The following is a 72,089-nucleotide window of genomic DNA, read 5'->3' on the forward strand; positions in this document are numbered from 1 at the left end:
AGACCTGCCTTGCCTCTAACTCACAGAGAATCTCCTGCCTTTGCCTCCTGAGTTCTGGGATTAAAGCCATGCCTCGCTACTGGCTTCTTTCTTATCATTTTTATGTTTCTGTTTTTGTCTTAGTGAATCCCTTTTTATTGCTATTTACTGTACATTTAGTAGTATTGTTACTTTGCTGTATTTTTTTAATTTTAGTTTTGCATATTATTCTCTACTCAAATTCCTGTCACAAAATACAAGAGAGCCGGGTTGGAAGGAAAGAAACTAACAGGAGAGGAAAGTGTGTGAGAACTATGGAGGTAACAAGGGGTGAATACAATCACAGTTTGTGATATAGTGATATAGTGTAAGAAATTGTCTATATGAGGAAGATGGTGGTAATGAGAGAATTACAGAATTTCGGAGTTACATAATTCAACCCTTGGAGTCTGCCAACAGATAAATGGATTTTAAAATAAAATTTGTTGTATATATTCAGAGTGAAGATTTATTGAGCTATAACGAAAAGTTAAATTGGCGGGTCCCGAGCAAGCAAAGGCTTCTGGGCTGAGCTCCAGACGGATGAAGAGCCGGGCGCTTTCCAGCAGATGCTCCCCAGCGCGGGCCTCAGGGCGGCCAGTCAGGCTGCCAGCGATTCCGGAGAAACAGCCAGGGCCCGGCCCGCATGCCCGGCCCTCGGCTGGGAGCACTGCCACCAGCCTTCGGGACGTCGGGCAGTCCGCGGAGGTGCGGCCACCAGCGGGATGTGATAGCATGTGACACTGGCCCCGGCGCTCTCCAGTCGGACTCCCGGCACCTGCACTGCCCACGCAGGATGAATGACGTGAATTTGAGCCCAGTGGGGATGGAACAACTGTCTTCATCCTCTGTGAGCAATGCCCTACCAGTCTCAGGAAGTCACCGGGATTTGACTGCCTCTCCCTCTCACTGTCGCCATCCCTGCTCCAGGTCTCCCAGTGGCAATTCCAAACCTGGGTCCCTCCCTGAGCTCTCTGCCTTCTGCCTTGTCTCTGATAATCCCCGTGGGCTTGGGCATTGGAGATCGAGGGGTGATGTGTGGGTTACCTGAAAGAAACTATACCCTACCTCCACAGCCTTACTCTCACCTACGGAGCAGTTACTTCAGAACTATTCTACCTGGCATTTTATCTTACATGGCTGACAGACCATCTCCTCAGTACATCCACCCCAACTCTATAAATGCTGATGGTAATACAGCGTTGTCTATCACCAACAGCCCTTCAGCACTAGATCCCGGACATCAGGTCAATGGAAATGTTAGATGAGAATTAGGTGCTGTTTCAATAGACTCTCGCTCTGTGAACGTACATGGTGCCCAAAGGCTTCATCCTAATGATGGCCATGACATGACACTGGAAACAACAATCGCTATGAAGAAGTTTCTAGGGTTAGCAGCCCAGTCTCGACAGATGGAATGGCAGAGGAGCTTACAGTGGATGGTGTTGCAGGAGATCATTCACAAATCCCCAATGGCTCCAGAAGTCATGAACCTCTCTCTGTGGATTCTGTAAGCAACAACCTGACAGCAGACACTGTAGGACACTGTAGGATTGTGATACCCATCCATGGGAGTGGTCTGGAGCTTCCTGTGGTCATGGAAACCGACCACATTGTAAATCAGAGCAATGGGATGTCTGACAGTGCTCTCAGTGACTCTATCCACACCATGAGTCACCAGCACCAACTCTGTAAACATGGACACAACCTAGGATCTGTTTCTCTCCGTGAAGTTGGTGTTAGCCTAGAGCCTGTGACTGTCTCTTCCATCATGCAGGACCTTGCTGTGGGGACAGGTCATGTAGATGAATACTCAGACAGCTTGGCTTTTGGGCCACCTTCGCTGCAAATGGAAGAATCCAATTCAAATAAAGAAAACATGGCAACCTTGTTTACAGTTTGGTGCACTCTCTGTGACTGAGCCTACCCTTCAGACTGCCCTGATCACCGGACCAGAGAATTTTGTTCCTGACACACCAATAGAAAGCAGAGCAAGGCTGTCACTCCCAAAGTAACTTGTTCTACGCACATCCACTGTGGGACAGAAGTAGGTATATGGACTGCAGAAATCATTCCTGTGAGAACTTGCTTCGGGATTCTAATTGGTCATCAGAGTCACTCCATGGAAACAGCAGAGTGGCCAGACAAGGCAGTACCATGTCTGGAAGACATACCACAATGGTGTCCTAGAATTCTGCATCATTACAACTGATGAAAATGAGTGTAACTGGATGGTGTTTGTGGGCAAAGCCAGGAACCATGAAGAACAGAATTTGGTGGCTTATCCCTATGATGGAAAAATCTATTTCTTTGCCTCACAAGACATCCCTCCTGAAAATGAACTGCTTTTCTATTACAGCCGGGATTGTGCTCAACAGATTGGTGTTCCTGAACACCCAGATGTGCACCTCTATAACTGTGGCAAGGAGTGCAATTCCTATTCAGAGTTCAAAGCTCATCTGACCAGTCACATCCATAGCCATCTCCCTGGCAGGGCCACAGCAGCAACCACGGGCCAAGCCACAGCAAGGAAAGGAAGTAGAAGTGTTCCATGTGCCCCCAGGCTTTTAGCTCTCCTTCCAAACTCCACGTTCAGTTTATGAGTCATATGTGTGATTTTTGTAGCAAGGCTTTTAGGGATCCAAGCAACCCATGGACACACCTCAAAACACATACAGGTCATAAGGATTACGGGTGTACTTTGTGTGACAAGTCCTTGACCCAGAAGGCTCACCTAGAGTTACACATGGTCATGCACACGGGTGAAAAGAATCTCAAGTGTGATTACTGTGACAAGCTGTTTGTGCGGAGGCAGGACCTCAAGCAGTGTTTGCCCAACCACACACAAGAATCCCAGATCAAGTGTCCGAAGTGTGATAAACTGTTCTTAAGAACAAACCCCTTGAAGAAGCATCTTAATTCTCACGAAGGAAAACGAGGCTGTGCCTGTGAGAAATGTCCACAGGGCTATCTAACCAAGTACCATGTCACTCACCACCTGAAGACCTGCCAAGGGCCCACCTGAGTTCCTCAGCACAGGAGGAGGAGGAGGATTCTGAAGATGATCTCACAGACTCCATGTGAACAGAGCAGTGCTATTTACTCAGCAGACGAGCCTCTCTCCTCACATAAATAGAAGGAAACCTGCTCTGGGTGGACCATGCATCAGGAAAACACAAAACCAACACACTGCAGTGGTTTCTAATGTGGAATGCTTTCTGATCCTTCCAACCCACTGCCAAAAGTGGACTGAGTGGGGGTAACTAAAGCACTCAGTGGAGAATATCCAAAGGGATTCTTTAGGATGGACTGGGAGACAAGGCATGTGTCTGTCCTATTTTTAAGCAATGGGTGGCAAGGAAAGAGTCAGCTTTTGGTATCTGCTCTTTATTTGCATAGCAATTTGGGAGGTGCATTTAGCTTGAATCACAATGCCCTTCTGTCCATACCAATCAGATTTATCTCACATTGTTCCGTTCTTTTCCCTCCAGTCAAGGTGACTTGACCCCAGTCATCCTCACTGTTGACCACATATTATATACTATTGTAAGGTATGCATATCACAGACAGAATTGCAGCACAGCAGTGCAAGTGTTTGGTGACTGTAATTATATATATATATATTATAATTATATATATATATATACTCCTGCCTGCCTTCTGGCCACTTGAGAGTTGAGATCCTGCTTCTCCATCTCAGCAGGTGTCGAGGGAGCAGGTGGAGAAGCAGTCAAGGGTCAGAGGACAGTGACTGGTAGAGGAAAAGGCCCAGAAAACTAAGACTTCAATGGAAGCCAAGATTAGCCTTCTGGTTATGTGTACATGCACGTCTTTATGGTCTAGCCATGTCTCTGACTTCAGGAAAGTCTTCTGTCATTCAGAGAGCACCTGGAATTAACAGGGTCCAAATAATGCCTGCTGCACTCGCCTGACAAGACTACAGGAGGAAGTAGGGAAATGACCTCTTATGTAGGTTTACTTTATGAACACCATTAAAATATTGCTGGCTGAAAGCAACATGCACTTCCAAATCCATTGGCGGGTTTCACAGTTCAGCCTTCCCAGTTGTCTTTCTTGCTAAAGGTCCTCATCAGCTAAGCGTAGAGGCTACCAAAGGATTTGGAAGATAGAGAAGGATATTAGTCACCATATGGGTCTGTTTTCAGATTCCTACAAGCAGGCATAGCCGCTTTTGGCTAGAAGCAGAAACATCCTGAAGTTGACAGGGTTGATGGAACATCCCTTCCTGCTCAAGGGTACAGCTTTGGCTCGAGTAAAGGAAGGACTCTGCTGGGAAGGTTTTGCTGCTAAAGTATTTATGGGATGAATGTATTTTGTTTAAATCTGTATTCCTTTGGGAAGAATTGAAATCAAAAATTTTTAGTGAACAAAAGAAAAGTTAAATTATGTAATTTACTGGGAAATGGATGCAACTAGGCATAATCATATTAAAGAGAAATGTCAGACACAGAAGGGCAAAAGACAAATATTAATATCATGTGTTTTCTCTCATTTTCAGGTGATAGAGTTCTTTATATACACATAAACCAATATACCACAAGTGTGTGAGCATTTTGTGTATGCCTGTATGTACATGTGTGCACATAAATATGCATTAGCTTATATGTGTGTGTATGTGAGTGTGTGCATGTGTGTGGTATGTGAGGCTATGTGCTTGTTTGTGTGTGTTCATGCATGTGTGGTATGCATGTGTTTGCAAATGTATGTGTGCATGCATATAAGGGATGTGCATCGATTTTTGCCTGTGTGTCTGAGCATTTGCTTGTGTGGTGTGTATGTGAGTTCATGCACGTGTGTGTGTGTATCTGTGTGTATGTTCATCCATGGAACTCCCCAGAATGTCAAAAATCTGCTTTCAAGAGGATGTTAATGAGAAATGGGCAGTGCCATCTCACTCCTAACAACTCTTAAGTCCAGTTAAGGGTTTGGGTGGACAATGTTCCTGAATGGATGAGTCAGAGTGGAGAGAAATTCTACTTTGTTATGCTCTGGGACTTGTAAGGCAGTGGCCAGGAGTCATATTGAGAGAGAACCTATTGTTAAAAGCTGAGCTACCCTGAATGTTTGCACTGGAGTGTCAGGAAGTTTCCTGGTGTTTGTATTATTATTTGCATGTTTATAGTGGCTCTAAAGGAATAAATAGGGTAAGAAATTGGAGATGAGCAAGAGGGATAGATTTAATCAAAAGACTTGACATGCATGTAGGAAATTCTCAACAACAACAAAAAGCAAATTGGAGATAATCTGGGTAATCTGAAGGACAGGAAGTAATGTGCACCTATGGTGGAAGGCTACCAGTGTTTATATAAACAAAGTATACCAAATTGATACCTAGTAACATAGGGAAAGTGGGGGAAATGATTAAGGTAAGAGGGATAACATTTCATATATGTATCTGTACAAAACAATACTCATGTGTCATTATAACACAAAATAGTAGCACATATTTTAAAACACCAGCAAGTTCAACTGAGAAGGGCTTAAGAATGATAGACAAGCTAGAGCTAATGGGCCAATCAGCTTATAATTTATGGAAAAAAATAATGGTAGACAAATTAAAGATAATATGTGATTAAAAGAAGAGGACTTCTTTACAAATCATGCTCATAGCATGCAAGAATAAGAAATGTGATTTGCTGGATAGTTCACGACCAAAATAAATGATTGAAATGATAGATTGCTACATGGGTCATTACACAGTACAAAATATGTGAAGGCATTACATTCTACATATAATAATGTAAAATAATTATCTGTCAAAATAGACAGAAATAGTCATGTTCCTCTTTTAGTATTTTACAATCAATAATGCATGCTCCATTATAACACACAATCAATAGAGCATCCTGTTTTTATAGTTTTTCATTTTTGAGAGAGCATCCTGATTTTTTTACTTTTTTTTTGAGATACTCCAATTTTAATATCTCTCCCTCCTCTTTCCTCTCTCCCATATATCCCTCCCTACTCCCCTTCAAATTCATGTCCTTTATTTATCAATTGTTATCACATGCACATAAATGTGTGTATACATATATTATCCTAAAATATCACCTGCTCAGTCTATATAATGTTCCTTGTATGTTTTCAGGGCTGACAATGTGTGTTGCATAACCAATTGCTGTGCTCTTCTCCTGCTCTCAGCATTCCTTCATTGCCTGTAGATCTTTATATAGGGTTGAGGCCAATGGGCTTTCACAGTCTACATTGGCATGTCTATTGGTGTTGTCTTTGTTCAGCTCATGTTTGGGAAGCCGTGTTGCTGAGACTTTATGGGTGTATCTTCTGACATTACTAAGAGACACAATCTTAGAGAAAACACTCTGATCTGGCTCTTACTGTATCTCCACCCCCTTCTTCCACAATGTTCCCTGAGCCTTTAGTGCATGAGTGTTTTGCGGATGTAGCTCCTGGGTCTGAGCTCCACAACGCTTTATTTTGATTGATTGTGGTTTTCCGCAGTAGCCTCCCACTGTTGCAAAAAAGAAAATGATTCGTTGATAAAGAATAAAGATTACACTTATCTATGAATATAAGGATAGATGTTTATAAAGTGTTGTTAGGGATTATGCTGATTTGGTAAAATATTGGCTATAGATTCTCGTCTAATAACCATGAGTTCAGTAGCTCTCAGTAGTTGCTAGGTTTCCAAAATCAGACATGATTTCCCTCTTGTTGAGCAGGTCTTATGTCCAACCAGAGATCTTTTGGTTACCACCTACGGCATGTGTGCTGCTACTTCTACATCCTTAGGGCTATTGTGTCATGCTGCTGGTTGATGCAGTTTGTAAACATCATAGTTTTTTAAACACCATTATAAATATGTTCCCTAGAGTCATATTTCTGCCTCCAAACAGAAGTTACAGTGAGGAACATTGAAGGCATTCAAACAATTAAATCCATTTGTTAAATGTAACAAATATGATCTGGATACCCCTAATAGCAGAACAAAGTTACTCTTCGAGACACAAATTGAGTTAGACAAAGCCTGTACTAATACACTTACCACAATGCATTAAACTCATAATTTATAAAAGTCATTTTAAGATAATTTAAAATAGTCTTGTAGTGATTTAACTTGCGTAGTTCATGAATATATAAAGAAAATTCTGTTTTCAAAGATGTTGACATCATTTCTAGGAATTTCTTGGGAACTGAATATTACAAGGTACCTAGAAATATTTGAATTCATCATAATAGGCTCTGAAGTGACAAACGAGAGAAGTTGATTCTCTTCAAATCCTGGAGTCATCTTGCGCTCCTGTGACCCATTATCAACTTTGCCCTTGTTGTCTTGTCCACAATGAATACACTGTAGAAGACAATTTCCTTGGCAAATTGACTAGTTTTGCAGAACCTCATCATTATAGCTTGATTTGGTCACTATCTTCCCTACAGTGAAGTATCTGAGTTTTCTTTTTATAAAAACATTTTGTATACCTCTGTGCTTGAAGTAATAGCCTGCGAATAGCCACAAAGGAGGGTGAAGCTTACAACAGGAAGACATTATGCTAAATAAGCTTCAGCAGCAAGGAAGACTTGGGTACCAGTTTATTTTCTGCCATCATTAATTAGGATTTGGCTAATCCTAATTTGAACAGGAAGAAATGGGTGGTAGGTGGAACGGTGATCAGAGCAGAAGAGAAACTGTGAATCTTTGTGAGGATAGAGATAATAAGGAATCTGCACAGATATCCCCAAGAGAAAAAAACTTCATTTAAAGTGCGCTGCAGTGTGGTCCTTACCCTGGTTCAGTTCAGGACTGGACTAGGATGCAGGCTCATAACTGCACCTGTGGCTCTTTAGGGAAATAATTATCTCTGAAAATGAAGACAAGGATTCTTATCTTCTTTTAAACAAGCTTGTTGTTTTCTTTAAAGAGGAGCTAAGACATGGAGAGAAAATTCATACGTGACAAGTGCAGCTTAAAAGAGTAAAGATAAAGCCAGTGTCCTGTAAGAAATGCAGTGATACAGTGATTGAAAATGCGTGTAGACAGAAACTGTCAAAGATGCTAATTCACCCCAAGCCAAAGTTATGTAGCTGCAGCTGAACTTGCATGATGGAAGAAAGAAAAAGAACTAGAAAAGTAAACATGCAATGTTTAATTACCAACTTATCAATCTCTTAGTCATTTTTATTTTTAAAACATTTATCATAACTTTTCTGGGCTAACACAAGGAAAACTGGGGTCATTAGACAACAGCAACAAAGAAAGGGGGACAGAAAATGGACCTATGAGGAAAAGCCAAAGGAACCAAGAGGATTAACACTAAAGGGTGAAGAACCGCATTCATGAGGTTAAAGATACAGAGAAGAGATTTTATTTGTTTTTACCAACTTCAAGGATATTAACCACTGGAAGACTCAGAGGCAAGTTCTTCAAGTTCACAGCAGAAGTGAGCATACTCTTCATACGCTCAGCCGGAGAACTGAGTATGCATTGACTTTATTAAGAGGAAAAAATTTCCTTAATGCAAAGAAGAAATTCAGAATTACTATATTAATAAAAATAACAAAAACAAAACAGGAAATAAACTAATCTTCAAGCCTTATAAACTGCAGAAAGCATTATGTCCCAGATAGAAAAATAAAAGGAACCGTCTCAGAAGATATTTCAGACTTCTGGTTCAGCAATTTCATCTCTTGATAATGAGCATCACATTTTTTCAATTTTTCTTAATATCAAGTTATTATTAATCTGTTCTAAAGTGTTGTTCAGTTCCATATAAATGAAGACAGAACTAGTCACCACAAGGCAGAAAAACCCTGACAGGAAATAGTCACAGAAGAGGACACACTCGGTCCAGGAGGGTATAAACGTGATGCAGCCCTCAGAGCCAAGGGTCTCCCTGCGGAAGACTTTGAGTGACCAACTCTCAGAGATGGAAGTGTGCTACTCAGGAAATCTGAAGATTTGAAGGCAAAACTGAGTAAGTTAATAGATTCCCTAATATTTACTATTCATGGTATTTTATCTTCTTTGGCTTTTAGGGAATTATAAAGAGGGGAAATGTGTGTTGGACCTACTTCTCCGTTTCTTCTATCTGGTGGCCATTCCTGCAGATTGTCTCCCTCCCACCCAGATTTTCTCCTCTTATCCTGTCTCCCGCAGTCACAGAGCCAAGCTAATCCTCCTTGGATAATGACTCAGGATAAAGAAATTATATTATTCATCCACAAAACCTTTATCTTTGCATGAATAAAATCTCAGGATATGTCAAGAAAGCCTCATGGAAACTCATCTATAATAATTGGATAGAGTTCCCTTCTCTCAGCAGTGTATGCAAGACCGGGGACTACAATGTGTTTGCCTAAAATAGCACAGCTCTGCTGGTGAGTGCTGGCAAGGAATTATTTGGGGGTGCTGCTGTTTCCTCTTTATCATAATGTTCAGCCCCACTGACCAACTTCATCACCTGCCACATTCAAAAATCTAATTTCCCCTTCTCTTTCTTCTTCAAATTTTCCCATCCAGTTCTTTTCTCGTTTTAAAAGTATATTTAATTACCCTAAAATATCCAAGTTGCCCGTTACCTAGTCTTTATCTTTACACAAATTGAATATGGAATATCATATTTTTGTCTTAAATGAACCCTTAAATATCCTAATTTTCACCTTGTCCTTATAAATCCATGAACAGTTGAGTATCATTTTTTCAGCTTGATGATTTGTCCTTTTTCTCAAATGTTCTCTCTATTCAGCCCAGCTAGCTGTAACTCACTATGGAGAATAATCTGGACTCAGACTCGTAGCAAGCCTCCTGAGAGTTCATCGCTACTTCCAGCTCTTTTTGTTTCTTGCGATCCAAATTTCGATTTGAAAAAAAAATCACGCATGTTCCCACTTCACAGTATATTCTCACTGTGCTTATTCATACAAGCCTAATTTTTTTAAGGAAAAGAGTATTTTTCTTAGTAATCACAAGGAATTACGGGGGGGGGCTTTAAACTTCCCATTTTAGGGAAGTTTTGATTAGTTTATAGCACATCGCATGGAAGTTTGAATAGAAATCATAAATTAGTTCATTTATTTTTTTATTTTTGAGATTATAATATATTTGCATCTTTTCTATGTTCCATTTCTTCCCTCCAAACCCTCATATGTACCAACAACAACAACAACAACCTGCTCTCTTTCAAATTTATGGCCTCTTTTTATTTAATAAATATATTCCTAAATACATAAATACAACCTGTACAGTCCGTACAATGTTACTTCATGTTGTGTTTTCAGGGCTATTTGGTATCCAGTTGGTGTGGTCTTTGTTGAGAAAGACTTTCTCCTGCCCTCAGCATTCCTCAGTTGTATACAGTGCTTGGTGTATGGTTGAGGCAGCAGGAACTTTCCCTTTTCACATTAGCAAATCTAGTGGTGTCATCCTTGTTCGGTTCATGTTAGGCAGCCACACTGATGAGAGTTCCTGGAGGTAGCTCCTGACATTTCTAGGAGACACGGTCTCACAACAGACTCTCTCTTCCTCTGGCTGAGACAATTTTTCTTCCCTCTCTTTCACGACAATCCTGAGCCTCGGGTGTGGGACTTGGGTTGTGTCAGTAATGACTAAACTCTGCAGTTCTGCATTTTGATTAGTAATGGTCTCGATCTGTTCCAAAGAGAAGTTTCTTTGATGGAAAAAAAAAGCAGAAAGGGATACAAGCTGCACTAGATGGAAACAGCTCAGAGAATCAAAGAATCTAAGAGCTGGTTCTTAAACAAGATCTCGAAACCCTTATCCCACCTAAAGAGAAAGAGACAACTCAAATTAACAGAATGAAATGGTTTTATAAAGCTCTTAAAATTGTTTTCATAGCCATTTTGTGTGCCTTCAATTTCCTATAACATCAAATTATTCCACATGATAACTACGTTTTTGCACCATTCTGTTATCTCCAAATTTACTATATTACTATATTACTAGAGACTTTCTAGATTCCATATGCACGTTTGTCGAATGAGTGAGTAGACAACCAAACAAATCTCCCTAGTGTTGCTTCTAGGTTGATTTTCAGTCATTAACAAAAGGTTTGTTACAGAATAAGAAATCTGACCCTAAGTTTTAGAAATATAAGAGGGAGATCAATTCACTGTTACTAATTAAAGACCTTGAAAAGTTAAAAAAAAGGTAATAGGAACTATACACATAAGAATTCAGATAAAAAGTCAGACCAGCTAGAAGAGCTTTCTGGTGTAAGCAGAGGTTTTGAGATGTTCCAGGTAATGAATTAGAGTTTCCTCCTTCACTGTACTTATCCCTTCTGATAAAGAAAGATACAACTTTAAAACTGCATTTTTCTATGCTGAATATGGATTTCACAAAGCCAAGAATTCATGCCAATGTTATTCCTGAGACCTCTGGAATGGTATCTGGCACTCTGGGTATTCAAAATATTTGCTGAATTAATGAACAAGAAAGAGTCATAGAAAAACTCAGAGGCTGTTTACATACCTGCCATAACAATTTCTCTGATAACACATTGATTGACTTAACTACCACTGGCTCATCACTGATGGCCGCTCATTGTCCATCTTATGTATTAGTAGAGTCAGAAACTATTGATGCATACTCATAGGGCATCACCCCCCAATATCCTTTTTAATATCCTCACAAGCTACCCAAAATCCATAGTGTCAAACTCATTGTTTTATTGGAAGATTGTCATTATCCCATAAAACAGTGTGGCATACAGAATAATGTTCTTCAAGGATGCATGTGGCCTCAACGCAGATCTGTAAATATTACCTTACGTCAAAGGCGACTTTATGGATATAATTGGTTCAGGAATTTTAAGATTTAAGGTTATCATTGATCTGTCCAACACAATTCCAGAGATAATTCTAAGAGAACTCTGGCGAGTCAGAAAGAAAGGAGGTGAGAGGATTAAGTGTAGATGCTGGCATTGTGAGACCCTGAACCAAGAAATGCAGGCAGTCTTTAGAAGCTGGAACTGACAAGAAAACAGATTCTTTTCTGGAAATTTCAAAAGAATAAGTCTCTGGGGATACTTTAATTTTACACTCAAAGATTCACATCAGCTTTCCTGCTTGTAAAACTGTAAGTGTGTTGGGGTAGGTGAGGATAAGGAGAGAGGTGAGTGTGTGGGAATTGGGACACTGGACCGAGAACAGGATGGCTGGGTTTGGTTTGGTTTGGTTTGGTTTTTTGAGACAGGGCTTCTCTCTATAACAACCCTATCTGTCCTGGAACTATCTCTTATAGACCAGGCTGGCCTCAAACTTACCGAGATCCGCCTACCTCTGCCTCCTGAATGCTGGGATTAAACGCCTGTGCCACCACCATCTGGCTCAGGACAGCTGTTTTAAGGCCCAAATTTTGTAACCATTTCTTACAACAGTGATCAGAAACCAATTTAAAAGCTACTTGTGGGGCTGAGGAAATAGCTCAATGGTAAAGCGCTTGTTTTTAAAGCATGCACAAGGACCTGGGTTCAGTCCCCAGAAGAGCCTAGTAAATAAAAAGAGAGCTGAAAAGTTGTTTATTGTGAAGAACATTTATTGAGAGACTGTGGAACTGATTCCAGTGTAAAGTTTCATGATGTTTGGTGATATCTGCTTCTGTGTAAATCATCTCACCATCCACCTGCAGCACCTGTTCCTGATCCCTAAAGAACTACTGTCCTCTTCTTCCCATGCTGTGATGTGACCGCTGGCCTTAGTCGCTTCTATGCTCTTTATAACTCAGAAATCACCCTGTCCCCAAGCACACACAGACAATCCGGCTCTTTCCTACCAATGTTTTATTTGCCATTCTTTTACCCAATTCAAGTCTATTTTGAAGAATTATGAATTTTTGTGAGGAGTCAAGTGGGTGTGCAGATCTATATTAGATCTACAACAGAGGGTGGTTTATCTCGGCTCACAACCCTTTAGACCACAGACTTTATTGAAAGTGAATATTGGTTAGAAAGCAAAATGACTTCCTTCATTTTGAAACATTAGATGCCTTTGATTGACTTTTTTAAGTGTGACTGAGGCTTCATTATTATTTTACAACAGAATTTTCCCATACAACATATCTCTATGTAGTTAAAAAAAAAGTACAGGAATGATCTTGGGATCTTGGGATCCTCTGGTTGGCGTGCTATTTACACACTATTGGTCTGAAGCCGACTGGCTTGTGATAGACTCTCAACTCTAATGTCAGCCCGCAGTCCCGTGAATTTATTCCTTCACTCAGCAAGCATGAAGCACTTGTCATCAGGCTGGTGAGTGTCCCTGTTAGTGACATGATGGTGGCAGAAACCACACATATGAACAAAACTTGATTTCCATACCAGATAAACTATGTTTCATTTGATGTTCCAGTGATCAAACGTAGGCCTCGCACATGCTAAGAAAGTACTCTACCTCTGGGCAGCACCTCCAGCGAGAAGTTACATTTCAGTTCAAGAAATGGACAGTTATACAATTATGAATGACAAAATAAACTTATCACTAGCAGAGCTGTCTCAGCTAGGGTCACTACCACTGTAATGAAACATCATGGCTGGAAGCAAGTTGGGGAAGAAAGGATTTATTTGCTTACACTTCCCATGTCATTATTTATCATCAAAGGATGTCAGGACAGGAAATCAAACAAGGCAGGAACCTGGAGGCAGGAGCTGATACAGAAGCACTGGAGGAGTACTGCTTACAGGCTTAGTCTTTATGGCATGTTCAACCTGCTTGCTGTTAGAACCCAGGACCTCCCACCCAGAACTGGGTCCTCCCTCATCAATCGCTAGTCAAGAAAATGCCCTAAAGGTTTGCCTACTGCCTGGTCTTAAGAAAGTATTTTCTCAGTTGAGGTTTCCTCCTCTCAGATGACTCTATCTTGGGTCAAGTTGGCCAGGACAAATCATTGAGTGTGTGAAGATTCTGTCAGACTATGATTTCACAAATCAGAGCATGGTTACCTGCAGTTTGAGACTTGGACTTTGTGTAATGTATAATACAATGACAGAAATTTTGGAAGTCGAAGAAAAAGGACAAATGTTTAAAGTGTGAGTGACAAAAAATAAGTGTAGGGACTTTTAAAGCTGTATACCATGCATGCGTATTGTTAGATAGCTCATGTGAATAGCCAAAATCATCTCAATTCATAAGAAACTGTGGTCAAAGGGATCTAAAAATGGCCTTTTTGTCATCCGGGTAGAATATCCTGGACAAGAGGAAATGGAAAATATTCACTTAATATCAAGCAACAACAGAGAAGAAACAGGTCTAGAGGTGGGGACGCTCTAGCAATAGCTTTGAAAATTATGCCACCATGTGGAAATCAGCTGGCCCATCTAAGAGGAAGCAAGCATGCATGTGACAAAGAGTATTTTGCTGTGCATAATTTTAATTTAATAATTGCTTCCATCGCTACAGGCTTTCTTTCTCAAACACTAACTCTTGCCTAAGTCAACTGTTCTCATTTTCGTTTTTCCCTCAGGAAATACGAATGCTGACTCTGACATCCGAAGCAATGTTTGGGATGAACCACTCTGTAGTGTCCGAGTTTGTGTTCCTCGGGATGACCAATGTATGGGAGATTCAACTTTTTCTTTTCGTCTTCACCTTCTTGTTCTACCTGGCGAGCATGTTCGGCAACCTTGTCATTGTGCTCACTGTAACCTTGGATGCCCATCTAAAGTCCCCCCTGTACTTTCTCTTGGCTAATCTCTCGGTCATTGACATGATATTCTGCTCAATTACAGCTCCCAAGATGATCTGTGACATTTTCAAGAACCACAAAACCATCTCCTTCTGGGGCTGTATCACTCAGATTTTCTTCAGTCATGCAGTTGGGGGCACTGAGATGGTGCTGCTCATAGCCATGGCTTTTGACAGGTATGTGGCCATATGTAAGCCTCTGCACTACCTGATCATCATGAGCCCACGAGTGTGTCTGTTCTTTTTAGTCACTTCCTGGGTCATTGGCCTCACTCACTCAGTGGTACAATTGGTGTTTGTGGTAGGCTTGCCTTTCTGTGGTCCTGATACACTGGACAGTTTTTATTGTGACCTCCCCCGACTCCTGCGACTTGCCTGCATGAACACTCAAGAGCTTGAGCTCATGGTAACTGTCAATAGTGGCCTCATTTCTGTGGGCTCCTTTCTCTTACTGGTGATTTCCTACATTTTCATTCTGTTCACTGTTTGGAAACATTCTGCTGGCGGATTGTCTAAGGCCCTCTCAACTCTTTCAGCCAATGTCACTGTGGTCATCTTATTCTTTGGGCCACTGATGTTTTTCTATACGTGGCCTTCACCAACCTCACACCTGGATAAATATCTTGCTATTTTTGATGCGTTTATCACTCCCTTTTTGAACCCAGTCATCTATACATTCAGGAACAAAGACATGAAAGTGGCAATGGGGAGAGTGTGGGGCTATCTTAGGCACTACAGGAAAATGTCATAAAAGGTTTGCAGGAAAGGTCCCATGAAATGTCAGGGGCATCCCTAAGATTTGTACAATGTGTGCACCATTCCTAGCAATATCATACATCGTGATGAGCCAGGGGTTCAACACCTAGATTATATGCTCTCACTGATGAAAATGCAATAACTTGAGGTTGACACCAGGAAGAACTGCTACCTGAAAGAAAACGTCAAGATGGGCTACCACTTTGAACTTCTAGCATCTTCTTAGTTAGCATCGAAAATAAGCTCCTGACACAGAAAGATCAAAAGCTAAAACCTGTTTTTACCAAAATTTATTCTAGTCATGCACTAAGGTTTCAGGAGTGCTTGAAGAAAATAGTACCATTGGTATAGGTTGAGCAAGTGATACATTTAAAAACTGAACTACAGATCCCACTAGAAGAGGGTCACATAGCTGGGCGGTGGTGGCGCATGCCTTTAATCCCAGCACTCGGGAGGCAGAGGCAGCTGGATCTCTGTGAGGTCAAGGCCAGCCTGGTCTACAAGAGCTAGTTCCAGGACAGGAACCAAAAAAGCTACGGAGAAACCCTGTCTCGAAAATCAAAAGAAGAAGAAGAAAAAGAAGGAGGAGGAGGAGGAGGAGGAGGAGGAGGAGGAGGAGGAGGAGGAGGAGGAGGAAGAGGGTCACATAGAAGAAATTATCATAAAACATGAGTTCATCAGCACAGGAACAAACTAGACCCTCTGAATGTGGGTGACAGTTGTATGAGTGGGGCAGACTGCGAGGCCACTGGCCGTGGCACCAGGATTTATCCCTACTGCTTGTACTGGCTTTTGGGGAATCCATTCTCTTTGGATAGATACCTTGCTCAGCCTAGATATAGTAGGGAGGGCCTTGGACCTTCTCCTAGGCAATGGGCCTTACCCTCTCTGAGGAGTGGAGGGGGAAGGAGGGAGAGGGAATGGGAGAAGGGGAGGGAGTAGGAACTGGGATTGGTATGTAAAATGAGAAAAGGTATTTTGTTTTCTTTTTTAAAAAAATAAAATAACTCACAACAAAAAATATGAGTTCATTTCAAAGCCTAGCCTAATGGTATATGTGGTGAGCAAGAAATTTACTACACTCAACTGTTATTTTTGACGACTCCTTTAAATCATTATTTGCTGTTTGGTAAAATTTGTTTCAGAATTGGAAGGGAAACTACTTATAAAATGAGAGTTGATTCCTTTTTTTCCCCCAAGGGCTAATAAATCCCTTGACACAATCAGCACTGGTGTGGAGGAGTGTTTGTTGGTGGGAGTCTGTGTGTGTCCTGAGGTGTGTTTAGACCTGCTCCTATGGGATTTCATGAAGTTACGTGAGATCTTACTAAATGTCCACTAGGGGGCAGTCACTGACAGCAGGGAAGCGCTTTTTACAATCAGGACTACTTCAGAGTGGGAGAGACAGCTAATGTACATACTGAATATGTTCAGGTTATGAAATAGATGTATATTTATTTTAACTCATATCTTGATTAATGTATTTTAAACCTTGCCATACATTAAGACAGCTTTATGCTTAAATACTATAGAATAATGAATAAAATTTTCTTATAAAACTAAACTATAAATAAATGTAATTATTTTCTTGGAATGAGAGACATATCTCAGTGGTATAACTTTCCCAGCATGTAGGAGGTCCTGGATTTGGTTCCTAACACCACAAGAGAAAAATTAAAAAGCCTTACTTTGAGATCTTGCTAGAGCTATGAAATGTATTTATAAAATAGACATCTTTATAATTTATTAATCCTTATATTTAAATTTAAGCATGCCTCTTTGTTACTAGTTTTGGCAAAAATATTATTGAGATTTTCTTCATATTTTCCTAATTCTTTTTAGCATAATTACATAATTTGCAACCAGAACATTGTATTAAAAGGAAAATCCATAGAGTATAGTGGCCCACGTGTGTAATCTTGGAAACTGGGGTGGGGGCTGAGGCATGAGGATTGCTGTGAGTCTGCAGCCCATCTACACTATAGACAGTACAAGTTCAGACCAGACATGGTGGTGTACATCTTTAATCCCAGCACTTGGGAAGCAGAAGCAGACAGATATCTTTTTAAGCCAGGAACCATAACAGCATTCAGTCACTGAACATTGTATAAAAAAATAACATACAGAATGTAGTAACGATGGCAATCACTATCCAAGGATGAATTAACTGCTCCTCGTTATTTTCAGAATCTTCGGAGCCAGGGTTTCATAGAAAGAATTGACAACCCTAAAAAACAGAGTCCTTCAGAAGGCATTTCACAGCTCATCTTTTCCCAAAAAATTAAGTGGAGAACAGCAGAGGGAGGTATTCACCTTGATATCAGACATACACAGGCACGCGTGCACATGCACACACAGATATGTGCATACACACACACAATAAGAAATAAAAATAAACAATATAAGGATCACCTAACCATTTTAGTCACAGAGAGTAGACCCGTTTTCCATGCCTAGCTCTCCGTGACTATTTATTGATATAACCTCAGCCTTAATTGAGTTATACAAACAAAGGCATCTAAGAATTTAAGGAGTGGCAAGTTGGGAAGTAGAGAGTCATGTTTCCTAAATTCAACACAGGAAAATTTGCTGCAGAATGGAAACATGTTCAAATAAAGTCATTTATTTTTGTCTTCTGTACACAGTCACTCCCACTACATTCTGGAGTGTTTTGCTGGTGTGTCTTGGGTGGCTGTGTTTTATTTATTTATTTTATTGTGCTATACATTTTTACCCACTCCCTCCTTCCCCCTCCCTTTCTACCCTCTCTGATGACTCCCACACTCCAAATTTATCCAGAAGATCTTGTATTTTTCTCCTTCCTATTTAGATCCCTGTATGTCTCTATTATGGTTCTCTTCATTGTCTAGTTTTTTTGGGGGTTGTGAACTATAGACTGGTTTTTCTTTGCTTTATATCTAAAAGCCACTTATGTGTGAATACATATTATATTTGTCTTCCTGGGTCTGGGTTACCTCACTCAATATGTTTTTTTCCTAGATCCATTCATTTGCCTGAAATTTTCAAGATGTCATCATTTTTGACTGCTGTGTAGTACTCCATTGTGTAAATTACCAAATTTTCTTTATCCATTCTTCGGTGGAGAAACATTTAGGGTTGCTGAGTTTTATAGTTATATCATTAACAAGAGAAGAGTTTTTATTTTGAATAATTGCTGGTTTTATATAGTATTAATTACGTTGCAATCCTAATAACATCAAACTTCTACTATACTTTTCTTTTTTTTGGCTACTATCCCATTCATAATGATACATTTTTTTAAACATATGAACTATTTTCCTCACCAATACCATCCATTTCCTCACCACTGCTCCTCAGCACCAATTACAATGAGATAATTAGGACTTCTTTCTCCACCCTCTCCCACTGGAAACAAACCATTCGATTATTTTTATCTTTCTGGAAATGCTCCTGGCTTTATTTATTGTGACACATGAACCTACCCTCCTGGTTTTCCCATTGTGTTTTCCACCTCATCACCTTCTGTGAGTGCTTAACCTACCCTTCTAGCCTCAGATTTGTGTCTTTCTTCAAACCAGTTCCTACACAGCCCAGCTTTAGGCCATTAGCTCTACAAGTTAAAAACTCATCTGAGTCTTTCTGGTGTCTCACATGGTGGCTAGTAAGACAATTTCTTCAGGGGCTTTGGAACTAGGAATGCTTCTGCTCTGATTTCTATTGCTGTGTTTTGTTTTCCTTTGCTTCTGCAGTGCTGGAGATCAAGCCAGACCTCATACACAATAAGCAAGTGCTCTATAGCTCAGCTACCTCCAAAATATTTCCAATCTTCTCTACCAAGAACTTCTTTAGTAGAGGATACTAGAACTTAAATGATTGTTATTCCTAATTGCTTACAGACTGTAAAAAATTATTCCATCTCTCTTGTTGAAAAGTAGTCTAAGAAAAGTGATATATGTTTCACAGATTTTTTTTTCAATTACTCAAAGGCCAGAGAGATGACCAGATGTTCGGGAACTTGACACCAAACTGGAAGACCAGAGGTCCTGCCTGAATTCAATCCCTGGGTCCCACATGGTAGCAGGAGATACCTGGTCACAAAAGTTTTCTTCTGACCACCAATATCCACCACGGCACCCGCACATTTACATACACTCACATAATATCAAATAAATGACATAAATTTGTTTTAAAATAAAATTAATAAAAGACTTGAAGACATCAAATGAGCAGCCTTATTTTGCACCCCTGACTGTTAAATCCAATCCCAATTCCTGCAATCAATTTTTAAAGTAAGTGAATAAGGAAAAGTATCTGAAAGAAATGCCATAAACTTTAGCAGTGACACCAGCAATGATCTCTCGTGTAGAATCTATTTTCATTTAGTGACATGCATACATGAGACACAATTCATGATCTTTTACTATTCCTTTCACTAATTTGAGCTACTTAACCTCTTCATGCACAAAGTCTAGCATCCTGCATGAAGGAGGGGTTAAAATGTCTAAAACTCCCTTTTGACCTAGACCAGTGGTTCTCAACCTGTGGGTCACAAACCTCTATCTCCAAAAATATTTGCTTTAAAACTCATAACAGTATCAAAATTACAGTTACGAAGAAGCAACAAAAGTAATTTTATGGTTGTGGGTCATCACAACAAGAGGAACTATATCAAAGACCACAGCATTAGGAAGGTTGAGAACCACTGACCTAGACACACAACAGTTTCTTAAAGCCTCCCTCTCCCAAGTGCTGACATTATAGGCATGAGCGATCACATGTGGCTCTTCAATGGTGTGTTTTAAATGCTAGAAGAAAATACCAAAGTGATAAACTTAACATGCTAGAAGAAATTATCAAAGTGATTAGCTCGCAAAAATAGAAATAGAAATTTAGTCGATAAAAAATACATTAAATACATATTATATTCTACTTTTTCTTCCAGGAAATTTTGAAAAATAGTTTCTAATGTTCAGTCTAATAGTAAGAAGGAACAGGGGAGCTGGCACACGCCTTTAATCCCAGCACTCAGGGAGACAGAGACAAGTGGACCTCTGTGAGCTCCAGGCCAATCTGGTCTATAAAATAAGTTCCAGGCCAGCCAGGACTGTTACACAGAAAAACCCTGTCTCAAAAAATCAGAAAGAAGGAGGAGGAGGAACATGGATCTTTTAAGCACAGTTGGGTATGCTACTGCTATTGCCCTGGCTTGCCCCTTGGGGGTTGCAGGTAAGTCTCTACTATTGAGACATCATACATTTCTGACACAGGACTCAGATTAGAGCTGGATCTAACCTGACAGCCTCCTTCCTGTGCCCTGGCTTCCACAGTCCTGGAAGGTGCTAGGCAAGCTGCCAAAGGAGGGAAACGAACAGTAGTCCTAACCAGGTATGATGCCTTTGACCATAACACTGATCAGCACGTAAAGGCATCCCTAAATTGCAGCGGTGGCTCTCATATTCTGGCAGCAACCAACAGCTGTCTAATTGTACCTAAAGCCTGTTCAGGAGGAGGAACCTCATGCCAGATACTGTAATCCTAGCCAGCTGAGCAAGGCCAGTGAGGTCGTGAATCTTGAGAAGAACCCACTACAGTTCTTTACTAGGCCAGCATAACTCCTAACTGTGCCCTAAAACTTGTCCTTATAACCACAGGTAAGTGTAGCTCTCACCCCTCATCAAAGAAGCTTCTCTTTCCTGTAGATGGAGACCATTGTTTAAAAAGGACAACTGTCACAATGTGGAGAGCAGCTAATAATTGAATGGCTGGCCCCCGTGGCTACCTCTACAACAAAACTGGTGGACCTGTGGCTCAGGGAACATCATAGAGGCTAGTGTGGGAAGATTGCTAGAACCAGAGGACTAGGAAGATCGTGTCTCCTAGACATGACAGGGAAATTACAGCCAGGGCCTTAGGGAGCACATGGGAGAAGTAAGCTCAGCACCATCTTTGTTCCTTACCAGATCTCTGTTGTTCTAACCCCCAACGCTGCTGGAACGCAGTTTTTAAAGGGGGTGAAGTGAATTGAAGGCCTAATCAGTACTTGCTGTAGCGCTGGCCAGTACACATAAAAACCTGTAATTCAGCGATCCAATTTTAGGATGATACTGTGGTTAACACCAAAAGCAATTTTAAGGACTGGATGTGATGGTGTATACCTGTAAGCCCAGCATTCAGGAGGGAGAGGTAGATGGATCTCTGTGAGTTTGAGGATGGCCAAGTCTACATAGTGAGCTCCAGAACAGCCAGGGATATGTAAAAGACCATCTTAAAAATATAAAATGGTAATTTTTAAAGATTACTGTTTCTTTTTTCTTATGCAAGGGCAATACACACTGAGGAATGTGGCAGGTGCTGATGCTTTAATGTCTGCTATGCTCATTCATTTTCTCATTTATCACAACTGATTTCACAGTGTCTTACCCAGAGTCTCAAAATTTTTTTAAAAAATCATAAAAATGGACTCAGTCAATTGTATATATAGTTATGCATATACAGATATACAAGTGTATGTAGCAATAATAAAGAAACAGAAGCTAACAGCTAGAGACGTGAGAAGAGTTGAAGGAAGTTTACCTGAGAAGGGGTAGAGGGAAGGAAAGGAGGGAGGAAGGGATGCAATTCTACTTCTGTTTAAAAACACTTTTTTAAACGTGTAAAAATTGCAAATTTCTTCATATTGTGTATCATAAAACCTCATATGAGATGTCCTTCTGTATATGTGTTGCTTTTATTGGCCAATGGTTTAAGAGAGTAAAGCCAGGCAGGAAATCCAAACAGAGATATAGAGAGAAAGTAGGCAGAATCAGGGAGACACCACGTAGCTGCCAAAGGAGAAAGACACCAACCATCAGCCAGAACCTTACCGGTAGGCCACAACCTCATGATAATTCACAGATTAATAGAAATGGGTTAATTTAAAGATTTATTTATTTATTTATTTATTATGTATACAGCATTCTCAGTACTCTGCCTGCATGTATGCCTGGAGGCCAGAAGAGGGTACCAGGACTCAGGACTCAATACAGATGGTTGTGAGCCACCATGTGGTTGCTGGGAATAGAACTCGGGACCTTTGGAAGAGCAGGCAGTGCTCTTAACTGCTGAGCCATCTCTCCAGCCCTGAAATGGGTTAATTTAAGATATAAGAGTTAACTAAAAATATGCATAAGCTATTGGCCAAACAGTGTTGTAATTAATACAGTTTCTGTGTTATTATTTGGGTCTGGGCAGCTGGGAAATGAATGAGCAGTCTCCATCTACAAAAACCAAAACAACATATAAGAAAGGAAATACTTCCTCAGAGTGCAGAATGGTATTATGTAATAGGTCAGTCCAGAGCCCTCTTTATCAAGGAGAGTGTAGAAAAACATAGAAAGAGTTTCATATTAACAAATTTTATTGCAACACATTATATTAAAATAATACATCTTACTTGGTTATGAATAGAAAACACATTAAGAAAATGTTGTGTGTTATCAATTTAACTAGTAAGTAAAGCCTGTGTGGGGCTGTATGTCTTTAGATTCTTATCTGTAACTTAGGAAACATTAGAGACAATTGTCTTTGCTGATACCATACTCTTAAAACAGATTCTTGTATATCCTTCTCACTGCTGCCTTCATCTCTTTGTTCCTAAAGGTATATATTACAGGGTTCAGAAGTGGGGTAATTATTACATCAAGAATGGCAGGGAATTTATCTACAGGCACTGTGAGAAAAGGCCATAAATACAAAAAGGTACATGGGCCAAAAAGCAATACCACCGTTGTGACATGAGCTGACAATGTAGAGAGAGCCTTGGATGAGCTTCCAGAAGAATGTTGCCAGACAGTGACCAGCATAAAGACATAGGAGATCATCAAAGTGATAAAAGTTCCTAGAGACATGGAGCAGTGACCATGAGATCCAACCTGTATGTGACTGTGCAGGCAAGCTTAATAAACCAAGGAAGATCACAGTAAACGCTGTCTACTTCACTGTGGCCACAGAACTGAAGGTTTGCAACAAATACAATTTGGATCATTAAATACATGATTCCAGTGGTCCAAGCCACTGATAAGAGTGAAACGCATGTCCTCGGGCTCGTGATAGTCTGATAATAGAGGGGCTTACAGATGGCGATGTAGCAGTCACAGGCCATAGCTATGAGCAGCATCAACTCTGTTCCTCCACTGATGTAATGAAGAGCATCTGGGTGATGCAACCTTGAAGGGAAGTTACCTTTCTTTCCTTTATAAGACCAGAAATCATCTTGGGAACTGTAATGGGGGAAACTCACATGTCAGTAAAGGAGAGGCTGACGAGCAGGAAGTACATGCGGGGAATCTAAATGGGGGTCAGAGATCACGGTGAGTACAACTAAGAAATTCCTAAAATGCCTGCCACATAGAACACATAGCGAAAACCAGAAAGAGGACAGACAGCACATATCTCCAAAGAACTGCAAATCCCTTTAGCACAATTTTAGACGCCACTGAATGATTTTTCTCCTTGCATGGTCTCAGTTACTTCTGACTCCAGATTTTTGCTGAAAGAACAGTAAAATAAGAAAGTAGAATTACTTGATTTTTCATTCAGGGGCCATCAGAGTAGCAGACCCTCTAGGAAATAAATGCCAAGAGATCTCTTACAGGCATTTGACTTACATTATTATATCAGCTTGTACAACAAGTCCATAGTCCCTAGCATTGTACCCTGAAGTCTTTAAGATAGGCAGAAAAGAAGAGAGCTCAATTGGGAAGTTGAGCAGAACAAAAATAAAGCAGAACTCAAAGCAAGATCTAGAGTCTGCAAGGACAGACAGAAGCTTAATCTTATTAGATTAGCTCGTATTGGCAAAATATAGGAAAACTCAAATTTGTAGGTTAGGTGTTTATAGAGCCAAGAAGCAAACTGAATACAACCATTAGCAGAAATGTCCTATGTAGAATTCCTGGTAGGTGGTCATCCATGATCAACTCTATTGATGGGGAACAAACTAGCTGCTGATTTAGCACACCTATGGTTGGACAAGTGTATTATAATTTCTTCCATCTAAAGAAAAGTCTGTTTTCATTAACTTTCAATCATAGGTCTACTTTTGCAATTTGAAATCAAGCAGAACTAACCAAATCCATCTTGCATATGCCAACCTTTCAAATATTTAAAGCTATCTTTTATATCTAGCCAATATCACTTTTCCACAAGAAAAATATGTTTTTTTTTTTTAATTCTGTCACATAACATTAGACTTTGCTTGAAATCCTGATTATATTCATGCTTTGTTGTTTGTTTAGGGGAAGGGAGAGGGTTTTTTATTCCATGTACTGTATTGGGATGCTGGTAGCTGTCTAGCCAGTGTTCGGTATAGAACTATATGTATATGTGTGTATATTTATTATTTTCATATAATTTGCAAGACAGAGATCAGTAATGAACTATCAATGTGAAATAAGATGTTCTCCTTGTACTTGAATCAAAACTGCAATTCCAAGCCAGGCAGCGTGGTGCACACCTTTCATCCCAGCACGAGCAGATCTCTGTGAGTTCATGGCCAGCCTGGCCCACAAAGAGAGTTCTAAGACAACCAGGACTGTTACACAGAGAAACTCTGTCTCAAAAAAAAACCAACCAACCAACCAACCAAACAAACAAACCCTGCAATTCCAGCTGAGGTGTAGTTGGGAGTTTTGTTTGTGGTTTTGTTTTTGTTTTTAAAACAGGGTCTCTACTATGGGTCTGTAGGCTCAATATAGATGCCACAATGTTACAGAAGAACCCTGGGTAACTGTCCAGGCAGTGAGATGTCTCTGTTAATTGTAGAGTTTTGAAAGTTGCTTATAATGTACTTCCTGTTTACTTAGGTAATATTATATCTTTCTGGAGTCTTTCATGGAGTTTAAGAATGATAGTTTTAATTATAAAAGATAAGTTAGATATAAAACTTTACATTCACAAAAATAGGATAAATGATAGAGTATTTTCCTTAAATTGCCAAATGTAAATGGACTAAATATTGTAACTATAATTCTTGCTTGATAATTGTTTTGTTATATGTAATTTTACTATGTTAAAGGTAAAACCTTTTTTTATGGGAGGTGACATGGGATTCCCCTCTGTATGCTGTAAATATGTTTTATTACCACTGGTTAATAAAGAAGCTGCTCTGGGCCTATGATAGGGCAGAATATAGTCAGGCAGGAAATCCAAACAGAGATGGAGAGAGAGAGAGAGAGTTAGCAGAATCAGAAAGATGCCATGTAGTTTGCCGAAGGAGACAGATGCTCTTTGTAAACCACAAGCCTTGTGATAATATACAAAATTATAGTAATGGGTTAATCTAAGATGTAAGAGTTAGTTAATAAGAATCCTGAGCTAATAGGCCAAGCATTGTTGTAATTAACATAGTTTCTGTATGATTGTTTCAGGTCTGGGCAGCCCGAAGATGAACAAGAGGTCTCTGCCTACAAAGGTTCAGGTTCTAGATTTTGAATATAGATTGAGATATAACAAAAAACCACAAAAACCAGGGTCTTACTCTGGCTATACTGGCCTGTAACTCACTATACAGTCCAGACTTGCCTCAAACTCACGGCAATCCTCCTACTTCACCCCCTGAGTGCTGTGGTTAGTAGTATAAGTCATCATGCTCGGTTTTATTATATTCCTCTTGTATAATAGGTTTTAAAGTGCAGTTAAAAAGAAAAAGGAGAACATAGTCCATTGAATCAACTAAGCAAGGCTCATAAGGGCTCACAGAGACTGAAGTGGTAAGCATGGGGCCTGCATTGGTCTAAGCCAGGTCCTCTGCATAGTATTTTTGTGGGACTCCTAACAGTGGGCACGTGTGTCTCAGACTCTTTGGCCTGCTCTTGAGACTCCTTTCCTCCTATTAGATTCCCTTATCCAGTCTTGATATGAATGAAGACTTTGGCTTGTCTTATTGTATCTTGTTTTTTTACCTGTTTGACTGTTATCCCCTAGAGGCCTGCCTTTTCTGAAAGGGAAACAGAGGAAATAGATCTGGAGGGGAGGAAAAGTTAGGTACAGGAGCTGGGAGGAATAGAGGGAGGAGAAACTGTGGTCAGGATGTATTGTATGGTAGAAAAATCCAATTTAAATTTTAAAAAGCTTAAGTATGGTAAAACAAAATTGGAAGATTGTATAATTATTACTCTTTTTAATTGTGGACATGGTATTCTTTTGATGAAAAATTTAATGTGGCTTTAGAGTATAATCCCAGAACTAATGGTCACAGAAAGAAATAATACATAATTAATAGGTACTACAAAATAGAAAAATAGAGTCAGCACACATTTGAATAAAATACATAAATGTTTATTGCTGCTTATTTCTAATGGACATATTCAAGAATCTAAGGAGCTGAAGTAAGTCCTAGGGCATGAGAATAAGAATATTTACCCCTTACATTTACCATTATTAAAACAAACCATAAGTCTCAGCACAATTTCATATAATAGTCAAATAAACAAATATTTATCAAAAGCAAGACTCCATTGAAAATTGCTGAACCAGTTACTTCTTAAATAAATTAGTGAGCAGAAATAAAACTTTAAAAAATGAATCAGGTCAAAACTCATTGAAGGTGGAAACTCCAACAGATAAAGAATCCTCTACCCTCTACCCATGCTGAGGTAAACAACCCGAATTAAACTCAGTGGGGTACAAAAAGTCAAAACAAAAAACATAATAGCAAGAAGAAAATTGTGGAAAAGAAGGGTTCGGTAGACATGGGAAATGATGAGAAAATGTCGTGGGTAAACACGACCAAAATATATTATATACTTGAATGAAATTGTCAAAGAAAAAAATAATGTTAAAAAGAACAAAGTATTTTTAAGACTTCAATAATGGGGAACACAATTTTTTGACCTGCTTTTAAATTTTTTTAATTTATTTATTGATTTGTGTGTTTGAGTATTTTTGTGCAGGTGCTTACACAGCGAGGCAACTTGCCAGCCTTGTTTGTCTTGTTTTTAATATCTTCTTTCTACAAAATATTTTAATATCTAATGACCATTTTCTTAGTGAATCATTTCATATGGTAAAAATAAATAAATAAAATTGAGCATAGAGTCTGGCTTCTGACTTAAGACCTTAAACCAAATAGAGCAAATCAGAGCTTAACTTTGGAGCCTGTCCTGAAACTAGCTCTTGTAGATCAGGCTGGTCTTGAACTCACAGAGATCCGCCTGCCTCTGCCTCCTGAGTGCTGGGATTAAAAGTGTGCTCCACCACTGCCCTGTTGAGTTTAGATTTTTCAAAATTTGTTAGAATACTAGATTGAATAATAAAAGACTTGAGTCCAATTAAGATGGAGATTCAATATAGGAATCTCTCCCAATAAATCTAGGACTATAAAAGACACCAATTATTGAAAGATAAACTATGGGGAAACCAATCCACCTCATGTTCCAGTGAACTTGCAAACAAAAGTTTATGTTTTTAATTTTTTTTAAATTGTCAAGGAACACATTTAATAAAAATTTTTCAAAAAGACAAATAGACATCTTAATTAGAACAGCTCCAAAGCTGTTTGTCTTTCAGTGAGTTACAGACCTTCTTTACTCTGAATCATTTTAATAGAAAGTAGAGTTTTGAGGCTTTGGTGTTGGAGAGAAGAAGGACCTGTCAGGAAAGCATGTTCAAAACGTTTGTTTAGAAGGACTGATGCTGCAGTTTCTGCAAATTACAGTGAACTCATGTTGAGCTCAGACTAACAAAAAAGGAAAGGTCTAGGAAAGAAAATCCCCAAGCCTTCTGTGCTTCAACAAGTCTAACTACTGGGTCACATTTTCTCAGTCTGTAACTCCAGCTAATATGGTCTGCGTGTCCCAGGAGACCACTAGGCTCCTAAGTAAGTATATTAAACTTCCTGCTTGTTTCAAGGAGTCTTAAGTAGGGAACTGAGACTTGTCTGCAGTGGTTGTACACGACTTTAATGCCTTCACTCAGGAGGCAAAGGAAGGCAGATCTGTATGAGTCTGAGGTCAGCCTGCTCTACAGAGCGAGTTTCAAGGCTACATAGTGAGATTTTGTCTCAAGAAGAAGATAAGGAAGAAAAACAGGAGAAGAGGGAGTTGAAACTTACCCTTTTACAATACATACTTCACTTTCACCTACAAATTAGCAATCAGAAGAAAATTTTCAACTAGAAAAACACTGCAGGTCCTAGAATCTGTAGAGAATCAGATACTTATGTCAACAGGAGCAATTTCCATTTGTGAGAGAAAAAAAAGTCATGACTGTCCTTCCACTGAATAGACTACTAAACAGTTAACAAAGCAGACCACTAACCCCAGCACTCAGGAGGCTGGGTGGGAATCATAAACTCAAGGCTACCCTGGGCTGTACGGCCAAGACTCTGCCTCAAACACAGAAAAGGAAGGGTTGAGAATGTTTTAGTGTTTGGTCTTTCAGGTGACTCTTTGGTAACCAATAATGAACAAAATGTAAAGATGGTCACTTTCACCTTATCATGTTCTTCACAGGGTGAGGCCATTGCATAAATATGACTCTTGTTTTTGAAATGAAGTGGAATAATTTCAATAATATCAAGAAAACAATGAACTGACTACAACGTTGTTTAACAGAATTTTACCTCAGCATTAAATTGGTACAATTAACAAAACTGAGTCAATTTTACAAACTATAAGGAAGAGAAACTGAGTTCAGAAACTGGATGAATGAATGAGCTGCTTCTTCCTATTGTCATGCCTTCTTCCTTCTCTACTAAAAATTGGATCTCAATTGTCTAGTGGGCCCTGATTAGTGGTTAGGAATATGAACTCTGTAGATATCTTGTTGCCTAGGGTTAAGCCCTAACCTTATCACTACTTTCCAGATTTTGAGCAAGCTACACACATGTTCTGCATGCCTTGTTTCCCCATTTTAATTACTATTCTCACTTAGCACTTTCTGTGGACCACAAAGACTCACCCATGAATATCAAACGACCCCATGAAATAGATGCTCTAACTATCCCCATGTCGAGATGGGAAACCAAATCACTCATGTTCAGTCATTTGGCCCAGGTCACACTACTAGTGTGTGCAACCAAGTGGCAGTCTTGGTGCCAAGACCGTCACAGCAGTACCACCTAGCAACTCTGTTCCAAACACAGGCTGGCAAGTGGCAGTCCCAGATAGCATAATGTATGTTGCTGATGATGGGAATAATGGTGATACTTTGATGGTGGTGGCGGGTGTACTGCTGCTGCTGCAGCTGTGGCTTCAACTGCTGCAATTGTGGCTGCGGCTGTTGTCATAATGAGAGCATAACCAAGCCTTTGAGCGAGACTTTCCAAGCACAGACAATGTCTGTTTCATCAACTGCTTCATTCCCCTTCTGTCCTAAATGTTAGAGAATCAACCCTGCTCTCGCTCTGCTGGTGGTGTGCCGTCTACAGATGGCCCACTGGCTCGGGGTCCAATAGCTACACCACTGACGTCTGCATAAGCGACAGTCCTTCTAACACTTACGTGCATCACCACATCTCCCTAGAGAGGGTGAAGGGGTGAGACCTCCTTTCATCCTTCCATTCTCTCTTTAGTGCTCAGTTGCGCGATTTCCTGCGGCAACTCACACAGAGCATACGTTTGAGAAACTTCTACTTCCTAGCAGGTAAATTTCAGGTCCTTCCCTAAACACCTCCAGTATAAAGTCTTTGTCTGAAAACTAGAGATGATAATTCTGCATCGTTACCGCCTGCCTGGCAATTATTGTACAGTAGATTGCTTGTTCTCCTGGAGCTGCTCCTCCCAATACCGTTGCTTCAATATTGTCTACCTTCCTACTACAGTGGAGGAGATCAACGTGTACAGAACCATCTAAACAGCGTGACTTCTGACCCCAGCACTGTGCAACATCATAGAAAGTAGGAAAGAGAATTCCTTACCTCATAGATCTGGTTTCAGGGGGGCCTTCTTAATAACTTTGTAGTAAAGTGTGGAATTGTTTGTGGCAGAGTGTGACTGCCACCTAGTGTAACTCTTGTGAATGACCAGTCAATGAGGTTTTTTTTTTTTTTTTTTTTTTTTTTTTTTTTTTTTTTTTTAAGAAAAGCTTGAAGTAAGCACCCTCAAATTTTTGAGACGAAGAGCAGTGATGGTGCCGAGATTCTCCAAAAATCCCACCCCTCCCTCCCACCCCTCCCTTACTTCTTCCCTTCCTCTTTTCCTTCCTTCCTTCCGTCCTTCCTTCTTTCCTTCCAGCCACTGAGGACAGAGACTATGAACAAAGCTGGAGTTGGAGGAGGCTGCTCAGAGGTGGGAGAGCAGCATGAGTTTCCAACACAGACATGAATATGACTCACCAGGCACAAGCAGGGATCGGCGTTAACAGACTTTCCGATGTGAGCCAAGTCCTCTACAATTTAGTGCCTGGAGACACAGACAGAGCCTGTGCGCCTGAAGAAAAACCAATTTTCTCCTTCCAAACTTATGCATCCAATGGGGTACTTCACCATTCTACCCAGTTTAGGGAGAATGGATGTTCATCCTCAGGAAGGGGATGTGCCATGGGGTGAATGAGAAATCCTGCCCTTCCTCATCACAGCCATGCCTTAAAAGCATCTGGAAATTATAAGCTGTTGAGAACAGGTAATGTAAATTTTCTTACAGGAGTTAAATTAGTTAGCGTATGTAAAGCATGTAAGGAGCTCAGCTGATAAGAACACTTACTGCTCATACAGGCTGTGCACACACCTGTGACCCCTCAGGTAAGGGTAAAAGACTGAGACAGGAGCTCTCTGGGGCTTTCTGGCTGCCAGCCTAGTTCCATGTTCAGTAACATGTTCAGTGATAGATCAGGACACCAGACATCTTCTTCCAGCCTCCAAACTCTTGCATGGCTGTACATACCTGCATACGTGTGCACATATATCATGTACATACACACACACACACACACACACACACACACACACACACACAAAGATAAATAATCTTGGAGGATTTGTGGGAAGGTGAATATTATCAAAACATATTGTATTGAACTTTCAAATATTAAGCATTACTTTTTAATTAATTAAAATTTTATTTACAAATAATAAAAATAAAAGACGTAACACACTCCTATTTTGACCCTTGCCCCGACAGTGTGAGCCTTTTAAAGAGCAAAGCAAACCATGATTCGTCTGTACCATCTTCATCAAACTACCTCCAACCCTTAGATGGATTGTGGGTACTAGAAAGATAGGAGATGCTAAAGTTGGGGGTCAGCTTCCCTACTGCACCCTGCTGATGGGAGAATGGCACTGGCTGCTGTGGGACTTTCCCATTTCCTGCTGTCCCTGGACAGACCGGCTTTTCTGCATCACTGGGTATGGCCACTAGGTCCTACCTCTTCTTACAGCCTCACACTGAGGTCTCAAGACAGACCTGTGCAGTTCTTCCCTGGACATTGCCTGGATAATCAGCCCATTCTTCATTTTGACACAGAAAATGGTAGGGCAGGGGCTCAGGGGCCATGAACAGAAACATACTTGGGCCCTGAAGCCTGGGACACAGAGACACAAGAGTTGGCAGAGAATGAGGAGAACCTCTGGGCAACACTGGCAGATGGGCACGCCTGGGGAAGCACAAAAGAGGTGAGTGTGGGCAGAGAAAAGGGATGTGAGGGTTTTCCTGGGACAGTGGGTGAAGGTCAGGTCCTTCTCACTGTTCTCAACTTGATGGAGCTAAGGATAACTGTGTGGGAGATTCTAGAGATACTTGACTTCCTGAGCTAGCTTCGAGAATGTAACAGAGTCCCCAGCAGTGGCTATGTCCTACAGCACAGCCTTGGAAGGCATCATCAACATCACATGTTTGGGCCTTCAACTTCTCGTCTGTGATTTTCTCTCTGACCTGTACCCTATGTGGGAAGCTCTTAGCATGGACATCCAGCCTGAGGGTATGATGCCCTGTTAGAATGGGATCTACAAGCATTGGGTGACTGCTGACAGAGGTTTCTCTCCCGCCCGTCCCACAGCTATTCAATCCCAAAGAACTACACAGAGGTCTACATTAATTATAAACTAGTTGGCTTAGTAGCTCAGCAGACTGAATCTTTCCTCTTCCCAGAATTCTCCTGTTCTCGTTGCCCTTCCTCTACTTTCTGCCTGGTTGTCCTGCCTATACTTCCTCCCTGGCTGCTGGCCAACCAGCATTTTATTAAACAAGTACAAGAAACAAATCTTTACAGGGTAAAACCATTGTCACAAAGCATTCCCCCCCTTTAAAAAAAATAAAACAAGAACTCTGAATTGAATCATCCTTGTTTAGCTTTCTTTCTGACCATTATCCATACAACTTGTAACCAACCCTCTAAACAAAGAAAAACATATAATCCTTGTTTTGGGAATGCAGGCATAGTTTTCCAGGCTACTTCCTGCTGGTTGAGGGCACTGATAATCTTATGGGGATCTAAAGAAAATTCTGAATTATGGTCAAGTCCTGAATGGAATATTCTGTGAGGCTTAATAATCTCAGCCTGCAGTCTTGAAACTATTCTGGATGCAGAACTCAGAGGAAACTTCAACAGAGATCCTCTGAAATGTTGGATCATCTCAACCATCTGCTCCTATTGGAGATTCTTCAGGGGGTTCTTCCTTGATCAAACATGATTTTTCTTAGCCAAGAATGAATCCACAGCCTCTTCTGTGAAAACAAAAGCAAAGCCTCTTCTTCAAAGTAACATACCTTTTGATTTAAATTTTGAAGTCAAGGTATTTTCAAAATATATATGTTGAATTAATTCAGCAGCATTTATAATCTAATATCTTTTAGCAGCTTTTTCTCCTTCCTCAGCCATCAAACAATTTAAAGACAACACAATAACATTCAGTATCCAGACTCTCTATGTATTTTTCATCTTTATGTGGCTTTATTTTAAACTGTATTTATTTTATTTTTTATTTTTTGGCTTTTTGAGACAGGGTTCCTCTTGTATCTTTGGCTGTCCTGGAACTCACTCTGTAGACGAGGCTATCCTTGAACTCACAGAGATCTGCCTGCCTCTGCCTCCCAAGTGCAGGGATTAAAGGTTAGTGCCACCACACCCAACTACTCTCTTTCTTTCTTTTTTATTTTAAGGACTTTATCCTTTTTCTTTTCTCTCTCAAGCCTACATATATTTTTAAACATATTGTAAACCATTTAGATGTTTTCTTCATCTGAATCTATTTTTACTGTATATCTCTTTTTTTCTGACCACATGAGTCTTTAATTTACTAAGCGATATGATGAGGATTAAAGCTATGGCTTTGAAGGCTGGATCTACCCCATTCCTTAGCTTTCTGAGAGCCTAGCCTCATGGCAGAGATACTAGCCAGAGTCACGTTTATTGCCACAACTCTATGGAGTTTCAAGGTCCCTGCCACCACCAAAAAGCATGTGTTTGCCTATTCATCAACATCATGTAAGTGTTTTGTGATAGGACCTCTTAAAAGAGCTGCAAGTTTTTGCAGCTTAAGCTGAGTCAGGAAGCCTTTCTTAAATGAGACCCATTTTCCTCTAGCAAGCAGAGCCCTCCTGGGAAAATGCTGCTATCAAGAAGCCATGCTTAATTCTGTTTGTTTGTGTCTAGAATTACTTCCCAACTCTCTCAGGTTTTCTGTGGATGCAGTTGTCCATGTGGGTGCCATTCTGTTGACCGACGATTCTGTCCTGTCCAGTCTTGTAGCCATTCGTACCAAAAGAACTACACAGAGGTCTACATTATTATAAACTAGTTGGCCTAGTAGCTCAGGCTTTTCTTATCAACTCTTATAACTTATATTAGCTCATAAATTTTGTCTGTGTTAGCCACGGGGCTTGGTACCTTTTATTAGCAAGGCCTTCTCATCTTGCTTCCTCTGCATCTGAGTGATGACTGCAAACTGAATCATCTTCCCAGAATTTTCCTGTTCTCATTGCCCTGCCTCTACTTCCTGTCTGGCTACTGACCAATAAGCATCTTATTAAACAAGTACAAGAAACAAATCTTTACAAGGTAAAACCACTGTCCCACAGCAGGTGACCACTGGAGTTCTCAAGGAGAGGAGCTGCTTCAGCTGCCATGCGGACCACAGTGAGAGAAGCAGATCTGTGGGAAGGTTCTGCTGATGGTGCTTCAGAGTTGGGGGTCTATGCCTGGTCTTTGTGGTTGCTGTTTTTGAGGCTTTTCTGTGTGACCTTTGGTACAACAAGAAGAAGAAGATAACATCAGCTGCAGAAGGGTAAGAGTTCACAAATCTGCAAGCCTTGCATCATTATGTGAGTTTAGATGTAAATGTATATAACATGAAAGGGGGAAAAAGAGGGGAAGGGAAAGGAGAAGGCAAAAGAAAACAGTGGGGTGAAGATGATCAAGGTGCTGTTGTGTACATATTTGAAAATGTTACCAACTAACCGCACTTGCCAGCACATGCTTATGATCCTGGAATTTAAAGGCAGAGCAAGGAAGATTAGGAATTTAAAGGCAGCCTGAATTACAGAGTATATAGGAAGGCTAAACTAAGACCCTGCTTCAAAAACTAAGAACTCAGAATAAACAAAAATCTCCAACAAAAGTCAAAACTCACAAATGAAAAATATTACTGGAAAAGAAAAAAATGAAAACTGCTTGAATAGTTGGTCTACCTTACTTCTCCACGAAGGACCCCAGGCAGTAAGGAAACAGGATACCTTTGGATCTCTTATCTTCATGACTCCAGGAAGCTGGAGTGTCCCTGTTTGCTGCAGGAAGAAAACTTGAACTCTTGCGTGATGCTGTCATCGCTTATCTTGATGGACCCAGGATATCTTAGACAATAGCACCCTTTGTGTCTAAAGGTGAGGAAACCAGAAAGGACAGAGATCTGGGAATGGAGGGCTTCAGAAAAGACAGAGATGTGGAATGGGGGAGGGAGCTTCAGAAAGTGTGGAGGTGATCTATGTGACCAACATAGCCAACAAAGGGTCTAGCCAAGTGAGGAAAGAAAGAAGTCTGGTTCAACATGACCCATTAATCCGTGTTAGTTCAGAGTCTGACACCTGGAAGTTTATTTTAGGCATATTTAAGTACAGCATAATTTGGAAAAAGTTTTCTGGTGATAATTAACTCAGTCACATGTGCATAATAAAGCTTAAAGGATGACTCCACCAAAACTCTTTGTAAAGTACATGTGACATCTTTCATAAAGATGGGTTCTATAGGTACATGTGACATCTTATGGGTCCCGGGAAGGATCTGGTGTGGTCTGGGTAATACAGATGGGACAAAGGTCACCAGACTATTAACCACCTCTGTTTCCAGTCTTCTGGACAGAAAGCAGGTCAGACATCTTTCCCTTTGAAGAGATAGCCCTGCATGTCAACATTCCTGTTTCCCCTACGATTATGACTTCAAGGACTTCCTTGTCTCCTACAAGAAAGGACAGAGACCTGGAGGTGGGAGGGTTTCTTCCTAAACACAGGCCCTCCTACTTCAGGCTACTGTTGGTGTGAGATGCTGGAGAAAGGGAAAAAAATAGAATGTTAAATAGTAAGAACGAGAAATAAAATTTGGTCTCAGATAATTTTTATTGTTCAAAAGGAAGAAATTTAGGGAAGGGAATATTTAAAAACCAATGAAAGATATCACCAGCCACTAAAGAAATGCAAATAAAGTCACAAGGTAATAACAAAAAAATCACACCTGTTATAGCAGTTGAGATAAAAATGAACAGGCTGGGGGGAATTGCTCTGTGAGCAGTGTCTGCTTCACAAACATGAGGAACCTCAGTTCAGATCCCCAACACCCACAAAAACTGGGTTTGGTGCTCTATGCCTTTAACTCTAGTACTGGGGATCAGTTACAGGCAGAGTCCCAGAGTTCATGGACAAGTAAGTCTAATCAATAAATGATGCAAGGGACTCTTTCCAAAAGATGAGATGGAGGGTTATAGGGGAAGAATCTTAAGGTCTACCTCTGGCCTGTACATGCACAGAGGTACATACCCATACACAGAAAGAAAGAAAAAAGGAGAGAGAGAGAGAGAGAGAGAGAGAGAGAGAGAGAGAGAGAGAGAGAGAGAGAGAGAGAAAAGAAGGGAGGGAAGGAGGGAGAAAGGAGGAAGGGAGGGAGGAAGGGAGGAAGGAAGGGAGGGAGTAAAGAAGAAAGAAGATGGGAGAGGGAGGGAGGGAAGGAAGGGGATGGGAGAAGAGGGGAGGGAAGGAAAAATAAAGAAATAAATGCAACCAGGCAGTGGTGCTACACGCCTTTAATCCCAGCACTCAGGAGGCAGAGACAGGTGATGTGGGAAGTCCTTCTGTAAATGTGTTGCTTTTATTGGTTAATGAATAAAGTAACTGCTTTGGCCTGTGATAGGGCAAAATAGAGCTAGGCAGGAAAACTAAACTGAATGCTGGGAGAAAGTAGGCTGAATAGGAAAGAAACTACATAGCTGCTGCTGGAGACAGATATGTCAGAACGTTGCCAGTAAGACACAGTCACGTGGCAATATACAGATTAATAGAAATGGGTTTTAATTTAACATATAAGAACTAGCTAAAAATATGCTTAAGCTATTGGCCAAACAGTATTGCAAATAATATAGTTTCTATGTGTTTATTTTGGATCTGGGCAGCCAGGAACAAACAAGCAGCCTCTACCAACAGGCAGGCAGATCTCTATGAGTTTAAGACCAGCATGGTCTACAGAGTGAGTTTCAGGACAGCCATGGCAACATAGAGAAATCCTGTCTCAAAAAAGCAAAAAGAAAGAAAGAAAGAAAGAAAGAAAGAAAGAAAGAAAGAAAGAAAGAAAGAAAAGAAAAGAAACTCAATACCAAAGACTGTCAAAGACATAGAACAACTGGATTGTTGGGGGAAGGAACATAAAAGAATGACCACAGTTGGACAATTTCATATAAAACTAAACATACCAATCCAAATTATTTGGGAGCCTGGGCAGAGAGGATCACAAGTTCAAAGTCAGCCTGATCTGACAGTAAACTTGAGTTTTACCTGTACTACATATACAGAGCCTGTCTCAAAGTAACACAATATATATATATCTGCTACACAAGCCAGTGAAAATTACCTCCATATAAAAGCCTGTATACAAGCACCATGGCTTTATTTATAGTTACCAAAACCTGGCAACAACCACGAGCTCATTATTCTGTGCACAGTTGAATAAACTGTGATAAATTCTATTTTGTGGAATACCAAATGGTAACAAAAGAAAATAAATTCAGTACTGAAGAACATAGCTCTGGAGAGCATTACACTAAGTGAAAAACAAGCCAAGAGGCATAAACATAATCCTATCTGTGTGATCTATTCATACAACATTCTTAATATGACAAATTCCAGGGATGGAAAACAGACTAATCCAGCTAGTGGCTGCCCGGATAAGGGGAGGTGGGAGGGGAGGACAGCTGTGACTACAAGCAGGAAGTATAAAGAGATCCTTGGGGAGACAGACAGATGTGCATCCTGGCTGGGTGTGGGACCAGCGAAGCATGGATAAGGGCAAGGAAATAAGCTGAGGTGGATTTTAAGACCCTGGGTTGTTCTAAAAACTGACTTTACCAGTGCAGTCGACTCTTTCATTAAAAAGTATTTATTATTATGTGGTTAGAAAGATGGACCAGTAATTAAGAGTGCACACTGATACTGCAGGTGACCCAAGTTGAAATCCCTGGCTCCCAAACCCACAAAAAGGCAAAATAAGAAAGAACCATACACATTTACCAACAAGGCTGGTTTCCCGAGTTTATTATGACACTGTAGTTATGAAAGCTGTAGTCCTTAGAGGACCTGGGAAGGATACACAGAGCTCTTTGAAAAGTTGAAATTTACTGTGAACTTTTTGTAAAAAGGTAAATTTGAAAGTGACAGACTATAGCAAGAAGGCTTCCTGGAACCCACATGGTAGAAGAGAATGAACTCACACAAACTGTCCGCTGGCCTCTATATGGCATTCTGTTGGCACACTCACAGAATAAATAAATGCATGTAATAGAAAAATTAAGATGTATTGTTCTTAATCGTGTTTGTATTTCTATCTGTCTGTGCATGCGCACATGAGTGCTGGTGCTGCAGACGTCGAAGGCATCAGATGTGAGTTCCTCCATATAAAAGCCTATACACAAGCACCATGGCATTATTTATAGTTACCAAAACCTGAATGCTGGCAGAATGAACTCAAGAGTCTTGGTGATAGCGGTAAACACTCTTAACCACACACAGTCATCTCTCCAGCCACGTAACAATAAAAACTTCTTAAAAAAGAACTCAGAATAGACTATGCCTCAGTAAAGTAGGTTTTTGGAATAACTCAGGATTTTTTTTAATTCATCTTTTAACTTATGTATTCATCCTTAGGTATATTTTTCCTGGTTTTGATTTTTTTGCATCTTATATTCTGTTTGTGCTGATTGTGAGCAAACAAATAATTTTTGCAAAACAGAGCATGAAAATCAATAACTATAACTTAGCTTTCAACGAATAGTTGTGAAGCAGTTACTTGATGCCAGGTGCTGAGCTAGGCCCTATGAACACGGGTCTCTTCATTGACCCTTCCCACACCCTGTATCAGCACCGCCAATCCCCGCATCCACCCACCCACACAGTCCTAAATCTAGTTCTTCCCTGTGCTCTGGTGCTTGTTCTTGGCTCTCTCACCAAAACACAAATAGCAATGTCTGAGATAAAAGGAAGAGGACACGAAGCAGAGCTCTTTAGCCACCAGAAAACAGAAACCCTGGTGACTAAGAAGTAGTAGGTGGGAATGGCTTCCAGGCAGCAGAAATTAGACAGGCTTGTGAGCGAAGTGGGTGTGTGTTCAGAAAAGAAGTTGCTGAACAACGCCCCCATGAGCAGGGTTGTAGTACCAAATTCAAAACCGTTTATTTTGAACGACGGTCCGTCACTATAGCCACACAAATTCATATCATTATTCCCAGGAAATGTTAGTGCACTCCAAAAGAACACCGCCAGACAACGGCAGTACTTCTTTTTTTTTTAAATTTTTTTATTGATAAAAGGAGGATAAAGAAAAGAAAAAAAACAAATTTCCACCTCCTCCCACCAGCCTCCCATTTCCCTCCCCCTCCTCCCACACTTCTCCCCCTCCTCCCACTCTTCTCCCCCTCCTCCCACCCCTCTCCCCTTCCCCCCACTCCTCTCCCCCTCCCTTTCCAGTCCAAAGAGCTGTCAGGGTTCCCTGCCCTGTGGTAAGTCCTAGGTCCTCCCCCCTCCATCCATATCTAGGAAGGTGAACATCCAGCCTGGCTAGGCTCCCACCAAGCCAGCACATTGCGTAGGATCAAAACCGCGTGCCAATGTCCTTGGCGTCTCATCAGCCCTCATTGTTCGCCATGTTCCGAGAGTCCAGTTGTATCCCATGCTTTTTCTGGTAACAGTCCAGCTGGCCTTGGTGAGCTCCCAGTAGATCATCTCCACTGTTTCAGTGGGTGGGTGCACTCCTCGTGGTCCCGACATCTTTGCTCATGTTCTCACTCTTTCTGCTCCTCATTGGGACCTTGGGAGCTCAGTCCAGTGCTCCAGTGTGGGTCTCTGTCTATCTCCATCCATCGCCAGATGCAAGTTCTAGGATGATATGCAATATATTCGTCAGTATTGCTCTAGGGTAGGGTCATTTCAGGTTCCCTATCCTCAGCTGCCCAGGAAACTAACTGGGGACCTCAGCTTGGGCACCTGGGAGCCCCTCTAGGGTCAGGTCCCCTGCCCACCCTAAAGTGGGTCCCTTAACTAAGAATTGTGGTTCCGTGCTCCCCTATCCAACCTTCCTTTATCCCGATCCTCCTGTTTCCCTAAGTCCCCCCTCCTTCCCTTCTACCTTTTCTCTCCCCATCTCCCCTAACCCCCATCCCACCCCACCCCCAAGATCCCACTTTTCTCCCCGGCAATTTTGTCTACTTCCCTTATCCAAGAGGATAACTATATGTTTTTCCTTGGGTTCACCTTCTTACTTAGCTTCTTTAGATTCGCCTATTGTAGACTCCGTGAACCCTATTTATGGCTAGAAACCAATTATAAGTGAGTACATCCCATGTTCATCTTTTTGGGTCTGGGATACCTCACTCAGGATAGTGTTTTCTATTTCCATCCATTTGCATGCAAAATTCGAGAAGTCATTGTTTTTTACCGCAGCGTAGTACTCTAGTGTGTATATATTCCATACTTTCTTCATCCATTCTTCCATTGAAGGGCATCTAGGTTGTTTCCAGGTTCTGGCTATTACAAATAATACTGCTATGAACATAGTTGAACAAATGCTTTTGACATGTGATAGAACATCTCTTGGGTAAATTCCCAAGAGTGGTATTGCTGGGTCCAGGGGTAGGTTGATCCCGAATTTCCTGAGAAACCGAAACACTGACTTCCACAGTGGTTGCACAAGATTGCATTCCCACCAGCAATGGAATAGGGTTCCCCTTCCTCCACAGCCTCTCCAGCAAAGGCTATCCTTGGTGTTTTTGACTTTAGCCAATCTTACAGGTGTAAGATGATATCTCAAAGTTGTTTTGATTTGCATTTCCCTGATCGCTAAGGAGGTTGAGCATGACCTTAAGTGTCTTTTGGCCATTTGAACTTCTTCTGTTGAGAATTCTCTGTTCAGTTCAGCGCCCCATTTTTTAATTGGGTTAATTAGCCTTTTAAAGTCTAGTTTCTTGAGTTCTCTATATATTTTGGAGATCAGACCTTTGTCTGTTGCGGGGTTGGTGAAGACCTTCTCCCAGTCAGTAGGTTGCCTTTGTGTCTTAGTGACAGTGTCCTTTGCTTTACAGAAGCTCCTCAGTTTTAGTAGGTCCCATTTATTCAATGTTGCCCTTAATGTCTGTGCTTCTGGGGTTATACCTAAGAAGCGATCGCCTGTGCCCATCTGTTGTAGGGTATTGCCCACTTTCTCTTCTATCAGATTCAGTGTTTTCGGGCTGATATTGAGGTCTTTAATCCATTTGGACTTGAGTTTTGTGCACGGTGATAGATATGGGTCTATTTTCATTCTTCTACAAGTTGACATCCAGTTGTGCCAGCACCATTTGTTGAAGATGCTTTCTTTCTTCCAATGTATACTTTTAGCTCCTTTATCGAAAATGAGGTGTTCATAGGTTTGTGGGATAAAGTCCGGGTCTTCTATACGATTCCATTGGTCGACTTCTCTGTTTTTATGCCAGTACCACCCTGTTTTCATTACTGTAGCTCGGAAAAAAAGCCCAGGGCCAGATGGTTTCAATGCGGAATTCTACCAGAACTTCCAAGAAGACCTAATACCTATACTCCTCAATGTATTCCACAATATAGAAACAAAAGGGTCATTACCAAATTCCTTTTATGAAGCTACAGTTACTCTGATACCAATACCACACAAAGACTCAACCAGGAAAGAGAATTACAGGCCGATCTCACTCATGAATATCGACGCAAAAATCCTCAACAAAATACTGGCAAACCGAATCCAAGAACACATCCGAAAAATTATCCATTATGATCAAGTAGGCTTCATTCCTGAGATGCAGGGCTGGTTCAACATACGAAAATCTATCAATGTAATCCATCATATAAATAAACTGAAAGAAAAAAAACATATGATCATTTCATTAGATGCTGAAAAAGCATTTGACAAAATTCAACATCCATTTATGTTAAAAGTCTTGGAGAGATTAGGGATACAAGGGTCATACCTAAATATAATAAAAGCTATATACAGCAAGCCGACAACTAACATCAAATTAAACGGAGAGAAACTCAAAGCCATCCCGCTTAACTTAGGAACACGACAAGGCTGCCCACTTTCGCCATACCTCTTCAATATAGTGCTGGAAGTTCTAGCAATAGCAATAAGACAGCATAATGGGATCAAGGGGATTCGAATTGGAAAGGAAGAAGTTAAACTTTCGTTATTCGCAGATGATATGAAAGTGTACATAAGCGACCCCCAAAATTCCACCAAAGAACTTTTACAGCTGATAAATAGCTTTAGTAATGTGGCAGGATACAAGATCAACTCCAAAAAATCAGTCGCCCTCCTATACTCAAAGGATTTGGAAGCAGAGAGGGAAATCAGAGAAGCTTCTCCATTCACGATAGCCACAAACAGCATAAAATATCTTGGGGTAAATCTAACCAAGGAAGTGAAAGATCTATTTGACAAGAACTTTAAGGCATTGAAGAAAGAAATTGAAGAGGATACCAAAAAATGGATGGACATCCCTTGCTCTTGGATTGGGAGGATCAACATAGTAAAAATGGCAATTCTACCAAAGGCAATTTATAGATTCAATGCAATCCCCATCAAGATCCCATCAAAATTCTTCACAGATCTGGAGAGGACAATAATCAACTTTATATGGAAAAACAAAAAACCCAGGATAGCCAAAACAATCCTATACAATAAAGGATCTTCTGGAGGCATTACCATCCCTGACTTCAGTACTTCTTAATTAGGAAAGACCATTTGCTTTTTTTTTTTTTAAGTTTTATTTATTTTGTAAACAGTGTCCTGCCTGCATTTGTGACTGTGTGCCAGAAGAGGGCACCAGATCTCATTATAGAAGGTTGAAAGCAGCCGTGTGGTTGCTGGGAATTTAACTCAAGAGCGGCCAGTGCTCTTAACCTCTGAGCCATCTCTCTAGTCCAAGACCCTTTGTTCTTTACTGTTTTCATGTTTTTCAAAGTTCGCTGCAAATGGAAAACTTAGTAGCCACTCAAAGACAGTGATCAGGGACCATTATTCCAGGACTCTGTTTTGAGGTGACTCCTGGAGGAATAAAGGATGATCAAGAGTTCACAACAGTTACTGTTTTGGAGGGGTTCTGTTTGTTCGTTTGTTTATATTTTTTGTTTGTTTGCTTGTTTGTTTTAGTCTGAGTTTCTCAAACACCAGAAGATGAAACTGATGTAACCATCTTACGACACACTTAGAACACGGAGATGGATTCTCCTTCTCCAGTTCTCGTGTACCCTTGTGTAGATGCTCCCTCCCTTTTTAAAACTTCAGCTCCCAACCAGACAGTGATGGTGCTATCCTTTAATACCAGTATTCAAGAGGCAGAGGCAGATGGATCCCCATGAGTTCGTGGCCAGGCTGGTCTACAAAACAACATTCCAACAGAGCCAGAGAAACCCTGTCTCAAAAAACCAAACCAAAACTTCAACTCTCATCCCAAGTCCATATTAAATATTTTAAGGTGTTGAGAATAATTTTTTAATATTTATTTATTTATTATGTATACAATATTCTGTCTGTGTGTATATCTGCAGGCCAGAAGAGGGCACCAGACCTCATTCCAGATGGTTGTGAGCCACCATGTGGTTGCCAGGAATTGAACTCAGGACCTTTGGAAGAGCAAGCAGTGCTCTTCACCGCTGAGCCATCTCTCCAGCCCCTGAGAATAAAATTTAACAGATGTTTTTCTCCTAACTCAAGCTCCTCCAAGGATACTCTAAGATACCTAGAAAGTAGAAAAAGGTGTGCTATAATTAATATTTAACACCACAAAGAAAAATCCAACCATTTCATCCCCTAAAAAGAATCAAGACTGTTATTTAGTGAGTGGCTTCCATTATCAAGATTTCAAAAATAGTTCAACATAAATATATTAAAAATAACATGGGGGGGGGCTGGAGAGGTGGCTCAGAGGTTAAAAGCACAGACTGCTCCTCCAGAGGTCCTGAGTTCAGTTCCCAGCAACCACATGGTGGCTCACAGCCATCTATAATGAGATCTGGTGCCCTCTTCTGGTGAGCAAGCATACAGACAGACAGAACACTGTATACATACTAAATAAATAAATAAATCTTTTTTAAAAAATGACATGAGATGAGGAGTCCACATTCCAAATTCCAGGTAAGGCCGTCTATCTTTTGTGCTTATTCCTAGAGTGGTGTCTATTACATATGATTCACTTCATATTCTTAACTAAATTTAAAAATTAACAAAACAGCTCCTCGGGAGAGTTTTGTTCCTTGTTATAACTTACCTCTGAAATAAACAGAAAATACATATGATCCCCAAAGCAAATGAGATACATACTGCTGGCTTCAATCCACCTAACACACACTCTTCTCCAAACTAGTTTTCTCTATCCCTGAACTTGAGGTTATATTTTGTTATTAATTTTTGTCAGTGAGGGTACAAAAAGGGTGGTCTTTATGACATTTTCATGCATATGAATCATCACACTTTGTTTAGATTTACCCTCCTTCTTCCTCTTTCCCTTGTCTTCCCCCTACTCCCCCCCCAAAAAAAAGAGGGCTTTCCCTTAAATTTACCCTGCCCAGATCAGGGGTCAGAACCCTTGAAAAATGCGACGGGAGCTTCTAGATGGAGTCATAATGAATTTCCACACTTCACTTTTATGTGTAGAAACCATGCTGTGCTTAGCAGTAGTTACTGCCCTTCAGAACCTCCTTGAAAGCACAGGTGCTGTGGATTAAGTGTGAAATACCCTGACACACAGGCTTCTGTGCTTGAACTCCATCTCCAGCTAGCTGGCACTGCTTAGGAAGCGCTGGGGCCTTTGCAACTTGCAGCCTGGCTAGCAGAAATGGGCGGCAGGACACCTTAAAGGTTACATCCACCTGTAGCTCCAGCCTGAGCTCTCTCTTCTGAGCTGCCAAGATGTAAACAGAAGTGGCCACAGTGCGCCTCTGTGTACTGGCCAACTTCCACCACCAGGCTGTCACGGACCCCAGTGAACTGAATATGCCGTATAAAACACCAAGCTAAAAACAAACCTCTCTCCCGACAGATGTTGGTTCCAGGGATCGAGACCACAGAATTGAGAAATAATTGGAGATTGATGTGCATTCAATGGACAGAAAGTACAGGGATATAGGCAGCCATGGTGGCAGCGGCGGTGATGGTGGTGGTAGCAGCTGCATGGGAGTGGGTAGTGGTGGTCAACATGGAATGGAGGTGGTGATATTGGCAGCAGTGGGATCACTGGTCAGGTGCACATTTCTGCTGTTTCAAGCAACTCAGTTCATGGGAGTTTGTTACGACAGCCCCACGAAATTAATTCAATCGCTCTCCTGTCCTCTTCTGTCAGCAGTACCACGTTTTCAATGGCCCGACTTGTTCCTTTTTTATACAGCAGTGCAATAGCAATAGGCTCACAGCAAGACTCAGATGCTGACTTTTGAACTTTGTGTAAGTGCACACGCATGTGGCTGTGATCATACGTGTGTGTGTGTGTGTGTGTTTGCTCGTTCTGACCTACCTATCCAGCACTTCCTTGCACCTCTGTCTATCCCACTGATAGAACTATCTTTGAAGAAAATCAGAAATTCAATGGAAACACATTGAGCAGAAGAAAAACCTAATCAACTATAAAAATAAATTCAATGTGGAAATTGCAACATATCAAGTAAAATATACAAATCAGAGGAATGAGCAAAGCCATGAGGTGTTCAACATGGTAGATATTCCTCCAGTGGCATTTTCATGGAAGTCTTACATGTGTGTTCCACAAAGGGAATAAAATAAGAACTGAAGTGTAGCCAGGTGGGAAAAATATCAATAATTTTGGAAAACAGTAAAGAAGCTAGGGTTCATATAGCTAGCTAGCTAGCTAGCTAGATAGATAGATAGATAGATAGATAGATGATAGATAGATAGATGATAGATAGATAGATAGATAGATAGATAGATGATAGATAGATAGATAGATGGTAGATAGATAGATAGATATGTTGAAGGGCTGAATTCTAACTGTAAATACAATATTTATATAGATATACAATAAGCTGTTAAGAGACATTCTCATATTGTATCATCAATATGGGATGATTGGCAAACAATTGATTAAAACTTGATTTATACTATGTGATAAAACCTTCAAAACCTTCTCTTCTTAAAATTTCATCCAAGTAATGTATTGTGATTCCTTGATCCACAGGCAGGACACAAAGTGTAGGACAATCATAGAAAAATAAGGAGGTGGAATGAAATAATAAATAAATCTGGACTGATGAGACCAAGAGGGAAACACACTTACTCAGATTTTCCAACAGTTTGTTCTAAGGCTTAAGCAGAGTCCTCACCCTTCGTGGACCTTTGTTATCTTAGTTTAGAATCAAAAGACTGTCACAAACATGCAGCAAAGTTTCACTGGGGTGATAGTAGCCTTCCAGTCTGTCCCAGGAGCACTAAGGACTCATGTAAAAGCATGCAGGTCTAATGTCCTCTCTACATAACTTCTAGGACACTGAGAAATGTCCTGACCTCTCTCTGTACATCCCAGGAAGAGGATACAGTGGAGAAGCTTCTGGTGATTATATTGAACTCTTGAGGAAATTTTTCAGCACTATCCAGAAACTTCTAATTTACTTCAACATCTTTTAATAATTGAAAAGAAAAAGTAAATAGCCAGTCTTTTCCTGATCTGTTTCAAATGTTGACTTGTGATTTTAACAAAAACTCTAGCATTATCAGCCTGCTCCATCGATGCTAATTTCACATGATTTAAAGTCCATTGCCTGTTGATGTTGGCCCAGGAAAGGATGAGCTGCCCTGAGCACAGGAGGGAATGCCCTACTCTGTAGAGAACCCTGAGGCATTTCCTGTTACACTTCACACATAGCAGCGGAAGTGTGAGCACAGACTCTTGCACTCAGATGAACACAGGTAAGACAGTGGAACTGAGGTCTGAATCCTCATTAATAAACACTATTCAGTCTTCAATCTGTTTTCACTGAAGTATTAGATTTAAACTACTTTTCTGCCCTTTTGTTAAATGAAGATGTATTTCTGCTCTCAGACAATGCAACCTGTCAGTTTTCTCTCCCTCGACTGTTCCCCACTCCCTCACCTATCTTCTTCCCCAGGTCCTCTCCACTAGGTCCCCTTTGCCTTTGGTTCCCTGCAGGAGGGAGTAGGTTCCAAGAGACACCAACCAAACATGACAAAGCAAGGTACAATAAGACGAGGCAAAAGCCCTCAAATGGAGGCTGGACAAGGCAACCCTGTGAAAGAAGAGAGTCCTAAGAGCAGGCAAAGGGGTCAGAGATACACGCTCAGTGTTAAAAGTCCCACAAAAACACCTTAACACACACAGAGAACCTGGTGAGGAGCCGTGCAAACCCCATACTTCCCACTTCAGTCTCTCTGAGGCCATATGCATCCACTTAGTTGGTTCAGTGGCTCATGCTCTCCTTGCATCCTCCAGCCTCTCTGATTCCTACAATCTTTCTTCCCTTCCCCAAGTGCAGAGGGGACGGACCTGATGGAGGCCCTCAATTTAGACTCTTCCTCCTGCGTTTTGTCTGCTGTGGTTGAGCACTCACTCTCATCTACCAGAGGAAGCTTCTCTGATACTGACTGAACAAGGCATCAATCTATGATTAGAGAAGAATATTATTAGTAATCATTTTAATGATATTTTCCCCATTCATTTTGATTCTGCCCTAAGTCTCTGGTTCTTAACCATCCCACACAATATAAGGCATGGACTCTCTCTCATGGCATTGACATCAGACATTGGTTGGCTCTTCTCACAAGTTCTGTGCCACCATGGCCCCAGCACACCTGGCAAGCAGGACAGATTTTACATTGAGGATTTTGTGACTGGTTTGGTGTCCATGTTTCTCTTTCAGTACCCTTCAGAGTACCTTCCCTCACCAGAGAGACTAGAACATACAAGTGAAGGCTCCAGACAGGCACGAGCTCAAACTCTCTACATTCAGTGAGTTTGTGGATGTTGGCCTCTCAATGATGCCCGTTGTCAATTTGAGAAGAGCGACCCCTGTCCTAGCATCAGCTTCAGTCCCAGTTCTGCCCTCCTTTAAAGCATAGTCATTCTGAGAAACAAATAGCAAGTTTCACACCTGGGGAACTGAGATTTAAATAGATGCAGAGAATTAACCAGCTCGACAGTCCACCAACTATGTCCACAGCTGATTTCCAGATTTTTAAATTAAGTTTAATGTGACACAGGACCTAGGTGAATAACTCTTCTTAGAATATTGCAATTTTTAAACTTTCAAGTTAACAATGGTTTAAAAGGGAATAAGTTACTATAGTTTGTAAAAATGTAATAAGCAAGTGTGGACATTGTTTGTGGACATTATTCCAGCTGGTCAATGTTATGTCTCTACTTTCATGGAAGGCATTTTCAAGACATTGAGCTTGAAAACAGTACTTTATCCAAAATAACAAAAAAAATGTTCTTTCACTGTCTACCTTATTCACAGAAACATACACATGAATACACTCTAGAATTTTCAATCTTAAAGACATAAGTGCTGAACCAATGCAAAAACACTTATGTAAAAACTCAGACGGCATTTGAAACCTAACCTCTTGCTTTCTCTGCTAACAGATGTGAGAATGCTTGCTTCTCCACCAAACCTTGTATTTTGTCAAATATTTAAATACCTGTCTAAATAATAATAAAAGGCTGTTATGTTGCTATTTTTCCATATGTTTAGTTGTGAATGAACTTAGGAGTATTTACCTACAAAGAGACAGGTCCTCACCAGATCCTCTGACATGTTCGTTCTCACTTCTGTGTGGAGGATCATGACATACTGCCCTCATTCTGGTTGCCTCTTTCACTTGATGTTTATCATTTTTTTTTCCGCAACTGAGTATCAGACAGAATCTGCTCCAGAGTATTCATGCCCTTTTTTAATTTCTCCAAGTCACACAATGAGTGCCATAAACCTGCATCCTTTGCCCCATTTTTTCACCTTGTCATCTCAATATAGAGATAAGAGAAATGCCCATCTCTTGCCTGGAAATGTGTATATGGGCATTTAATGTAATCATATATTTAATATTAGTATATATTAAAGAATGTTCCAGTTGTGAATACCACCATCACTTAACAATTTCTTCACATTTAATATCCAAAAAGCCTTTAGCTCAGAGTCAACTCAAAAATATGACTACAAAATTGGATTTTTAAAATAAAAGAAATATGTTATCCAAGTAAGTGAAAGAGTTAATTAGTTTAGTATTTTTTTTAACAACGGTCTATGTCAGGAATATTAATTGCATTTATTTGACCTGGAAGAAGCACATCTTATTTTTTTATATTTTGAAATTATAATTATGTCACTTACCTCCCTCTGATTGCATCCATGTATTTGCCCCTTGCTTTGTTTCAAGCTCATGACATCTTTCCTTTCATTGATTCTACATACATATACTCATAAATACATAAGTACAATCTGCTCAGTACATATAATGTTACTTGCAAGTATATAATTTCAGGGCTGACCACTTCATATTGAGTCAACAACTGGGGAATTCTTACATGGAGAAGGCTATTTCTCCTGTGCTCAGAATTCTCCAAGCTTTTACTTAAACTATCTCCAACGGCATATTAATCATTCATGTGACTTTGTCAATTAAGCATTGCTCGTCCTAAACCAGAGTTTCTCCTTGCTCTCCTGTTTCAGATGACATGAGAGTTGTCACAGCCAAAAGAGTCAATGGGTGAAGCAAACTGCTCTGTAGTATCTGAAATTGTCTTCCTGGGACTCTCCAACTCATGGACAACCCAGCTCTTCCTCTTCCTCTTTTCCTGTATGTTCTACGTGGCAAGTCTGTTGGGGAATTTTCTCATTGTGCTAACTGTGACTTTAGACCCCCATTTACAGTCCCCTATGTACTTCCTCTTAGCCAATCTTTCCTTTCTCGACTTGATATTTAGCTCCTCCACAGCACCAAAAATGATTTAGACCTTTTCAGAAGGCACAAAACCATCTCTTTTGGGGGCTGTATCACTCAGATCTTCCTAATCCATGCAGTTGGAGGCACTGAGATGGTGCTGCTCATAGCCATGGCTTTTGACCGATATGTTGCCATATGTAAGCCCCTGCACTACTTGACTATCATGAGTCCAAAAAAGTGCATTTTGGTTTTAGTTGCTTCCTGGATTACTGGCTTCATTCACTCAGTGACTCAGTTGATTTTTGTCATAGACTTACCCTTCTGTGGCCCTAATGAACTAGACAGCTTTTTCTGTGACCTCCCTTGGTTTATTAAACTGGCTTGTATGGACACATACACCTTGGGGTTCATGGTTACTGCCAATAGTGGGTTCATTTCTGTGGCCTCCTTTTTAATTCTGATCATCTCCTATGTGTTTATTTTGATGACTGTTCAAAAGAAATCTTTGGGTAGTTTATCTAAGGCCCTCTCCACTCTGTCAGCTCATGTCATGGTGGTCATTTTGTTCTTTGGACCAATAATCTTCTTCTACGTGTGGCCATTTCCAACATCACATCTAGATAAATTTCTTGCTCTCTTTGATGCAGTTATTACCCCTTTTCTAAACCCAGTGATCTATACACTTAGGAATAAAGAGATGAAGGTGGCAATGAGAAGACAATGTAGTCAGTTTATTAATTACAATAAAATTTCTTAATATAAAGCACACAAATTATATTAGAATTTCAGATGGATATTGCTACATTGACTGTGTTGTATTTATCCAGAATGTTTTGTGTACCAAAATTTGATATGCCTTCACTTGCTTTCCCCAAAAGTAAAATACCAACTAATAAATAGTTTCTGTAAGAGACATGATGGACTAGAGAGATTGCTCAATAGTTTAGATCAGTCAGTGTTTTTACATAGGACCAAGAATTGGTTTCCAGAGCCCACATGAAGGTTCACAAACTGTCTGTAATTCCAGTTTAAATGAGTCAAATTGCCACTTCTGGCCTCTGCTAAAGGCAGCATTCATTGGTATACATGCATACTTGCAAGCAAATCACTCATACACATGAAATAGAATCATCTATCTTAATAAAAACATATGTACTAAAAAATTAAAGTTTGTGCATGTCATTCCTCACCAATAATACTGCATGGGTATAATGATGAATGCAATAATGATAAACTTGTAAAAATCGGTACGTGATTTTTTTTTACCTATTTATCTTTCCAATCTTGAGATTGTTTTCAAATTTAATTCTTATAGTTTCTACTTCCTCTGATTTTTTTACTATTTTGATAATTTATTTTCTACCCCTTCAGTTTATCAATCATTTATTTACTAATCTGCTTCCTCAAAGACCAGTAAGACTGAAACTGCATCATTTTTTTGAAAAGACAAACTTTAATATGAAGAACTGTTGACTCAATATAAAACTCCACTGAATGACTTTCAAGGGAAGCCATTGCTTCAGATGAGTTCCCAGCAGCACAGACCAGACCAGAGAGGGCTCAGAGTGCTAAAGGAGCCTTCATGGTCAAACTCCATTTCTAAACAGTTGAGTTTAAGCAAAACCAAACAAAAGCAAGGAGAAGGAAAGAAAAAAATAAAGCGAATGTAATGAAAAGCATCCTCTTCCCAAATTTGCCTTTTCCTTTGAGTTGTATTTTAATCGGAATTTTTCTCATCATGAAGCTAACGTTCTCCATTTAGATCATCAGACCAATCATTCAACTTTAAAGTAAGGTGCTACCCTATTCTATTATCACAAATAAAATCAAACTATATTTCAAATAAAATCAAACAAAATTTATGACGTTTTCATTTTTAACAAGTGTTGAGTAGTTTTTGAGAGAGATATAAATGTATAATCACAGAAGTAGCATTTATAGAAAGACAGGAAACAGAATGCACACATAGGGATAGGAAAATAAATAAGGAGAAAGTATCAAAATTATTAAAACTTTAAATATATCAGCAGAATGATTGAAAGCTTGTAGAAGAATGGGAGGATTGGGTTGTCTGATGACACCAGTGTGTCAGTTTAAAGAAAGATGTACAGAGCTGAACACGGCCCTGAGGCACAGGAGCCATGTCCAGTACAGGTCTCTCAGGAGGGTGTGACTTCTCATTTGGAATGGAATCAAGGAAACTGAGGTGTCTTACAGGAGTAATGGAACAGCAGTCTCAAACCATGGGTCTCAACTCTACAGAGGTCACATATCAGATATTTACATCCTAACAGTAGCGAAATTGCAGTTACAAAGTAGCAATGAAATAATTTTATGGTTGGGAGTCACAGCAACATGAGGAACTGTATTAATGGGTCAGATCATTTGGAAGATTGAGAACCCCTGAATAGAGTACAAAAGGAGGAACTGCCAAGAAGGAAAGTTGGCAAACCCAGCACCTGCATTAGAGAAGAAATAAGCTTCCTTTGAGTTAGAAGATTCTGTGAACACTGCAGTTTTTAGAAAACTACTCACCTTAAAGCAGATCATAGGGCTTTGGATTTAGCATTAGCTATAATTTGACTTAGTTTCCTTGTTAAGTAAGTCTTTATCCTAAGTATTTGCTCCATGGTGATTAAAATTAACACAAGGACAGTACAAATATTAAATCTATTTTGATGGATTGCTGCTCCTTTCCTGCCATTTCTCATCCAAGATTTGATTTCCTTAGTTGTCTGATGTGCTCTCCAAATGGTTTTTCACTGACACGTCCATTTATAGTATTCTCGTTGGGTTTTCCATGTCTATCAAATACTGGATTTCATTCAACAAATGCTCACTTTGGCTTTTTACTCATTTTTAATGATACTCACCTTGAAGTTACTTCCTTTATTTCTCTGTTTTCAAGCCTTGTTAAAATTAGTTCTGATTCATCAACACTCAAAGTTGGTGCAGAGTCTCCTTATAACTCATGCTAACTACATTTGTGTCAACATGACACGAGCTAGAGTTATCTAAAGGAGAGAAACTCAGTGGGGAAAACGCCTCCATAAGATCTGGCTATAGGCATTTTTCTGAGTTAGTGATTGATGAAGAAGGGTTCAGCCCATTGTCCCTGGTGCCATTATTGGGCTGGAGATTCTGGATTCCATAAGAAAGCGAGCCAGGAGGAGAAAGACAGTAAGCTTCTTCATCAGCTTGTGCCTCCAGGTTCCTGGGCTCCTTGAGTTCCTGTCCTGGCTTTTTTCAATAATGGAAGTATAAACTAAATAAACCCTTTCCTTCCCAACTTGCTTTTAGGTTATGGTGTTTCATTACAGCAGTAGAAACCCTAATAGGATAGAAATTGTACCAGGATTATGAGGTATGGCTGCGACAGACTTGAACAGGTAGTTTTTGAGGAGGATTATAGAAAGATTTTGGAACCTTAGGCTACAAAGCCACTGAGTGTTAACACACAGTGAGCTCTTCTGTAGGAGCTTGGACAAGATGCATGTTGAAAGTACAGCAGACCACAGAGGCCTGGCATGTGAAGTCTCAGAGGGATGTTTATCAAGGGCATTCACTGTATTGAATTAAGATTCTGAAGTTAGCTAATTAGCTGGGACTAAAGACTCAGCTGTAATTAACAAGATACCAGAACACCAAAATAAAAACTTTTCTTCCATGGAACAGTTGATGCTGCTCAGCTGGGGCTGAGAAATTAGTGCTGGGTAAGAAGAAACCAGCATCCTTGAGGTGAACTCTTGTGGAAAGTTTTCCTGACATGACAAGGTTGTACCTTGTCCTGGCAACTGAACTTGGCAGTATAAGATTCGCCCCGGCAGTGCTGTTTTTGAAGGTGTGCATTGGTCATAGAGAGCAGTTTCCCTTTGTCACTGTGTGGCAGGGTTAGAGTCCCTGAAGAGAGCCCAGGAGAGCCTAGGGATGAAAGTACAGCCCAGTTGCAGCAGAAAGCCCCTGGATTTTGAAGATGCCGGCACCATGGGCTGACCACCAAAAACAGCATCAGAAGTGGATTGGAGCCAGCCTGAGCAGAGAAGACAAGGTGTGTTTGCTGCAGAGGGCAGAGCCAGAGAAGAGACCAAGCCCATGAAGGAGTCCAGAAGATCATGAGTGAACCCCAGAAGTGTCAACTTTCTGGATATGGTTTTGCTCTGTCCAGAGTGTGGTTGTGCCCTGTTCTCCCACTTGAAGAAAAAAAATTTAATTTAATTTTGATTTCACAAAAAACCACAGTTGAGAGATTTTGATTTTTAAAAGACTTATAATTTTTTAATTTTTACTGTTAATTAAAGGTATTCATTTATTTTATATCCAGACCAAAGTTTCCCCACCATCTTCTCCTCCCGTTACCTCACCCAACTCCACTCCTTAATCTACCCCTCCTCTATTTCTGTAGAAAGGGTGACAGGCCTCCCATGGGTGTCAATGAAGCATGGCATATCAAGTTGAGGTAGGACTAAGTTCCCCCTTGTATGAAGGCTGTGCAAGGCAACGCCGTATGAGGATTAGGCTCCTTGAAGTCAGCAAAGCATTGTGTACAGGCCAGACTTCCAGCACCAGGAGGCCCACAAGTAGATAAAGCTACACAACTGTCACACATAGTGTGGGCCTGGGTCACTTCCATGCAGGTTGCCTAACTGTTGTTCCAGACTCTGTGAGCTCCAATGAGCACAGGTAAGTTGTTTCTATGGGTTCCTTTGTGATGACCTTGGCACAATTATTCCTAGCTTGTGCAATCATTCCTCTCTCTCTCTTCAGCATGATTCCAGAACTCGTGCTTGGTGCCTGGCTGTGTGCTTGGCTGTGGATTTGGGTATTTGATTTCATCAGTTGATTACAGGTGGAGGCCACTTCAGGCTACCTATCCACCATTGCTAGGAGCCTTAGCTGGGGTCACCCTTGTAGATTAGTGGGAGTTTCCCTTGCACCAGATTTCAACCTTACCCCAAGACTTTGAATTTTAAAGAGACTGAATTTTTAAGTGTATTTTAAAAGACTGTGGGTCTTTAAATTTAAGAATGTTTACATTGTCATGTGATGTCAATGTGTGGCCTTAGGGTAGAGGAAAAATAAAAAAAAGGAAAGAAAAGAGCTTAACAGTGTTGTATATGTGTGGAAAGCTGACAAGAGGTTAATTGTGCTGGTCAGTTTTCTATCAAGCTGGAATTATTTGAAAGAAGGAAACCTCAATGAAGAAAATGCCTTCGTAAATCTGGCTATAAGCATTCTCACAATTAGTGCTTGATGGGGCAGGATCCAGCCCACTCTTGGTTGTGCCATTCTTGGGCTGATGGCCCTCAGTTCTATAAGAAATCAAGCTGAGTCCATATCCCGACCCTGACAGAAAACCCCTGCTCTCCCAGAGGCCATGCCAGTACCATCAACCTCAGGTAAGACCCTACCTGTACATCTCCAACATTCCTCAGAAATGGCCCAGCTTTCCCCAACAACTCTCCGGGCACCAGAACCACAGGCAAGTCAGGCCAGAGAGGAGAGAGAAAGCCGGGACAGAAACACCAATCCCACCAAGATAAACTAGGAAATTGACACCTAAATCCAGACACCTAGAGGCCAACCTAAGAACACAATCAACAACAGACAATGCAGTATGTCACCACTAGAGGCCACCTATCCTACTACAGTGAGCCCTGAATATTCCAACACAGCTGAAGCACAAGAAAATGACCTTAAAACCAACTTTATGAAGATAATAGAGGTCCTTAAACAAGAAATAAATAAATCTCTAAAGAAATCGAGGGAGCTGGGCGGTGGTGGCGTACGCCTTTAATCCCAGCACTCGGGAGGCAGAGGCAGGCAGATCTCTGTGAGTTCGAGACCAGCCTGGCCTACAAGAGCTAGTTCCAGGACAGGCTCCAAAGCCACAGAGAAACCCTGAATTGAAAAACCCAAAACACAAACAAAACAAAACAACAAAACACAAAAAGAAATCCAGGGAAACGCAAACATTTGAAGGAAATTAATAAATCTCTTAATGAAACCCAGGAAAACACAAACAAATGAGAAAGCTAAGGGAAAAAAAAAACACAGGTGAAGGAAATCAATGAAACTGTTCAAGACCTGAAAATGGAAATCGAATCAGTAAAGAAAACACAAACTGAGGAAATCCTGGAGTGAACAGGAACTGCAGACACAAGCTTCACCAAGAGGAGACAGGAGACAGAAGAGAGATTCTCAGACATAGAAGATACAATAGAAGAAAATGATACATTGGTCAATGAAAACATAAAATCTAAAAAAATTCCTGACACAAAACATTCAGGAAGTTTTGGACACTATGAAAAGATCAAGCAAAGGGATAGTAGGAATAGGAAAAAAACAATGTCAGCTCTAAGGTTCAGAAAATATTTTTAACAACATGACAGAATTAAAATTACCTAACCTTAAGAAGGACATAAATATAAAGTACAAGATGCTTACAGAATACCAAATAGATTAAACCAGATAACAAAGCACCCCCCACCACTAATCAAAATACTAAACACATAACAAAGAATATTGAAAGCTACTAAGGAAAGGGGCCAAGTAACATATAAAGACAAACCTATTAGAATTATACCTGACTTTTCAATATAGACTCTAAAAGCCAGAAGGACCTAGGCAGATATCTTGCAGACTCTGAGAGACCACAAATGCCAACCCAGACTCCAATACCCTGCAAAACGTTGAGTCACCATAAGTGGAGGAAGCAAGATATTACCTGATAAAGTCAAATTTAAACAATATCTATCCACAAACCCAGCCCTAAAGAATGTACTAAAAGAAAAACTCCAACCCAAGGAAGTTAACTACACCCATGAAAACACAGTAATTATATAATCTCATACCAGAAATAAAAACAAAAGAGGGAAAACACATATACACACACTATCATCAACAAAAAAAATGAACAGGAATTAACAATCACTGGTCATTAATATCTCTAATGTCAATGGACTCAATTCTCCAATAAAAAGACACAGGCTAAGGAATTTATTAAAAAGCAAGATCCATCCTTATGCATAATACAAGAAATACACCTCAATGTCAGATAGACAGTACCTCAGAATAAACAGTTGGAAACAGATTTGCTAAGAAAACAGCCCCAAGAACCAAGCTGGAGTAGCTATTCTAATATCTAACAAAATAAAATTCAAACCAAAATTAATGAAAAGAGATGGGAACCGATACTTCATATGCATCAATGGAAAAGTTCACCGAGATGACATCTCAATTCTTAACATCTATTCCCCAAATGTAAGAACACCCATATTTATAAAGAAACATTACTAAAGCATAAATCACATATTGAGCTTCATACATTAATTGTGGGAGGTTTCAATACCCCATACTCCTCAATGGACAGAACATCCAGACAAAAATTAAACAAAGAAATATTATTAACCTGACAAATTAAGAGGAATCTACAGATTATTTCATCCAAACACAAAAGAATATACCCTTTTTTTTTGGTTTTTCGAGACAGGGTTTCTCTGTAGCTTTAGAGGTTGTCCTGGAACTAGCTCTTGTAGACCAGGCTGGCCTCGAACTCACAGAGATTCACCTACCTCTGCCTCCCGAGTGCTTCCATATCCTTTGTGTATAAGAGGGTGACTGATTTTTTGGAGATGATCTTGTATCCTGCCACATTACTAAAGCTATTTATCAGCTGTAAAAGTTCTTTGGTGGAGTTTTGGGGGTCGCTTATGTACACTATCATATCATCTGCAAATAACGAAAGTTTCACTTCTTCCTTTCCAATTCGAATCCCCTTGATCCCATTATGTTGTCTTATTGCTATTGCTAGAACTTCAAGCATTATATTGAAGAGGTATGGCGAGAGTGGACAGCCTTGTCGTGTTCCTGAGTTAAGCGGGATGGCTTTGAGTTTCTCTCCATTTAATTTGATGTTAGCTGTTGGCTTGCTGTATATAGCTTTTATTATATTTAGGTATGACCCTTGTATCCCTAATCTCTCCAAGACTTTTAACATAAATGGATGTTGAATTTTGTCAAATGCTTTTTCAGCATCTAATGAAATGATCATATGGGTTTTTCTTTAACTTTATTTATATGCTGATTTACATTGATAGATTTTCATATGTTGAACCAGCCCTGCATCCCAGGAATGAAGCCTACTTGATCATAATGGATAATTTTTTGGATGTGTTCTTGGAATCAGTTTGCCAGTATTTTGTTGAGGATTTTTGTGTCGATATTCATGAGTGAGATTGGCATGTAATTCTCTTTCCTGGTTGAGTCTTTGTGTGGTTTTGGTATCAGAGTAACTGTAGCTTCATAAAAGGAATTTGGTAATGACCCTTCTGATTCTATATTGTGGAATACATTAAGGAGTATAGGTATTAGGTCTTCTTGGAAGTTCTGGTAGAATTCCGCATTGAAACCATCTGGTCCTGGGCTTTTTTTGGTAGGGAGGTTTTTGATAACAGCTTCTAATTCTTCACGACTGACAGGTCTGTTTAGATTGTTCACCTGGTCATGGTTTAATTTTGGTAAATGGTATTTATCTTAAAAAGTGTCCATTTCTTTTACATTTTCCAGTTTTGTGGCATACAGGCTTTTGTAGTAAGATCTAATGATTCTCTGAATTTCCTCTGTGTCTGTGGTTATGCCCCCCTTTTCAGTTCTGATCTTATTAATTAGCATGTTCTCTCTCTGTCGTTTGATTAGTTTGGATAGGGGTTTATCAATCTTGATGATTTTCTCCAGGAACCAGCTTTTTGTTTCATTGATTCTTTGGATTGTTTTCTGTGTTTCTATTTTGTTGATTTCAGCCCTCAGTTTGATTATTTCCAGTCTTCTATTCCTCCTAGGTGAGTCTGCTTCTTTTTTTTCTAGATCTTTCAGGTGGGCTGTTAAATCTCCAATATGTGCTTTCTCTGTTTTCTTTAAGTGGGCACTTAGTGCTATGAACTTTCCTCTTAGGACTGCTTTCATAGCGTCCCATAAGTTCGAGTATGTTGTTTCTTTATTTTCATTAAATTCAAGGAAGACTGTAATTTCTTTCTTTATTTCTTCCTTAATCCAGGTATGGTTCAGTAGTTGACTGTTCAGTTTCCATGACTTTGTAGGCTTTCTGGGGGTAGCATTGTTGTTGAATTCTAACTTTAATCCATGGTGATCTGATAAGACACAGGTGGTTACTAATATTTTTTTGTAACTGTGTAAGTTAGCTTTGTTTCCGAGTATGTGGTCAATTTTCGAGAAGGTTCCATGAGCTGCAGAGAAGAAGGTATATTCTTTCCTCTTTGGGTGGAATAATCTATAGATGTCTGTTAAATCCATTTCCTTCATTACCTCCATTAATTCTCTAATTTCTCTGTTAGGTTTCTGTCTAGTCCACTGGTGAGAGAGGAGTGTTGAAGTCTCCTACTATTAGTGTGTGCAGTTTGATGGCTGCCTTGAATTTTAGTAATGTTTCTTTTACGTACGTGGGTGCTTTTTTATTAGGGGCGTAGATATTCAGGATCGAGACTTCTACCTGATGAATTGTTCCTGTTATGAGTATAAAATGTCCCTCTCCATCCCTTCTGATTGATTTAAGTTTGAAGGCAACTTTGTTAGAAATTAGTATGGCCACACCTGCTTGTTTCTTAGGTCCATTTGCTTGATAAGCCTTTTCCCAGCCCTTTACTCTGAGTAGGTGCCTGTCTTTGTGGTTGAGTAGCAGTGAGAATTTTCTGCACTGAGCAGGATCTCACTATGTAGCTCTAAATGTTTTGAAAGTCACTATTTAAGGCTGGCTTCAAACACACTGAGATCTACATGCCTCTGCCTTATGATTTCTGAGATTAAAGGTGTTTGCCACAATGTTAACTTTTATTTATTTTTATTTTTTTAAATTTATTTATTTATTAAGGAGTTCTGCCTTCTCCCCACAACCGCTTCCCATTTCCCTCCTCCTCCCCCGATCAAGTCCCCCTCCCTCATCTGCTTGAAGAGCAATCAGGGTTCCCTGACCTGTGGGAAATGCAAATCAAGACAACTTTAAGATACCATCTTACACCTGTCACAGTGGCTAAAATCAAAAACACCAATGATAGCCTTTGCTGGAGAGGTTGTGGAGAAAGGGGTACACTCACCCATTGCTGGTGGGAATGCAAACTTGTGCAACCACTCTGGAAAGCAGTGTTTCGGTTTCTCAGGAAATTCGGGATCAACCTACCCCTGAATCCAGCAATACCGCTCTTGGGAATATGCCCAAGAGAGGCCCTATCATACAACAAAAGTATATGCTCAACTATGTTCATGGCAGCGTTGTTTGTAATAGCCAAAACCAGGAAACAACCTAGATGCCCTTCAATGGAAGAATCATGAAGAAAGTATGGAATATATACATATTAGAGTACTACTCAGCAGTAAAAAACAAGGACTTCTTGAATTTTGTATACAAATGGATGGAAATAGAAAACACTATCCTGAGTGAGGTAAGCCAGACCCAAAAAGAGGAACATGGGATGTACTCACTCATATTTGGTTTCTAGCCATAAATAAAGGACATTGAGCTTATAATTCATGTTCCTAGAGAAGCTAAATAAGAAGGTGAATCCAAAGACAAACACATAGGCATCCTCATGAATATGAACCTTCATCAGGCGATGAAAGGAGACAGAGACAGAGACCCACGTGGGAGCACCGGACAGAAATCTCAAGGTCCAAATCAGGAGCAGAAGGAGACGGAGCACGAGCAAGGAACTCAGGACCACAAGGGGTGCACCCACACACTGAAACAATGGGGATGTTCTATCGGGAACTCACCAAGGCCAGCTGGCCATGTTAACTTTTAAACTTTCAAATTCATGTAGTTTATTGATACCATAATAATACTGGTTTTTTTTTGTTCTTCTCCTTAATATTATACTGTGACCTACAGAAATTCTTTGGTCAAATAGACCAAAACAAAATACTCTAGAGAAAAGAATTCTATAACCACATGATGCTTTTAAATTGCTATGTTTTTAGAATATACCTTCTCTGTGGCCTCTTGAGGCATATAATTAGCTTCTTATCTCCCTAATGGAAGATTCCATGTAGCATTTTATGTGAGGGCACACAGAGAAGCCTGTCTCTGCTAAGATGATGTTGTTATCATTCAGGTAAAATGCATGGACAGAAATAAACCTAGCAATGCTTGGGTGGCTAATTCCCAGATGCTAGTTTGTGCTTGGAATTACTGTGGATAAGAGTCACATCCTAAAGGGCTTGAGGAAGACAAGCAAAGTAGAGAGCAGTCAGGAAAAGGAATTGAATGCACAGGAGGGTAGCTGATAAACAGTAACTGAAGTATTGGCAAAGGCTAAGTAAACCGACTGCCTATGAGCTAGACCCTCATTGTAAATGGCCTTGAGAAGCCAAACAACCTTGTAACATTTTCTACTAACTTTATGTAGAAATATAATTAATCATTCTTTGTTCGCTTATAACCGGTTTAATGAATGATATAATACCTACAAACTGGTAACTAATGAAATATCAATGATACATATAATCATTTGCAGTTTTCTTCTTTCTTACTTTTAAAAATAGGTTGTGTGTGAACAACTCACCTTCTACAAAATGTTTGATGGATATTCTGTAAAACAAATGCAAATTTGTGAGATATTTTCATGATTCTCAGATTGGAAGAGTGTTATGAAAACCTGACCAGAAGTAAATTTTAACATGACAACAAAAGCCTCAATGGTGAAAATATATGTTGTGACAAAATGTCATTTTAATTTCAGAACAAAATGGTATTTAAAATATAAAAGGTTTAATTATTTTCTTGCTTTCATCTGTGGTATAAAATATAAAGTTTGAATGTTTGAATTAATTTCATTCTGATCAGTGTTCTTATCAGGAAGACTAAAGATGTATGAGGTGACTTTTACCTAATTATGTATTTGAATAAGATACAGAGCTATTTATATCTCCCAAACTATTAAATAAATGTAGTCATGTCTTAAATTAGGCCAACCATATTTGGTTAGGTTTCTTTGGATTTAAGAACTGCTTTGAAAGTATAAGCATTGTCAAAATACAGACAGATTCAACTGAGGGGAATAAGTTCATAATTTAAATATTTTTGCACATTTTACAGTAAACTTTCTCAATTTTCTATCCCTATTATTTACCAACTTTTCAAATTTCATAGTCTTCCTATGAACATTCTACATGACCTAGATTCAGATTTTTTCTTTATTCTTATTTATCCCTTTATTACTGCTTTTTGAAGACTGAGAATAATTTAGTGTTTGTAAGAAAATTACCCCAGGGAAGACAATTTTTAAATCTCAGCAGTACTTTAGGGGAGGAAGGAGAGAGAGGGGCAGAAGAAAGATAGAGACTGAGAAAGAAGGTAAGAATGTGAAGGAGAGAAAAAGAGAGAGAGAGAATTAGTTAAGGTGACATGGAAATCAAGTACATGAAGGGAAAAGAACTTTAAAGGACGAGTAAGGAAGCCCTGAGAACCAGAGGAAGTATGCTTAAGACAGGCTTGGGCAGAGTTAGAATGCTTAAAGAAAAGATTACAGTTCATTTTCTTTATCATTTCATAATTCTATCCAATCTCTAATATTATATAATCATGTATATTTTGTAGTTTTAAAAAACATAAATAGAGAATTTTCAAATTTCATTAAATATGTATTTATTTTTCCCTCATTTTCTAGGTTTTCAGAGTTTAAACTTTGGTATGCACTAATGAGAAGACAAATGTAAATTGAGCTGTATAGAGGTTGCTGTTTGAGAAATGAACCAATGAATTCAATTTTTATTGAGTACTAAACATATATATGATGTTCTATGACAGCAAATGCACCAATTTCACATTCGATATGTTGTGTTGTATTCTTGTTGAAATGATGTGAATAATGTAATGTATTCATCAATGGGAGACAAGTTGTACATTTTGAAACATATTTGGTCATGGTAGTGTGATGCCCTCTGCTTATTCATATTCATTAATGTTTTTGAGTAATCTCATGAATTGGTCACTGCTATGAGCAAGAGGAAGAAATGAATTGTTATGTTAGAATTAATTAAATATCCACAAATGTAGCTCTTAACTATTGTGGACATGATAAGATATTTATGTCTGCCTCACTCTGTCCTGCCCAGTCCTTACTGAATGCATGACTGTGATCTGTGTTTCATTCCTATAACTTCACTGAAGTAACCATTTTAATTTGTTTAACAAAAAGAAAACTCAAGGTTGACTGCTCAGCATCTTTTCAAATGGTAGACAGCACATAGCTGATTAATCACGGTTCCTGAATATAAAGAAAAGATGATGTCTGCTATGCTGTTTCTTCTCTAAATAAAATAAAACTACAAATAATATAAATCATTTCACAGGATTATGATAAAAGGATTCTTACATTTTTTTGTTTTTATATCTGTGCCTTTACAATTAACGTGTCTATAAATGTTAAATGAACAAAGGTTGTTCACCATAATATTAATTTTTAAGAGTAATAGTACAACAAAATGGGAAACATGTTCATATAATGTTTTCTTCTGTTTATATACCCTTAAGGTGAGAATTTTTATATTATATGGTATTTCTCTTTTAATCATTTGCATCTCTTCTCTTGTCTTCTTTTTTATACTTTATACCCCACCCCACTTCTTTTTTGTATTATACTATTAAGGATAAAGCCAATATAAAGAAATAAATTGTTAGACAAGCACACCTATACTGTGCTGCAAATTTATACTGTACTTCAGTTTTTGAAAACTTTCCATACTTTTTTCTATAATGAATGTGTTAATTTAAATGTCATCAACAGTTTGTAAAAATATTCTCTTTTTAAAGGTTCATTTAAAAATTACTTGTATGTGTTCTTGAGATTAAGTTCATGTTTCATGTTTGTGGAAATTTATGGAAACCAAGAGGTGTCATTTGACTTTGGGGAGCTAGAACTCTAGGCTATTTTAAGCTACTTGAATGGAGGCTAAAACTATGGTCTTTTGAAATAATAGCAAGTGCTCTTAACTGATGAGTCATCTCTCCAAGCCCTAATATCTCCTTTTAAAACCCATCAAACCTTATTTTCTTTTGAGTTTTGATAAAAACTTTTGCTACAGGTGTTAAGTCATAATTCAAACTAATTTATAAATTTCAGATTATTGATTGTGTATAGAACTTCCTTCTCTCACACTACTTACATTAAAGTCAGTTTCAATGCTGCAGTAAAATAGATTTTCATTACTAGGAGATTCTCCTATTCTATTTATAAAATTATAATTTACAGTTTCTCACATTTCCTCCTTCAGGTAGTACTGCAAACAAAGCCAATGGAAGGAAAGAATCAGTCTGTGGTGTCAGAATTTGTGTTCCTGGGACTCACCAAATCTTGGGACATCCAATTATTCCTTTTTGTGTTCTCCTCCATGTTTTATGTTGCAAGCATGACAGGAAACTCCCTCATCGTGTTTGCTGTGGCTTCTGACCCTCACTTACACTCTCCCATGTACTTTCTGTTGGCTAACCTCTCCTTCATTGACTTGGGCGTTTCTTCTGTTGTGTCCCCCAAGATGATTTATGATCTGTTGAGAAAGCATAAAGTCATCACTTTTGGAGGATGCATCACCCAAATATTCTTCATTCACTTCGTTAGTGGTGTGGAGGTGATTTTACTCATAGCCATGGCCTTTGACAGATATGTGGCCATATGTAAACCTCTCCATTATCTGACCATTATGAGCCCAAAGATGTGCATCTTGTTTTCAGTGGCCTCCTGGGTGGCTGGCTTTATCCATTCTCTCATTCAATTGGCTTTTGTAGTAAACTTACCATTTTGTGGACCAAATGTTTTGGACAGCTTCTATTGTGACTTTCCTGGGTTCATCAAACTTGCCTGTGTAGATACATACAGTACATACAGACTGAAATTACTAGTCTCTGTCAACACTGGATTTATGTCTGTAGGTTCCTTCTTCATACTGATCATTTCCTATATTGTCATCATATTTACTGTTCAGAAACATTCTACAAGTGGCTCCTCTAAGGCCCTGTCTACACTTTCAGCTCATCTGACCGTAGTGGTCTTATTCTTTGGTCCTGTGATGTTCATCTACACACAGCCTTCTTATTTCACACACTTGGATAAATTTCTGTCCATATTTGAGGCAGTTGTCACTCCCATTCTGAACCCTGTGATCTACACATTCAGGAATCAAGAAATGAAAAAGGCAATGATGGAGTATTTAAACATATAGTGGGCTGTAGACAAATAATTAAACACTTGCACTCTGATCATTCTTAATTGCATATAAATGTTCATTGTTAACCAGTATTAAAGAAAAATATTTCCTTGAAAATATTGGTATGCTTTGTCACATTCATATATATTCTGCTTTGTCTTATACTTAGTAAGAATGACAATATATTATTTGCTTAAATAGTAAAAATGTAACAAATCTAAATTCATATGCAATAATATTTTCTTGAAGAAAGCTCTTAGACACAGCAGAGGGGATGTTGTTTTGAAGTCTTCAGGTAAAGAAATATTTTCGCTCTACTTTTCCAAGAATTATTCTCTTTAATTATGTTTCTTTGTATTCTATACGTGCAAGTGCCTCAAATACTTGTAAGCAGAATTCAAGAAATACCAAATATTATTTGTTAGGACTCATTTAGCTTCATTCATATTTACAAGGGTGGTCCAACATGCTTAAATCAATAAATGTGTTTTATCACATGAAGAGTCTCAAAGTCAGAGACTGCATGATCACATCTGAAAATGTAGAAAAACAACCTTTAATCCAGTTTGTGATTTCATGATTACAGTCATGAATGAGCTATTATTAGAAGGGAGCTTTCTCAACACAATAAAAGCTATACTCTATAAATTAACAACTAACAACATGGCAAATGAAGAAAAGGTTTTGTGACACTTTATTTAAAATCAGAAGAAAGATATCCTGCTGTTATTCAATAATAGGATTTGATTCTTAACTAGAGCAATAAGACAACAGAAAGTACTAAAATGGTATTGAAACACTGAAACTGTCAGTGGAGAAAGTGCATAGGTTTATTTGGTACTTTTGTTGCTGTGACAAATACCATGAACAAAAGCATCTAATGGAAGGGTTTGTATTGACATATGTTTTCAAACGGGAAGCCTATAATGAAAAAGAAAGCATTGCAGCAGGTGTTGCAGGAGGAAGCATGCTCATCTAGCTACCAATAACACACAGATAGTAGAGAATGAACTAGAAGTGAAGTTATAATCTTTCATGACCCCTTGGAAATGCAGCTCCCCAGGAAAATTTGTGTTCTATGAGTTCCATAACCCTCCAAAACAACATTGCTAATACACCAAGTGCTCAAATACATGAGCCTATGAGAGGCACTTCTATTCAAACCCCTATAGTAGTCCACAATAAGAGACAGACTTCCTAAATCGTACCCTGGATGCTCGAGAAATAAAGCCAACAGTCGGCAAATGAACTTTTTGGAATTTAAAAGCTTTTGTTCAGCAGATAAAATTGTTAATTGAGTGACGAGGTAGTCTACTACATGGGAGAAAATCTTCCCAACATATATATCTGACAGAATATTTCTATCTAGACTACATGCAGAACTAAAATCTGTATGAATAAACAACTTAATAAAAATGGGCTACAGAGCTAAACAAAGTTCTCAGAAGAAAAGTTTCAAAAGTTTATAAATATTTTGGATGATATGGAGCCTGACTGTCCTTCTTCTATCACCAGGCTTGGCTCCTAGTGGTGATACTGGGATACTAACCCAGCCACAAAACCTTAGACCCACAACCTGTCCTGCCTGGCACAATGGTGGATCAGAGCTAGTGGTAGTGGCCATCCAATTCTGAGGGCTAAGTCACAAGAGAAAGCACTTCCCTGACACTGCCTGGATGGCCATGAATTGGAACCTGGATGGCTCCAAACTCTGGAAAGAATCAAACGTAACTGGGAAAAAGTCAGTAAAATGATTTCTAATATTATTCCGCTATAAGCAAAGGTTGTTGTCTAGCCCATTTGTCACCAGGGAGGCTTTCTCCAGCAGATGATGGGAGCAAATGCAGAGACCAAGTGCTTGGTATAGATTGCAAAACTTGCAGAAGAAGGGGAGGAAGGACTGTAGGATTCAGAGGACACCAGGAAAACATGACCCATAGAATCAACACAGCAGGGCTCACACAGGCCCACAGATAAGTCAACAACCATGGATCCCGGAAATGTTTGCACCAGCTCTGGGCATACAAGCTGTGGTTGTTTAACTGGAGGTGTTTATGGGACACATAAAAGTGGGATTGGAAGTATTTCTGACTCTTTTGCCTTTTGGGGGATCCTTTAATTCCTACTTTTTTTTGTCTCCAGCCATGATATGAGGGTTTGTACCTAGTCTTATTGTTTCTTCTTATTCCACATTATGATACTTGTCATGATCTCCCTGGGAAGCAAGCTCATTGTTGAATAGAAACAGAGTAGTGGATCTGGGGGAAGGCAGGGGAGGAAGGAGCATTGGGAAATTGTTGTGTGATATTTTGATTGTGTTCTCACAAATGAACCTTCCTTCAAGTTAGAGGGTGGTGCTCACCAATAGTGGATCTAAATTAACTCTAGGGGTTTGGAGGACTACTGACAGAGAGGAGACAGGAAGTAGTAAGGTCCAGCAGGGAGAGAACTCAATTAGAATAGCTCAAATTCAGGAACTCAAAGAACTGGTGGATCAGATAAAAGGCAAGTCATTTACAGTTTGGACTTTTACAGGAAAAGATATTTTTTATTAAAAATACCAGTAGTATATAAAATTCAAAGGTAAAGCTTGCTTTTTTACCTAAAAAGTATGTAGAGAATCAGTGAAAGGGCCATTATAAATTATAATTGTACAACATATTATTTTCCATTGGTGATTATATAGTACCTAAATTAATGATTTATCTGTGCATAAGTCTAAATCTCAGGATCAGAGGCTGTGTAGTTCTTCTGGTCTCAACTGGAATTCTTCAGATATATAGGCCACGTGGCAAACTGACTGGATTTGGGAGAGTTTAAGTAGCCTCTCCCATGTGCCTTGAGACTTATAACTAGGTACTTATTTGAAAATAGTGTTTCGTCATTAGTCTTGTACAAGCTTTGTTAGCTTTGGATTGTGAGCAAGCAAGAAAAGGAGAAAAATTCAAATCTTATGTTTGAAAGCACCCTAACTTCTGAAAATCAAAAAGCAAAACCTTTGCTATATACATTGTTCAAAGTAAATGCGGGTATCAAGTCAGCTTAAAGACTGCAGAATTAGATTCCACCTGTTGGCAGGACGAGCCATACAATATTTTTATCAGCTAGAGTTTGGTGTAGGAGGTCCTTCTGTATTTGTGTTGCTTTCATTGGTTGAATAAAGAAACTGCTTTGGCCTTTTGATAGGGCAGATCTGAGGTAGGCGGGGAGGACAGAACTGAATGCTGGGAGGAAGAAGGCAGACAGAGAGCCACCATGGAGCCAGCCGCCAGGTCAGACATGCTGAATCTTTCCCGGTAAGCCACGACCTCGTGGAGAAATACAGATTATTAGAAATGGGTTAAATCAAGATGTGAGAGTTAGCCAAGAAGAGGCTAGATATAATGGGCCAGGCAGTAATTTAATTAATACAATTTCTGTGTGGTTATTTTGGGGGTTGAGCTAGCTGGGAAGCAGGATGTGGCCCGCTCCTACAAGAGTTTTTTTTTAAAAAATATTTTTTTTGTTTAATTTTATTTCTTGGCAAAGGCCTTTATGGTGATCCACAGGTTCAAGTTCTTTACCATGAATAAATCTTGTCCCTATGCCACAAAGCAGTCTTAAATTCAAGAACCAGGAAAACAAATGGAATTATATACCAGGGTTAAAGAGGGCCAGAGAGAACACTTTAGTGACTTTTTACAAAGATTCACTAAGGTTGCACAAAAAGGAGTAATAAACCCAGATGTTATATGAGTACTTATTGAAATTCTGGCTTTTGAAAATGCCAACTTAGAATGCAAAAAATATACTTGTGCCTTTAAAGGTTAGATGAGCACCTATGGATGAATGGATCCTGCATACAATGAACATTGAGACATTTGAGTGTAATACTGAATCGTGGGTAGGAGGAGCAATTTCCAAAGCAATGAGAGACACCAAAATGCCAAATGTTTTAGTTGTGGTAGAATAGGACATATGAGAAGGGATTGTAGACAAGGAATTCCTAAGAATAATATCTTCTCTGGGAATGGACTCAGCCTTTAGGTATATGTAGAAGGTGTGGGAAAGACTGACATTGGACCAATGAATGCAGATCATCAAAAGACAGATAAGGCAACCCAATACCATTGGGAAACTTCTTGGTGGACTTCTTGTAGGCCCCCAAGCCAAAGGTTGCCCAGTTATTCCCCATCACTATGGAGGAGATGTCTCACTAGGAAAATTAAAGAATCCAGTGCCTTCTGTAAAAAGACCATACTGTTCTAGACGATGGCATAAACAGTAAGGATGAGTCAAAAATTCCAATAGGAAATAGGAAATTTGTATTCTGGCTGACTTTGATAAATGATCAAAGATCAAAGCTAAGAATGTGTATAAATGATATTGTAATTTTTGGTTTGATAGACACAGGTGTGGATATGAGTATCATTACTCCAGAATTTTGGTATCCAAATTGGCCTCTTCAAGTGGCAGATGTTCAATTACTAGGAATTGGAACCATATGTCAAGTTATACAAAGCCTGAGATGGGTTGATTGCATGGGCCAGAAGGTCAAAGAGGGAAGCTGAGGCCATATGTATCCAATATTGCAGTAAATTTATGGGTCATGACCTGCTGCAGCAATGAAATACCCAGATTAACAAACATTCCTGCAGTCCCAGAAACTTATAATTCTGGGAAGGATATTATAAGGTACTATATACAAAGTTCACCAGCCATTCAGGCTGTACAAGAACATAAAGCAACTAGCAAACCGTTAGAGGTACCAACAGCCCTACCTTTAAAGTGGTTAACTGAGAAAACAATATGGGTTAAGCAGGGGCCTCTAGCTGAAGAAAAGTTGTAGGCTTTAGAATAGCTGGTACAAGAGCAACTAGATAATCACCATATTGAAGAATCAACCAGCCCTTGGAATTCTCCTGCATTTGTTGTTAAAAAGAAATCTGGTAAATGGAGAATGGTTACAGATCTAAGAGCTGTCAATAAGGTAATTCAACCTATGGGCCCTTTATAGTCTGGAATTATTCTACCATCTCTATTACCAAAAGGATTGCCTCTTATAGTTATTGATTTGAAAGATTGTTTCTTCACTATACCTTTACAAGAAAAGGATAGTGCCTACTTATAGTAATTCTTAGCCTACTAGGAGATATCAATGGACTATTCTCCCACAAAGACTGCTCAATAGGCTCACTCTGTGCCAATACTTTGTAAGTCAGCCATTGGAAATAATACGTAAGTAATTTCCTAAGTATATAATTTACCATTACATGGCAGACATTTTGCTCTCTGATTCAAAGATAGATACTTTAGAAAGAATGTTTGAAGAAGTAAAGAAAGTTTTTTCAAAATTGGAATTACAAATTGCTCCTGAAAAAATACAAGGAGGAGATTCTGTCAATTACCTAGGTTATAAAATAGGTTTGCAGAAAATTAGAACACAAAAGGCACAAATTAGGAGAGACCAGTTGCAGATTCTTAATGACTTTCAAAGATTGTTAGGAGACATTTTCAGTCTACGACCGGCTGGCTGTTGGGATAACACATGATCTAATAATTCATTTAAACTAAACTTTAGATGTTGATAAAGACTTGAATAGTCCCAGAGAATTAACAGCTGAAGCAGAAAAGGAATCGATAATTGTTGAGGAGAAATTACAGGAGGCACATGTGGATAGGGTGAATCCAAATCTTAATTGTATTCTAGTCATATTGCCTTCCAGAATTTCTTTTACAGGAATTTTAATGCACACATACAATATTATCTTAGAATGGATCGTTTTACCACATAAACCAAGTAAAAAATTAAAAACTTATGTGGAAAAAGTCTCTGAATTAATTACAAAAGGTAAATTGAGACTTCATCAATTAGCATGTATAGAGCCAGAAGAGATTATAGTGCCTTTTACTAATGATGAAATAAAAATCTTATGGGAAGACAATGAACCATGGCAAAGAGCTTGTGCTAATTTTTTTAGGGAGAAATATATAGCAATTATCCCAAAGCAATAGATTTTACCTTATAAAGAGAACTTCTAGGATTCTTCCTCGAATTGTAAGTGATGCTCCAATAATGGCTGCCTGTACATTTTATACTGATGCAACTAAATCATGGAAGGCAGGTTGCAAATCAGAAGAATTAAGTAAGGTGGAACAAAGCCCTTATAATTCTGTCCAGAAGGCAGAATTATATGCTATTCTCATGTTGCTAAGGGATTTTTTTCATTTTTTTAAAATTCGGTTTATATTTGACAATATTTAGATACCAGATATTAAATATAAAAACAAACATGCTTAAAATTATGAACACTAATAATAAATTCAATCCATGTGAAAATAATATACAAACAATACTGAGGTGTGTTTAAAAGATTGTTTGTAAATCCTCTTAAACTTAGCTTAAAATCTGACAGTCACATATTACATGTGATCTTGTCTGTTATGTTTTCACACCATACTTTAGGTAAATTATGAAGAAATCTTCCCTACACGGATATAAAGTGGGTATACTGGGCAATAATTTTTTTTTATCTTTTTTAAAAGTTTTATTACAAATTTCTGCCTCCTCCCTGCCTCCGCCTCCCATTTCCCTCCCCCTCCCCTGCTACCCTCCCTCTCCCTCTCCAGCCTGAAGAGCATTCAGGGTTCCCTGCCCTGTGGGAAGTCCAAGGTCTTCCCCCCTCCATCCAGGTCTATGAAGGTGAGCATTCAAATAGCCTAGGCTCCCACAAAGCCAGTACATGCCATAGGATCAAAACCCAGTGCCATTGTTCTTGGCTTCTCAGCAGGTGCTAAGGGATTTTAAAAGAAACTTTTAATATAGTTACTGATTTACAATATGCAGAAAGAGTTATCTTGCATATTGAAACTGCTGACTTTATACAAGATGA

At 39.5% G+C, this 72,089-nt stretch overlaps 2 protein-coding genes and 2 pseudogenes across 2 annotated transcripts; all 4 read left to right on the forward strand.

The window, feature by feature from the left end:
- The first annotated feature begins 814 nt into the window (after positions 1–814).
- Positions 815–3,154, forward strand: LOC142844846 (PR domain zinc finger protein 4 pseudogene; annotated as a pseudogene).
- An 11,328-nt stretch (positions 3,155–14,482) lies between these two features.
- On the forward strand, positions 14,483–15,445 carry LOC142844847 (olfactory receptor 4F15-like). Its single transcript, XM_075963647.1, has one exon. It carries the CDS (start codon positions 14,483–14,485, stop codon positions 15,443–15,445), a length of 963 nt encoding a protein of 320 aa, XP_075819762.1.
- A 27,716-nt stretch (positions 15,446–43,161) lies between these two features.
- On the forward strand, positions 43,162–50,764 carry LOC142844848 (olfactory receptor 4F6-like; annotated as a pseudogene).
- Positions 50,765–64,308: 13,544 nt separating this feature from the next.
- LOC142845220 (olfactory receptor 4F3/4F16/4F29-like) lies at positions 64,309–65,232 on the forward strand. The gene has a single exon (XM_075963971.1). It carries the CDS (start codon positions 64,309–64,311, stop codon positions 65,230–65,232), a length of 924 nt encoding a protein of 307 aa, XP_075820086.1.
- The last annotated feature ends 6,857 nt before the right edge of the window (positions 65,233–72,089 follow it).

This window comes from Microtus pennsylvanicus, chromosome 2 (assembly GCF_037038515.1).
Source record: "Microtus pennsylvanicus isolate mMicPen1 chromosome 2, mMicPen1.hap1, whole genome shotgun sequence".
Lineage (NCBI taxonomy): Eukaryota > Metazoa > Chordata > Mammalia > Rodentia > Cricetidae > Microtus > Microtus pennsylvanicus.

What these genes read in the sequence shown, in the direction of transcription:
- LOC142844847 (XM_075963647.1), top strand. Translation starts at nt 14,483, where the DNA reads ATGCTGACTCTGACATCCGAAGCAATGTTTGGGATGAACCACTCTGTA.
- LOC142845220 (XM_075963971.1), top strand. Translation starts at nt 64,309, where the DNA reads ATGGAAGGAAAGAATCAGTCTGTGGTGTCAGAATTTGTGTTCCTGGGA.